The sequence below is a fragment of the Amborella trichopoda genome, chromosome 12, assembly GCF_054954075.1.
Source record: "Amborella trichopoda isolate Santa Cruz 75 chromosome 12, AtrichopodaSantaCruz75HAP2 v2.0, whole genome shotgun sequence".
In the NCBI taxonomy this organism is placed as follows: domain Eukaryota; kingdom Viridiplantae; phylum Streptophyta; class Magnoliopsida; order Amborellales; family Amborellaceae; genus Amborella; species Amborella trichopoda.
Genome location: NC_142347.1, coordinates 36580324 through 36652412, shown reverse-complemented (window position 1 = coordinate 36652412; position 72089 = coordinate 36580324). Strand labels below are relative to the sequence as shown.

At 32.5% G+C, this 72089-nt stretch overlaps 1 long non-coding RNA gene and 1 other non-coding gene across 2 annotated transcripts; one reads left to right on the top strand and one right to left on the bottom strand.

Annotated features, from left to right (window-relative positions):
* The first annotated feature begins 36259 nt into the window (after positions 1 to 36259).
* On the top strand, positions 36260 to 39693 carry LOC148779563 (uncharacterized). The gene is made up of 2 exons (XR_016045133.1): positions 36260 to 37432; positions 39253 to 39693. It is a non-coding gene; the product is annotated as an uncharacterized LOC148779563 (long non-coding RNA).
* Positions 39694 to 54286: 14593 nt separating this feature from the next.
* On the bottom strand, positions 54287 to 54482 carry LOC148779562 (small nucleolar RNA U3). Its single transcript, XR_016046629.1, has one exon. It is a non-coding gene; the product is annotated as a small nucleolar RNA U3 (small nucleolar RNA).
* Between the last annotated feature and the right edge of the window lie 17607 nt (positions 54483 to 72089).

The window sequence follows — 72089 nt, the reverse complement described above, 5'->3', positions numbered from 1 at the left end:
TGGGTATAGTCTTGTTTACGATAAAAATGTGACAGATCTTTCGATGAAGATCTCTCGAATTTTAACACCTTAAACTAATTAAAAAGATGTAAATAAAGTGATAGAGAAAGTGAGACTAACCATCTTTAGATCTTTAGATTTAACCATTTACGGAGAGAGGTTATTTATAAGATTCAATTGGTGATTTTTTCTAATTTTTTTGGAGTTTTTTTTCAGAATTTTTTGGATTTATCTTGAAGTTTTAGCCTTATTTAATTAAAGAAAATGTATTTACTATGTCATCATATTCATTGACTGCATCATCAGCCCGCGCCTGAGCCTGTCAGACCTGTTACAGCCCGGCCTGCGGCTCGACAGTTGGGTCTGAAAGGGACAAATTGTCATTTGATATATCTTTTTATTCGTAGGTCTGACTCAGGCGATTCTTGGACCATTGGAAAGCTCTTGGGTTTGACTTCAAATTGGGATAGGATTTGGATAGTTTGAGGTAATTAAATGAGTTTTATTAGGATAATGTGGCCCTAAGAGTCTAAAAAACCATAGAATTTGCCAGATTTAAAATGGGGTGTCTATAATTGGCCCTCTTTAGCACTTACTGTGTTTTGAGGGACAGGTGAGTGGAAAAAAAGTAAAAACTTTGGTATTCCCTGTTCTTCGAAGGGTAGGTGAATGTCAAAGATAAAATAGAAATTTTAAATTTCTTCCTGAGGTCACGTGGTCAGGGGGCACACCAACTATCCCTCCAAGTCATTGCGTTCACCGAGTTCACCCACATAGGGTATTTTTCCTCCTAGGGTTTTCGGCGTCAGATGTTGGTAAGTTACACAATCTTAAAACTCGAGTTGGATTTTCTAGCCATGCCACTTAACTTCAAGGGTCTTTGTAGTTTGAATTTTTAACCTTGGCATTTTCTTTGATCTCCTTAGGGTTTCCTAAGGATGTCTGTAGGAAAATGCTTTCTATAGAACGAGACTTGTTTGGCCAAATCCGAAGTGAGAGACGAGGCAGCAACGCGGCAATCGAGGCAACGCGGTAATCATCATATATGAGTGTCCAAGCTCCTTCATTTTTTATAAGACTTTTTTAGAATTTTTTTGAAAGTAAGGGGAGATTTGAAATAAACCCGAAGCAAGGACATGTTACGATTTTAACAAAGAAATTAAATTTTTTGGAAAACACGAGACATATAGTGAAAATTTTGAAAAGGGAAAGATATTTCAAAAAACAAGGTTGGTTAGCAATTTTAACTCCTACAACCATAGAGCCCTCTAATCAGTTTAGCGTCATGCATCGATGAACCATACACCAAACCCTTTTACATCAATACATGGATAGACGGAATCCATCGAATAAGGTGGTTGTGCCCTGGAAACACCAGACCTTTCACGTCATACGGGGATAGACGGTACCTGCCTCGGCTCTTTTGTGTCGCATGAGTTTGACGTTTTCCCATTGAAACAAGATGGTTGTGCCTTGGATATACCTGACCTTTCACATCATATGGGGCTAGACGATACCTGTCTTGGCTCTTTTACATTGTATGAGTTTGACGTTTTTCCATTAAACAGGGTGGTTGTGCCTTGGATACACCGGACCTTTCACATCATACAGGGCTGGATGGTCCCTGTCTCGGCTCTTTTACGTCGCACGAGTTTGATGTTTTTCCATTGAACAGGGTGGTTGTGTCCTGAATACACCTAACCTTTCACGTCATATGGGGCCGAACAATCCCTGTCTCGGCTCTTTTACGTTGCATGAGTTTGACATTTTTCATGTCTCGACTCTTTAACGTCACACGAGTTTGACATTTTTTTCTGTCTCAGTTTTTTAATGTCACATGAGTTTGACGTTTTTTTTTTTTGTCTTGGCTCTTTTATGTCACACGAGTCTGACGTTTATCCTATCTCAACTCTTTAACGTCATACGAGTTTGATGCTTATCTTGTCTCGACTCTTTTATGTCGCACGAGTTTGATGTTTATCCTATCTCGGCTTTTTTACGTCACACGAGTTTGACGCTTATCCTGTCTTGGCTCTTTTACGTCGCACGAGTTTAACGTTTATCCTGTCTCGGCTCTTTTACATCACACAAGTTTAACGTTTTTCTCGAATTGGATTTTGGGACATCATACGCACACATGGAGATGAGCTTGCCTCATTGCGCGTCAAGGGATCCAGTCGAGAGAAAATGCTCACAAACTAGACAAGGTTCACCTATCTCCGATATGTGGTAGTTGGTAGTTGTACTCATACAACCATGGAGTGCCTAGCTAATTTCATTCCTTCATAACATGTGTAAGAAGTTGGCTTGGAGAACAAGGCTTGATCGACTAACAGTTTAACCTCTTATAGTAATGGAGGAAGTCCTTTCTAAAAAAGTTTTGAAAATGGAGGATTTTAACAATCAGATTGAAAAAGTGCTTTTAAAAGGGACGGGCCTTACAGTTTTTCCACTTGTGGCCACTTTAGTGGTCATTTTCTTTATTATATTTTATTCAAAGATGATGAAAGAATTTTCTTGTGGGATCGTAAGAACTCAAAAGTCTCGAAGTTGTCTTTTTACCTTTGAAGCTTTCATCCTGTGCTTCGCGGGTCCATGAAGAGTTCTCTGGATTCTTGTTGAGCTTCCATCTTTGAGAGGTCTCGATGTTCTTCCAGGATTTGTCGAAGTCACTTCGATTTTCCATTCATATCATGCTCCCGCATCTTTCTGAGTTGTTTCTATTGGGAACCTGTAGGGTTTAGGAGGAGTCTTCGTCCTCAGGGTCCTACTTGTGCCTTATTGTTGGAACTTGCAAGTACTTGTTTGTACTTGAGTGTTTTTTAATAAGAAGCTCAGTGTTTTTTAATAAGAAGCTCCATCTTGTAGAATTTTTTTTTTTTTTTTTTTTTTTTAACCCGTGATGCCCTTTCAGGTTTTCATCACGTCCATTTTTATTTATTTATTTATTTTTTTGATGCCTTTTCAGGTTTTCACCATCGTTTTGAGCCCATTACGGGTAGTATTTTATGAGATACATGGCATTGATGAGGTCGTTGAGCTCGCACCCCTCCTGATTCTTGATCTTGTAAGAATTGTCTGCATGTAGTCGGGTGACCACGAATGGCCCCTCCCAATTAGGTTTGAAATTGCCTAAAGGGTGTAGGTTTGTAGGAATGTGGAAGATTTTCTTGAGTACCATGTCCCCTTCCCTGAATTGTCGAGAAACTCCCCTTCCCAGTAGGAGTCTTCTCAGTTGTCCGGTAGGCCCATAGCGCGCCATTTAGCTTTTCTTACCAATCTTTGCCACCTTCTATTATTCTGTCTATAATTATGAGAAGTCTTTTGTTTATAGCCTCTGCTTGTCCATTCCTTGAGGGTAGTAATGTGTGAAGAATTTTTTTGTTATCCCAAACTTTTTGCACACCTTAGAGACCTTTTCACTTTTGAGATTGGATCCATTGTCAGTAGTGATTAACTCAGGAACACCGAACCTGAATACAATATTATTCTTTATGAAATGAGCAACATGTTGTCCCTCAATTTTAAAATTTTAAAGAGAGAAAGTATGTTAAAATTTTACGGAGAAAAAATACCAAAAATTTTTTAGAGAGATGAAATATCTCAAAATTTTAGAGAGAAAAACTATCTCAAATTTTAACTTTTAAAGAGAAAATATGTTAAAATTTTAGAGAGAGAAAGTACCAATATTTTTAAGAGAGATAAATAATGTCAAAATTTTAGAGAGATAAACCATCTCAAATTTTAAGTTTTAGATAGAAACTATCATATTTTAGAGAGAGAAAGTACATGCAAATTTTTAGAGAAACAAACAATCTCAATTTTCTAGAGAGAGAAATCATTTCAAAATTTTTAGAGAAATAAAAATTATCATATTTTAATTTTTAGAGAGAGACACTATATCAAAATTTAGAATGAGTACCTAAAGATTTTTAGAAATAGAAACTATCTCAAAAAATTTTAGAGAAAGAAACTGTATCAAATCTTAAGTTTTAGAGAGAGAAAGTATTCTTAAATTGTAGAGAGAGAAGATATCCTTAAAATTGTAGAGAGAGAAACTATTATAAATTTTAGAAAGAGAAATGGCCAAAAAAAAATTTAGAGAGAAATATCTCGAATTTTGAATTTTAGAAAGATAAAATATATTAAAATTTTAAAAACAGAATTATATCAAATTTTAGAGTGAGAAACTACCTAAAAATTTTAGAGATAGAAACTATCTCAAAATTTTGGAGAGAGAAACTATTGTAAAATTTATGTTTTAGAGAAAGAAAGTATATTACAATTTTAGAGAGATAAACTATATCAAATTTTAAATAGAGAAAGTACATGAAATTTTTAGAGTAAAAACTATCTCAAAAAAATTTAGAGAGATAAACTTGTCAAAATTCAAGTTTTAGAGCGAGAAAGTATCTCAAATTTTAAACTTTAGAGAGAAAAAGTATATCAAAGTTTAGAGAGACACTATATCAAATTTTAAAGAGAGAAACTATTTTAAAATTTTAGAGAGAGAAACTATATCAAGCATGAAGTTTTAGAGAGAGAAAGCTTTTTAAAATTTAACAGAATAATTATATCAAAATTTGGAGAGAGAAAATACATAACTTTTGTTAGAAAAAAATACTATCGCAAAATTTTTAGAGAGAAATTAGCTCAAATGCTAGCTTTTAGAAAGAGAAAGTATCTTAAAATAAGAGAGAAAAACTATACCATATTTTAGAGAGAGAATCTGCTTAAAAATGTTTAGAGAGAAAAACTATCCATAAATTATTGAAGAGGGGAACTATCTCAAGTTTTAAGTTTTAGAGAGAGAGTATCTTAAAATTTTAAAAAGAGAAACTATATTAAATTTTAGAGAGAGTAAAGCACCTAAAAATTTTCAAGAGAGAAATTATCTCAAAATTTTTAGATAGATAATTTCAAATTTTAAAATTTGGATAGAAAATATATTAAATTTTAAAAAAACAAACCATATCAAAATTTTGAGAGAGAAGAACTGTCTCAAAATTTTTATAGATACACTATCCCAAATTTGAGTTTTAGTGAGAGAAAATATATAAAAATTTTAGAGAGAGAAATTGTATCAATTTTTGGCACCAAACAATGGACATTGAAGTGATTGCAAGGTATCCATGAATTTTGTATAATTTATCCAAACAAGAGATTTGAGGAATCCATGACAAAATCATCGATATTGAAAATCCATAGATTTTCTTGGATTTCAAATATCTAGGATTCATAATTTCCTCCTATCCAAACGGGCCCTTATATAAATGTTAAATAATTTTAAATTACTTGATTATGAATCCTTTTGGCTCAGATACCAAATGAAATTATTTGAGAAAGCAAAACTTCATCACACGAAACATATAAGTAGTAGGAAAAAGTGGTTGGGTCGTGGTGGTAGCACACTTACACTCTAGTTACCGCATTGTGGTTTAAATTCCTGTTGAGACCACCCTAGTCACACATTAAGAAAACTAACTCTGAAAATTTGGGTAGAAGCCTATCAACCCCCATTGAATTATACCAAAAAAGAAAAAAGAAAAACAAAGAGAAAGAGAACACACACATAAGCAATTAAAGTTAATGGAGATATGGAGGTTTGGATAGGAAAAGTAGTTGCACTCACGGGTTAAGCAAAAAAAAAAGAAGAGATTGAAAAGTACGGGTCTGTACAAAATACGAGATTAGAATGTACAAGTCTCACGGGTTAAACAAAAGAAGAAAAGCTTTGCTCCCCTATAATATAGAATTTTTATCTTCTCCCTACCATCCACCTATCTATTTTTTTATCAAGAGAGCTACTCACCGTTTGATTTTAGATCCAACATCTCAAAGTATTTCATTTTTAGTTTTTTTAATACATTTTTTCTGGATATGAAATTTTGGTACGTGCCATCTTCTTATTGAGGGTCTTATAAAAAATATTAACACTAATTTTTCAATAAAAATAATTACCAAAATACCCCTTAAAAATTTCAAGGGTATTTTGGTCATTTTTTTTATTGAAAATAATTTTTTTTATATTTTTCGATAGTTTAAGTTTAATAGAGGAATGGACGTTCAAAATTTGGTGTCAAAACGGTTTATAAAAAAAAATTAAAAATAAAACAGTGTAGAGATGTGACATTATGATTGGGGCAATCTTAGCTCTCCATTAAAAAATGGACGGTTGGATAAGGAGAAGGATAGAACTTCTATGTTGTATGGAGAACATCAAGAGCGTTCCCAACAAAAAATATGAGATTGGAAAGTACGGGTCAATTCAATAATTGGTAAACTAGTATTAAGTATGTACACGGTTAGCATGCAGCCAAGCCTACAAGACTTGCAATAAATACATTTTATTTAAAATAAATTTTAATTCTAATTTTTAGAGTACATATAATATTTAACATGAAGATCATGAATATAAAATAAATAAATTTTAAAAATTAAAAATAATAATTATATTAAAAAAATATTTAGACCGTTAATTACAATTATTTTTAGATAGACTACTTATTTTGCATCATTTTTAAAATGAATGCAATATATCTTTGGATTATAGAGTGTAGACATACGGTCCTGCCGTTGCTCATTAAATATTAATAATGTTCTTCCTCTGCGTCTCTCTCTTGACTTTGAAATATTGAAAAATTCAAAGAGCCAATTATAATGAGATAATGATGATGGAATGCTATAACATCAGCTGTGCATTTTGCACATGATGTAGTAACATTCTAAGTATTTGTCACCTTTGCAAAATAATTGGTGTCCAGCCGGATCAATAAAATTCATGCTCTTATCACCGCCTTGAAAAATCACATATTTTGTGGGATGCCCAAAAAAAAAGTTTGGAGTGCCTTTTGTATCACGTGATCTCAAATTTAATTTAGTTTCCGCATCTAATAGCTTTGAAATTTGATTAATCTATCCCATACTGCTTTTGGTAAAAAAAAGTCACAAACACTATGTAGAAAACGAAAAGCAATTCATGAAATAATATATATAGTCCCAGACAAATGGTATAAATTCTCAAAATACCCCTTATACGGATATAAATATTTTCCCCGCATGGGCCGAGTCCACTGAGTCTACCTGGCCGGACACGCCTCTGGGTTTCAAGTCCTTCGGGCTTTTAACGGCCCTCCGGAGTTTTCCCCTTGACTCCACCTTGACAAATCTATTTCCTCATAATACAAGATATCAATCCTCAATATACTCTTGTCAGTCACCTTTGAAATCAAGTGGTCATAGGAATGTCAATGACAAGGCTTAAAGTTTTTTTAAAAAATAAACATAAAAAAAATTATCTAACTTCGCGATATGTTCCAAGCTATTTAATTTGACATCTAATGGCCACGAGAAATTATAGCCTCTTTTTAACGAAGATAAGTTGTCTTATGGTATACAATCTCATTACCCTTTTTGGATTAATGGGACAAAATGAATCCATTTATTTGTAGGACTGTCGAGACCTTAGTCAATTGGTGAGACACCCGGCTTGCAAGAGGAAGTACAAACGGCGAGCCTTCTTTTAACAAATCAAGCCAATGTATCCAAAACAAAAGCACCCCAGAAAAACCCATGTAAGAAGCAAAATTAATGTAATTTTTTTTTAATTTTAGGGATATTTAAAAGGGTTTATATACAAGGGAAAAGTTTATATAGAGCTGCCGAGGCTCTAAACAATCAAATTAGAGCCTACATCAAAAATTTCACTAGAAGAGATTGTTTTGATGTCTAAATATCCTCAAATTGATCATCTCGACATCAAGATGCATGGACAAGAGAAAAAAAAATGGGTTTCAAGTTTAGAAACTAGTGCATTTTGTAATGCATTTTTTGATGGTCAATTTTCAAGAGTTTCAAGTTTTCATAGATTTGTTGATCTACATTATTTTTGAAGCTTTGAACTTTATAATTAAAGATGGAAATATATTTTAAGGCTATCACAAAGACTTTCAGTATTGAATCCACATTTCTCGACACTATTTGAAGGTAGGCTCTAATTTGATTATTTAGAGCCTAGGCACCATACAAACCGCACCCTTATATACAATGAAACTACTTATCTTTACTACAAGTAGGTCACATTCAGTTTTTACTACAATGGCTTGGGCTAGTCGTTAAGTCTTAGGATTTTTTGTTGTTTGAACTTTGAGTCTCTTCAATGACGTTTTTCGAATCACCCAAATTGGAATTTAAGGGACAAGAATGATTGTAACCTTCTTGTACAAAAAGTAATGGTCTTTTTGTACATTTTTCCTATTTTAAAAATGAGTAATGATCCTATGAGACCCTCCCACACCCATATGTGTAGGACCCCAAAGGATCACTATTAAATTTGGTATAAATATCTAAAAAAGTTGTCACATGGGTAGGTGTGGGACTTGACTTTTCTAGAGATCTGTGTTAAATTTAATGGTAATCCTTTGAGGTCCCACACACATGAGTGTGGGAGGGTCTCATAGGATCATTACTTTTGAATTTTACTATGATGTTCCTTATTTCCTACTTTATTATTGTTTTCCCAAAAATACCCGTAAGATTGATATTGGGAGTCTTAAACTAATGTTATAACCTTGCCGTTGCAAAACTAATGTTAGGTACAGTGAGTGCCAAACACTGTCTTCGTTTAATGTCTTCTTTAGTACTCTCTGTACCAAATAAAATCTTTTAATTTTTTTGTCAAAAAACTTATATTTTTTCTTGTAGAATCAAGTTTGGTGACGTTAGTGCCAAACAAAATCTTTTTCTTTTTTTTCTTTTTGTAACTTAAACTAATTCAGTATTGGGATTGCCAAAGTTGATTTTATAAGAAAAAAGACAAGAATATATTCTATATTGATAGTAATAAAATGGATTCTGTTGAAAAAAAGAAGAGTTTTTTCAGTATAGGAATACCCGACAATATATTACGGGAAAATATCCTATTATCCTTTATTTTTTACTTTTATATTTCATCAAACCCAAGAATTGAAAATATTACTTGTAAGCAAAATGACTCCATCTTTTCTGTCTTCCAACCCCCTAAACTCTTTTGACCGAGTATTATTGACTTCAACAACTTTCGAAATGACTCTATCTCTTTCTCTCTCTAAAACTCAATCTCTCTCTCACATTCGTCTCTCTCTCTCAAAACTCCATTTCTCTCTAAAACCCAAATTTGATCTCTCTCTCACATCATCGTCTATCTCTCTCAAAACTCCATCTCTCTCCCTAAAACTCAAACTACATCTCTCTCTAAAACCCAAACTCCATATCTCTCTCTTTAAACTCCATCTCTCTCACACATATAAGAAGTGTGCTCCTGTTCGAGCTCAAGCTAAACCCCTTGGTTGGTAAACTCACCTAGAAGCGAAGAGAGAGAGATTGAGTTTTAGAGAGAGAGAGAGAGATGTAGTTTGAATAGGGTGTCATTTAGTGTTTGTTTGGGTTAAAAATTTATGGTCAAAGGGGTCCATGGGGATGTAAGATAGAAAAGATAGAGACATTTTGGTTACAAGTAATATTTTTAATTCTTAGGTCTCGTGATATATAAAAGTTAAAAATAGAGGATAAGGAGATATTTTCACATTTATTAAACCAAGACAATGTTTGGTACTTCTAGTACCCAATAATAATTTGTAACTACTAGCTACAATCTTAGTTCAGTATTGTAATTGCTGAGCTAACATTGTTGTTAGCGGTTACAAAAATATTATTATAAATGAGTGATTTTTGCTAAAGAATCCATTATAAATGAGTGATTTTTTCTACCCAATAACGGTTATTATGGATATTTGCATGAACTGCAAACTTCTTCAAAGATGCTCTCCGTTGAATCTTGAAACCTTTTTTTGAAGCACTTCATTTAGAAAGAGCCAAGTGTTCTCCCCTTAGCTAGAGTTTATTACATTGCATTAGAGAACAGAAGGGAAATCAAATGTGAGATTCATGTAGAAAGTAAATTGATGTAGGACATCTACCTTTTATTTTTTAAGATTTCTTATTAAATTTTAGAGATGCATTTTTGTAATTTTAAGGTTATTTTTTATAGTTTTAAATTTTGCTTAGGCATTCTTAGTTTTTTTATATTTTTAAGATTTTAGAAGTTGTTAGAAAAGTAGTTAAAGTACTTATGAAATATTCAAAAATGTTATTACACCATGTATTTTAATTAGGACTGCTATTTATAATAGAGCCCGGATTTCTTAGGACCTAAGAAAGGTCTTTTATTACAAATAGGGGTCTTTATATATTAGATTAAAGAGCTGAGTTTTGGGATCATTTTCTGTTTTAACCAGTGAATAGCTATTGAAGCATGACTCGTAGGTTTCCTATATAATTTTCCAATCAATAGACTATTAGATGTTCTTTCTTGATGAATTCTTTTTACATTAGTAGCTATTAGAGCCAAGTATTCATTAAAGGAGTAGAAATTTTCAATCAAATCTAAGGTAGGCTGATTCTGGGGCAAGGTTTGCTTATCTCAACCTAAATTTTGTTGATTTGAGCCCGAGGTTTGCCAAATACAACCTAGTTATTGCTGATTTCAACTAGGTTTTCTTGATTCCCTACTTAGGGTTTGTGTTTCAACGAACCTATAGCCGTGGAAAGGGGTCGCACAATGGAAAATCTCATAGATCTACCCCTTGATGCCAGAGACGAAGAAATTGAAGTTCTCAAGTCAAGTAGCTTGCACAAAAACTTGCGGGCATCACTTGCGGGTAAGAAGCTGATCTTTTTGGCCAATTAAATGTGAAATACAACTCATTTCACTACCGTGCTTCGTGAGAGGATTCAAGTGAAGAGGAAAGTAATAAAAGACCTAGACATAAGGGATTCTAGGGTTTTCAATTTAAATGTAGGCATTCCTAATTTTAACGCAGGTCTTTTCCATTACATGTAGTAGATTGGGATTCGCTATCAATCTTTAATGTATGTACAAATGAAAAAAATGATCTTGTAGCAGATCCAATCTTTGATTAAAAAAAAAAAGCGAACGATGAAGTGATCCAAGAAGAATCAATGAGTGAACTTGTTAGTTCGACTATCGAATTCAATACTCATCACCATAGTACGTTCTAGGTCTGAAATAAGTCAATTTCAGCAGGTATATGGCTGTGCTATAGCAATTTAAATTGTTTACATTTCTGAATCGAGAATAATGTCACAGTTAATTCCATCAACATATAATAAACCGTTTCCTCTTAGAAGCGTTTATAAATATAGTTACTGATTGCAAATATCATTTTCAATACACAAATCATTGTGTTTTGATTGGGCCATGATGTATAAATCCCAGAATTTGAAGCATAATGTTTAACAGAAGAAGGTTGTGGGCCTAACAAAAAAATCGTCTTAGCCTATATTAAAACTTGATGATGAGTTTTTTTCAATCAGAGGAGATAGATACTAGAGGATTGGACGTATAAAATTTGGTACTAAAATAGTCATTAAAAAAATAATTAAAAATAAAAAAGTTTAGAGACGTGACATTGTGGTCGGGGCAATCATAATCCTCCATTCATAATGGACGGTAGGATAAGGGGAAGTATATAAGTTTTATGTTATAGGAGAAGCATGAAAACCTTACCCTAAGCATAAAGAGATGGAAAAGTCTTCTGTCCTCGAGGACTCACACAAATTTCATAAAAGATGGATGTAGGTTGGTGGCCCCTCAAAATAAAATCACTCAAAGTTTTTCTCAAAAACAATTATTTTTAGTTTTCAAATTTATTTATTTTTACATAATATTGATCGCTATATTAGATATTATATATTCTTAAAACGTTCAAGATCCCTCTAAAAAAAATAAGGAAAATGATTTGATAGGGCAGCCTTATCAAAATAACTAAAGCTACCTCATAACTCATCAAATGTTGCAATTCATAACTCATCAAAAGTTGCAATTCAAGTGTTGAAAAATCTTTAAATCGATCATCTCAGCTTAAACATTTCGGTTGTGCAAAAAATTTAGAATTTCATATTCTAAAAAAAGTGTATATTGCAACAAATACTCTTGAACATCCATTTCGCCTTAAACACAAGTGTTAACAGATCCGCATGATTAGTATCATTTTTTTACTTTCATATTTTATTGTTGATGTTGAAAATTAATTTTAGAGTCACGATTTCCACCAAAAGTATTTTCCGATTGAGGATTTGAGGTGAGGATTTATTTTATTTTCACAAAGCTCAGGCCCAATACAAACTTCAACCAAAAATAAATCGGGCCAATGTTAGCCATAACGTCAGCATCAACATCATCGTTATCATCAGCCGTCATCTACTTATGGGCACAAAAAAAAAAAATTTCTTCGTGAACAGAGGAAAAGAAATATTTCGGAGTGTTAACTCTTTTTTGAGAAAGAGAAAAGAAAAACAATTCTTTTGAATGTTAACTTGTTAAAAAAAGAAAATAAAAACGAAAATAAAATTTTATCCGTGAACAATTTATGGTGCGTTCAGGAGTCAGGAAAGCTTGTATACAGTTATCGGGACTGTACCTCCTTGGTTATCGTTAAGGTTGTTGTTGCCATACGAATGCATCTGCGCCTTTAAATTTTACCATGGTATATAATTTTAAATTTTTAAATTTCAAAAATGGTCAAAAGAAAGTAGATCTATAAACAGATGAAAATCTTGAAAATGGACGATGTAGATAATATGTTGTAAAATGCACTATTTCTTAAACTTAAAATCTGTTTAATTTTTTATGGTCATACATCTCGATGTCGAAATGATCGATCAAAGGGTTTTTCAACATTAAAACTACCTTTTCCAATGGATTTTTGAGGTGCATCCATAGCTCTACATTATAAGGCTGCAACCTTATATAAACTTTTTCCTTTTGTTAATTATCCTTCTCCAATATCTTTTTGCTTAATAAAACTAAATCCAAAAAGATATTCTACTCCCTCAAGAGTAGAATGTTCATTTAATCTCTCGGGTAAAATCCCAACTAGAATTAATTTAGAACTCCAAATTTTGGGGATCCTTAGATTAATCCTAATTAAAAAACCCCGAATTGTACTCTCTATGCACCTGAAAAAATAGTGTCTCGAGATTGAATAGAGACCATCCAATTTTTAGATTGTGAGATCTAAGCGTTAGAAAACTCAAATTTCATTTTTTTTGTTTGAAAATAATCAAATTTCAAAAGTTTTAGATTGAAAAAAATCTACCCCAAAATAGGATTTCTAGCCTAGGCAGTTAAGTAAACTATGCTCCTGAGGGAGCATACTATACATGCTCAAAACCAAAACTGGGATTCCTTATTAAAGAACTTGAACTTCTTAGATATATATTTTTAAAGAAAAAAAGTTTATATAGAGCCGAGGCTCTAAACAATCAACTTCAAGCCTACCTAAAAATTTCATTAGAAGAGATTGTTTTGATGCTCAAATATCTTCAAATTGATCATCTCAACATCAAAATGCATGGACATAAGAAAAAAATGGATTTCACATTTTGAAAATAGTGTATTTTGTAACGCATTTTTGGACTATCAATTTTCAAAATTTTCAAGTTTCATAGATCATTTTTCGACACTATTTGAAGGTAGGCTATAGCTTGATTGTTTAGAGCCTAGGCTCTATACAAACTGCACCCATTTTTAAATAGTAAACATAAAACTCTCTCTTTATATTTTTAAATAATAAACATATTTATATCGGGTGTGGTTTCTATAAGGTTGGAACCTTAAACAATTCAATAAGGCGCACCTCCAAATTGTGTCAAAACATGTAATTTTGAAGAAAAACTTATGAGGATTATCTCAAGATCTATTTTTATATCTAATTATAAAAATTTAAACTCAAAAAATGATTAAAATCAAGTAATTCTATAAACCTATGAAAATCTTGACATGGGCAGTCTAGATAATTTATTTCAAGATGTATTATTTTTGGGACACAATTTTTTTTTTTTTATATTCATACATCTCGAGTTGGAGATAACTAATTAGAGGTTTTTTAAACATTAAAAAAAAATTTCCAATGGATTTTTGAGTTGTATATGTAATTCTACATTTTAAGGTTGTAACCTCATATAAACTTTTTCATATATATATATATATATATATATATATATATATATATATATATATATATATATATATATATATATATGTTTATATATATATCGGAAAAGAGTTGGGATTAGCCCACTAGCTCATATGAACATATGAGCCCAACAACTTAGATTGAATCTGGGTCGATCTGAAGGTCACGACCTCATTTTGTGTTTGAGTTTTAATTTTTTTTTTCTACAAATCTAAATCACTTGAAATTTTAGGCATGTATTCTTCTCATCGAGGGTATTTTGGTCAATTTATTTCATGTAAAATATTTGTTTGATATTTTTCAAAGAGTTAACTATTTTTTTATGAACACACTCGTAAAATTTCAAGTGATTTGGATTTGCAGAAAAAAAATTAAAATTCAAACATTACCGGGTGACCATCAGATCAACTCAGATTCAATCTGGGCCATTGGGCTCATATATTCATATGAGCTAGTGGGTTAATCCCAATTTTATATATATATATATATATATTCACATGGAAAATTTTATATAGCGCCGAGGCTCTAAACAAACAAATTTGAGGCTACTTCAAAAGTTTCACTGGAAGAGGTTGTTTTGATGCCCAAATATGCTCAAATTGATCATCTCGATATCAAGATGCATGGACATGAGAAAAAAATAGATTTCGAGTTTTGAAAATAGTGTATTTACTAACCCTGTTTTGAACCGTCAATTTTCAAGATTTTCAAGTTTTCATAGATCAGTTGATTTTTTCAAGCTTTAAACTTTATCATTAAATATAAAAATATATTTTAAGGCTATCACAAAGATTTTCAATATTGAAAGTACATTTCTTGATACTATTTGAAGGTAGGCTCTAATTTGATTGTTTAAAGCCTAAGCTCTATACAAACCGCACCCATATATATATATATATATATATATCCGTGAACTATTAGTTGGTCTTTAGAGGAATTAGTCTTCCATTTTTTTTCCTTATCCCGTGAAACTCTATTCCCTGATAAGTTTGAAACGCTCCAAACAACTTGTTTCCCATCTAATCAATCAAACCCGTGAAATTCTATTCCCACCTTTCTTCACTTTCAAACCCTATAAATATATTCTTTTTCTCCCAATGCAATTATTCTAAACAATATATTTGTTTTATAAAATTGATAGGATTCAAACTCAACCTTTACGAAAATATTTGTTCTGTAAACATGGCTTCGATAGAAGCTTTGGCCATGGCAGGCGTAGACTATATCCAATGTGGTATCGATTTTGGATCCGATATCGAATGGCCATCTTCATATTACACAGAAGAAAAAGCGACTTGAGTTTGGACAATTGAACGTAGGCCTTAGAAACAAAGCAAGAAAAGAAGAAGCTTCAGTAACTACAAATTAGTGATCTTAAAAAACTTACGCCTCGAATAAAACAGTGTCAGATAACAACAATTCAATAGGCCTTTGAATAAGATAAGATCGAGTAACGGAAAAAAAAAAAAAAAAAAAACTCGATCATCTTACAGGATGGAGTAATAAAAAACTCCATCATCCAATATGATTGAGTAATGGAAAACTCAATCATTAAACATGATCGATTAACGGGAAACTTGATCATGAACCAGGATCGAGAAATTCGAACATCAAATAGGAGGCACTTGGAAGAGCCGATAGAAATCAATGGCGGATCAACAAGCACAGTTGAACCTTTGATTCAAAGTTGAGAACAGTAAGTTCCAAAACAGATCAGAGAGTCGAAATACAACTTGACAGAGAGACATATCAAAAAGTCGAAACACGACTCGGTGGCTATTTTACAGATGGTGCAAATCAATCGTTTTCAAAGGCCTTTTTTAAAGGTGGATTTAGAGGCGGGTTTCAAATCCGGCTCACCATGGGTTCAGCATCAGAGGAGAGCACAACAACAATGGTTTACCTAAAGCAATGGGCAATGGCAGATGGCTTACAGATCATAAAGATCAAAATTTTTCCATCAATTTTTATTGCCAAGACATCTCATTTTTCAAAAGCCATATACAAATTATATGAGCACCCTTAGACGTGATCAAGAACCTGGATCTGATATCAAAACTTAGATGCGAGAATTTGTTTTTTTGTAACAAGATCTACAAACACGGAGACAATGGATCGATAAACTTTTAATGTACTGTGAGAGAGATCAATTAGCAAGCAAGGGTAAGACGGTGACCAAGACTTTGATGATTTTTTCCCACTAGAAGACATACCAAACTGACTTTTAAGAGAAAGTTCGGATGTGTAGCAATGGTTACTAGGGCCTATACCAAAACGGTGCAAAACCAATGGTTAATAAGAAGACTCAAATATGAGAAACAACAAAAGTTTCTCCCCAAAAAATATTTTTGTAGAAAGAGGGAGCAAGATTAATTGGATCTGACGAACCAATACAATATAGAGATCGATATCTACCGCCATAGTGTGGTCGATCAAGAAAGAAGGAACCCCTCACAGACATGAACAGATAGCATATAGAAAACTATGCTCTGATGCCACTTGAAAAAACTGTATTTTTGTAAATTTGGGATTTAAGCCCCCAGGAAGATGTATTTCACAGCTCATTTGTAGACACCCTATCAAAATTATGGCTAATGGAACTCCTAAAAACCTCGATTCTGAGCCCGAAAGACCACAAAAACTCTAGTATACCATCGACAACCTAGACCCAATATAATTTTCTCAAAACTACCCAAAACCTATTCCAACTTGACTTATATCCCGAAAGCTTTCCAATGGTCTAAGAATCGCCTGAATCAGATCTACATATAAAACAATCATACAAATGATAAGTTAATCCCTATGAGACCCAAGTGTCGAGTTGCGGGCTAGGCCATGACGCGACTCGAAAGGCCCAGATGTGGCCCGGTGATGTAGTGAACATGCTTTCTTTAATTAGATAAAGCCAAAATTTCCAAAAAAAAAAACAAGAAAAATCATCATTCGAATCCTATAAATACTCCCCTCTATAACCCAAAAGGAAACCAGAAAAAAGATATCAAGAAAACCCTTAAAATTTCCCAAAATTAGGAAAATAGCCCAAAAATACCAAAAAATAGAAAAAACCCCAACGAATTCCTAAAACACTAAAACAAATACCAAGAATTTCGAAAAAATCACAGAAAATCTCAGAATTCATAATCAACCTTAGGAGATCCTAAAACTTTGGAAAACTAAGAAAATTCTCTCTAATCTTAAGAAAACCCTAAGTAGTCCCTACTTAAAATTCTCAATTTTTTTCCCTGCTTTATAAACATAGATCTAGATCAATTAAAGTTAGATCTATCAATTCCAGCAAGCAAAAACATAAAAAAAGAGAGATGGTAATGCAAATCAGAAGAGCGGCCTGATCCAAAGCCAAACTCTAGGTTTCAGGTCCCTAGAGGTAAGTATCGATTTCTTTGCTTAATTTAGTTTGTTTTTACTCATTTAATTATCTGCTTTATTTTATTTCTTTTGAAAATTACTTTATTGTTATACTTAATTACATTTAGAAGTGTTTTTTAAGGTCAAAATACGAATTTCGAGCTGGCGCTACCAGTGGACTCGGAAAAAGAACGAATCTGCATAGATCTGGGATTTTTCTGAGCCCATAATTTAAGCGACCTCATTTTCTCTACTTTTTCAAAAATAATCCAGTTTTGCTAAGATTTGAGCATATCTCATCCCAGAGATCGGCGCAGATCTGAGCGTAAATAGTTTTGCACCCACCGTGGGGGACTTGAGCTTCATATCCATATTTAGAGTTAGGAAAAAAGCTTCTTTTTTTTTTCATATTTATTTTCCTGCAAAAAGAAGAAAATTAATGTGGATTTGGAAAGATTTCTTTTAGATTCTATCTTTTCTTTGTAGATTTTATATCATTTCTTTCTCCATAATAAATTTAGGAACTTTTTTCTCTCAATCTTTATGATCTTTTAGATTAATCTTTATCATCTTTTGGATTAATATTTATCATGCTTTTTATATCAGTCTTTTTTAGATTCATCTTTTAGATCAATCTTTACCATATTTTTTGGATCATCTTCTTTATTTCAGTCGGCCGATATTTTGTTACCGATATTTCAGTCGGCCGATATTTTATTATTTTCCAACTTACTAACCATGTGTGAAACTCATAACAAATGCTATGTTCATGGCGCAAAAAGTATGGAGATTTGGATAGTAAAAGAAGTTACAAGGTCTTACTACTCACAGGTTAATAAATAAAAATATGAGAATAAAAGGTACAGGTCAACCTATTGTCCGCGAGTTGGTATTAAATATGGAAAATCACTCATATCCAACAGCATAAAAGTAGTCTCTTATTTTATTTTTTATGTTTTATTTTTATTTGTGTAACATACGTAGGTGTATTTTTATGAAGGTAAGTAAATAAAAATGATTAAAAAATATTTTAAATAGGATTTACTCAAATATCTTCAAATTTATTTTGGTCAATATTTTTTATTCAAAACATTTTGTTAATTTTATTCAATCTTACTTATAAAAATGAACTTTAAATATTATTTTTAATAAAAAATTAAAGATAAAAAACAAGATTTATTATTGGCCCTTGGATGGGCGTGGTTCAATCTGAACCATTAAAAGGTTCATGTGCACCTTTTCGCACATGCTGTAGACGAAATACCAACCCATTGAATATTAATGATCTCTCTGTCTCTCTCTAAGATTTCGAAATATTGAAATATTTACGGACCGAATTATAAGGACACAATAATAGTGCACGTACATGATGTCTTACCGTTCAAGGTATTTGGGCCTATATAAAAATGGATATGGTGTTCCGCGGGACCTCACTAAAATTTGTGCTATTCAGATCACCTTAAGAATCACATTTTTTGTGGGGTGACAAATTTTTTTTTTACGAGTGCCTTTTGAATCACCTGACTTTAAATTTAAAATACCTTTAGGGCCTATTTGAGTGCAATGATTTTAAGGCATGGCTTCCTAATATCTTGGATATTGTTAAAATTCACCGTTTGGATTGTTTAACGACTTCAATACTTAAAATCAAGACAATCAAAATCATTGAAATAAGACCTACTTTTCCATGATTTCATTTCCACACCAAAACTTGTTTTTTCGTATTTCCAAGGCCCATGGATTTCACTCATTGGCTCCCTCGACCCGAAACATAGGGAGCATTTGGGAGCTTCGAAAATTAGAGAGAGAGAAAATACATAAATTTTTTAAAGAGAAAAACTATCTCAAAAACTTTATAGAGAAAAACTATCTCAAATTTTAATTTTTAGAGAGAGAGTACGTTAAAATTTTAAAGAGAGAAAGTATGTTAAAATTTTAGGTAGAAAAAATACCAAAAAATTTTTAGAGAAATGAAATATCTCAAAATTTTAGAGAGAAAAACTATCTCAAATTTTAACTTTTAAAGAGAAAATATGTTAAAATTTTAGAGAGAGAAAGTACCAATATTTTTAAGAGAGATAAACTATGTCGAAATTTTAGACAGATAAACCATCTCAAATTTTAAGTTTTAGATAGAAACTATCATATTTTAGAGAGAGAAAGTACATGCAAATTTTTAGAGAAACAAACAATCTCAATTTTTTAGAGAGAGAAATCATTTCAAAATTTTTAGAGAAATAAAAATTATCATATTTTAATTTTTAGAGAGAGACACTATATCAAAATTTAGAGAGAGTACCTAAAGATTTTTAGAAATAGAAACTATCTCAAAAATTTTTAGAGACAGAAACTATGTCAAATCTTAAGTTTTAGAGAGAGCAAGTATTCTTAAATTGTAGAGAGAGAAGATATCCTTAAAATTGTAGAGAGAGAAACTATTATAAATTTAGAAAGAGAAATGGCCAAAAAAAATTTAGAGAGAAATATCTCGAATTTTGAATTTTAGAAAGATAAAATATATTAAAATTTTAAAAACAGAATTATATCAAATTTTAGAGTGAGAAACTACCTAAAAATTTTAGAGATAGAAACTATCTCAAAATTTTGGTGAGAGAAACTATTGTAAAATTTATGTTTTAGAGAGAGAAAGTATATTAAAATTTTAGAGAGATAAACTATATCAAATTTTAAATAGAGAAAGTACATGAAAATTTTAGAGTAAAAACTATCTAAAAAAATTTTAGAGAGATAAACTTGTCAAAATTTAAGTTTTAGAGCGAGAAAGTATCTCAAATTTTAAACTTTAGAGAGTAAAAGTATATCAAAGTGTAGAGAGACACTATATCAAATTTTAAAGAGAGAAACTATTTTAAAATTTTAGAGAGAGAAACTATATCAAACATGAAGTTTTAGAGAGAGAAAGCTTCTTAAAATTTAACAGAATAACTATATCAAAATTTGGAGAGAGAAAATACATAAATTTTTTTAGAAAAAAATACTATCGCAAAACTTTTAGAGAGAAATTAGCTCAAATGCTAGCTTTTAGAAAGAGAAAGTATCTTAAAATAAGAGAGAAAAACTATACCATATTTTAGAGAGAGAATCTGCTTAAAAATGTTTAGAGAGAAAAACTATCTAAAAATTATTGAAGAGGGGAACTATCTCAAGTTTTAAGTTTTAGAGAGAGAGTATCTTAAAATTTTAAAAAGAGAAACTATATTAAATTTTAGAGAGAGTAAAGCACCTAAAAATTTTCAAGAGAGAAATTATCACAAAATTTTTACATAGATAATTTCAAATTTTAAAATTTGGATAGAAAATATATTAAATTTTAAAAAGACAAACCATATCAAATTTTAGAGAGAGAAAAACTGTCTCAAAATTTTTATAGATACACTATCCCAAATTTGAGTTTTAGTGAGAGAAAATATATAAAAATTTTAGAGAGAGAAATTGTATCAATTTTTGTTACCAAACAATGGACATGGAAGTGATTGCAAGGTATCCATGAATTTTGTATAATTTATCCAAACAAGAGATTTGAGGAATCCATGACAAAAATCATCGATGTTGATAATCCATAGATTTTCTTGGATTTCAAATATCTAGGATTCATAATTTCCTCCTATCCAAATGGGCCCTTATATAAATGTTAAATAATTTTAAATTACTTGATTATGAATCCCTTTGGCTCAGATACCAAATGAAATTATTTGAGATAGCAAAACTTTATCACACGAAACATATAAGTAGTAGGGAAAAGAGGTTGGGTCGTGGTGGTAGCACACTTACACTCTAGTTACCGCACTGTGGTTTAAATTCCTGCTGAGACCACCCTAGTCACACATTAAGAAAACTAACTCTGAAAATTTGGGTAGAAGCCTATCAACCCCCATTGAATTATACCAAAAAAAAAAAAAAAGAGAAAGAGAACACACACATAAGCAATTAAAGTTGATGGAGATATGGAGATTTGGATAGGAAAAGTAGTTGCACTCACGGGTTAAGCAAAAAAAAAAGAAGAGATTGAAAAGTACGGGTCTGTACAAAATACGACATTAGAATGTACAGGTCTCACGGGTTAAACAAAAAAAGAAAAGCTTTGCTCCCCTATAATATAGAATTTCTATCTTCTCCCTACCATCCACCTATCTATTTATTTATCAAGAGAGCTACTCACCGTTTGATCTTAGATCCAACATCTCAAAGTATTTCATTTTTAGTTTTTTTAGTACATTTTTTCTGGATATGAAATTTTGGTACGTGCCATCTTCTTATTGAGGGTCTTATAAAAAATATTAACACTAATTTTTCAATAAAAATAATTACCAAAATACCCCTTAAAAATTTCAAAGGTATTTTGGTCATTTTATTTTATTGAAAATAATTTTTTTTATATTTTTTGATAGTTTAAGTTTAATAGAGGAATGAACATCCAAAATTTGGTGTTAAAACGGTTTATAAAAAAAAATTAAAAATAAAATAGTGTAGAGATGTGACATTATGATTGGGGCACTCTTAGCTCTCCATTAAAAAATGGGCTGTTGCATAACGAGAAGGATAGAACTTCTATGTTGTAAGGAGAACATAAAGAGCTGTCCCAACAAAAAATATGAGATTGGAAAGTACGGGGTCAATTCAATAATTGGTAAACTAGTATTAAGTATGTACACGGTTAGCATGCAGCCAAGCCTACAAGACTTGCAATAAATACATTTTATTTAAAATAAATTTTAATTCTAATTTTTAAAGTATATATAATATTTAACATGAAGATCATGAATATAAAATAAATAAATTTTAAAAATTAGAAATAATAATTATATTAAAAAAATATTTAAACCGTTAATTACAATTATTTTTAGATAGACTACTTATTTTGCATCATTTTTAAAATGAATGCAATATATCTTTGGATTATATAGTGTAGACATACGGTCCTGCCGATGCTCATTAAATATTAATAATGTTCTTCCTCTGCGTCTCTCTCTTGACTTTGAAATATTGAAAAATTCAAATAGCCAATTATAATGAGATAATGATGATGGAATGCTATAACATCAGCTGTGCATTTTGCACATGATGTAGTAACATTCTAAGTATTTGTCACCTTTGCAAAATAATTGGTGTCCAGCCGGATCAATAAAATTCATGCTCTTATCACCGCCTTGAAAAATCACATATTTTGTGGGATGCCCAAAAAAAAAGTTTGGAGTGCCTTTTCTATCACGTGATCTCAAATTTAATTTAGTTTCCGCATCTAATAGCTTTGAAATTTGATTAATCTATCCCATACTGCTTTTGGTAAAAAAAAGTCACACACACTATGTAGAAAACGAAAAGCAATTCATGAAACAATATATATAGTCCCAGACAAATGGTACAAATTCTCAAAATACCCCTTATACGGATACAAAAATTTTCCCCGCATGGGCCGAGTCCACCGAGTCTACCTGGCCGGACACTCCTCTGGGTTTCAAGCCCTTCGGGCTATTAACGGCCCTCCGGAGTTTTCCTCTTGACTCTACCTTGACAAATCTATTTCCTCATAATACAAGATATCAATCCTTAATATACTCTTGTCAGTCACCTTTGAAATCAAGTGGTCATAGGAATGTCAATGACAAGGCTTAAAGTTTTTTTAAAAAATAAACATAAAAAAAATTATCTAACTTCGCGATATGTTCCAAGCTATTTAATTTGACATCTAATGGCCACGAGAAATTATAGCCTCTTTTTAACGAAGATAAATTGTCTTATGGTATACAATCTCATTACCCTTTTTTGGATTAATGGGACAAAATGAATCCATTTATTTGTAGGACTGTCGAGACCTTAGTCAATTGGTGAGACACCCGGCTTGCAAGAGGAAGTACAAACGGCGAGCCTTCCTTTAACAAATCAAGCCAATGTATCCAAAACAAAAGCACCCCAGAAAAACCCATGTAAGAAGCAAAATTAATGTAATTTTTTTTTAATTTTAGGGATATTTAAAAGGGTTTATATACAAGGGAAAAGTTTATATAGAGCCGCCGGGGCTCTAAACAATCAAATTAGAGCCTACATCAAAAATATCACTAGAAGAAATTGTTTTGATATCTAAATATCCTCAAATTGATCATCTCGACATCAAGATGCATGGACATGAGAAAAAAAATGGGTTTCAAGTTTAGAAACTAGTGCATTTTGTAATGCATTTTTTGATGGTCAATTTTCAAGAGTTTCAAGTTTTCATAGATTTGTTGATCTACATTATTTTTGAAGCTTTAAACTTTATAAATAAAGATGGAAATATATTTTAAGGCTATCACAAAGATTTTCAGTATTGAATCCACATTTATCGACACTATTTGAAGGTAGGCTCTAATTTGATTATTTAGAGCCTAGGAACCATACAAACCGCACCTTTATATACAATGAAACCATTTATCTTTACTACAAGGAGGTCACATTCAGTTTTTAGATTTCTAATTCGATGGCTTGGGCTAGTTGTTAAGTCTTAGGATTTTTTGTTTTTTGAACTTTGAGTCTCTTCAATGACTTTTTTCGAATCACCCAAATTGGAATTTAAGGGATAAGAATGATTGTGACCTCCTTATACAAAAAGTAATGGTCTTTTTGTATATTTTTCCTATTTTAAAAATGAGTAATGATCCTATGAGACCCTCCCACACCCATATGTGTAGGACCCCAAAGGATCACTATTAAATTTGGTATAAATCTCTAAAAAAGTTGTCACATGGGTATGTGTGGGACTTGACTTTTCTAGAGATCTGTGTTAAATTTAATGGTAATCCTTTGAGGTCCCACACACATGAGTGTGGGAGGGTCTCATAGGATCATTACTTTTGAATTTTACTATGATGTTCTTTATTTCCTACTTTATTATTGTTTTCCCAAAAATACCCGTAAGATTGATATTGCGAGTCTTAAACTAATGTTATAACCTTGCCATTGCAAAACTAATGTTAGGTACAGTTAGTGCCAAACACTGTCTTCGTTTAATGTCTTCTTCAGTACTCTCTGTACCAAATAAAATCTTTTAATTTTTTTGTCAAAAAACTTATATTTTTTCTTGTAGAATCAAGTTTGGTGATGTTAGTGCCAAACAAAATCTTTTTTTTTTTTTTCTTTTTGTAACTTAAACTAATTCGATATTGGGATTGCCAAAGTTGATTTTATAAGAAAAAAGACAAGAATATATTCTATATTGATAGTACTAAAATGGTTTCTGTTGAAAAAAAGAAGTGTTTTTTCAATATAGGAGTACCCGACAATATATTACGGGAAAATATCTTATTATCCCTTATTTTTAACTTTTATATTTCATCAAACCCAAGAATTGAAAATATTACTTGTAAGCAAAATGACGCCATCTTTTCTGTCTTCCAACCCCTTAAACGCTTTTGACCAAGTATTATTGACTTCAACAACTTTCGAAATGACTCTATCTCTTTCTCTCTCTAAAACTCATTCTCTCTCTCACATTCGTATCTCTCTCTCAAAACTCCATTTCTCTCTAAAACCCAAATTTGATCTCTCTCTCACATCATCGTCTATCTCTCTCAAAACTCCATCTCTCTCCCTAAAACTCAAACTACATCTCTCTCTAAAACCCAAACTCCATATCTCTCTCTTTAAATTCCATATCTCTCACACATATAAGAAGTGTGCTCCTGTTCGAGCTCAAGCTAAACCCCTTGGTTGGTAAACTCACCTAGAAGCGAAGAGAGAGAGAGAGAGAGATGTAGTTTGAATAGGGTGTCATTTAGTGTTTGTTTGAGTTAAAAATTTATGGTCAAAGGGGTCCATGGGGATGTAAGATAGAAAAGATAGAGATATTTTGCTTACAAGTAATATTTTTAATTCTTAGGTCTCGTGATATATGAAAGTTAAAAATAGAGGATAAAGAGATATTTTCACATTTATTAAACCAAGACAATGTTTGGTACTTCTAGTACCCAATAATAATTTGTAACCACTAGCTACAATCTTAGCTCAATATTGTAATTGCTGAGCTAACATTGTTGTTAGCGGTTACAAAAATATTATTATAAATGAGTGATTTTTGCTAGAAAATCCATTATAAATGAATGATTTTTGCTACCCAATAACGGTTATTATGGATATTTGCATGAAGTGCACACTTCTTCAAAGATGCTCTCCGTTGAATCTTGAAACCTTTTTTGAAGCACTTCATTTAGAAAGAGCTAAGTGTTCTCCCCTTAGCTAGAGTTTATTATATTGCATTAGAGAACAGAAGGGAAATCAAATGTGAGATTCATGTAGAAAGTAAATTGATGTAGGACATATACCTTTTATTTTTTAAGATTTCTTATTAAATTTTAAAGATGTATTTTTGTAATTTTAAGGTTATTTTTTATAGTTTTAAATTTTGCTTAGGCATTCTTAGTTTTTTTATATTTTTAAGATTTTAGAAGTTGTTAAAAAAGTAGTTAAAGTACTTGTGAAATATTAAAAAATGTTATTACACCATGTATTTTAATTAGGACTGCTATTTATAATAGAGCCCGGATTTCTTAGGACCTAAGAAAGGTCTTTTATTACAAATAGGGGTCTTTAGATATTAGATTAAAGAGCTGAGTTTTGGGATCATTTTCTGTTTTAACCAGTGAATAGCTATTGAAGCATGACTCGTAGGTTTCCTATATAATTTTCCAATCAATAGACTATTAGATGTTCTTTCTTGAGGAATTCTTTTTGCATTAGTAGCTATTAGAGCCAAGTATTCATTCAAGGAGTAGAAACTTTCAATCAAATCTAAGGTAGTAGCTATTAGAGCCCGAGGTTTGCCAAATTCAACCTAGTTATTGCTGATTTCACTTAGGTTTTCTTGATTCCCTACTTAGGGTTTGTGTTTCAACGAACCTATAGCCGTGGAAAGGGGTCGCACAATGGAAAATCTCATAGATCTACCCCTTGATGCCAGAGACGAAGAAATTGAAGTTCTCAAGTCAAGTAGCTTGCACAAAAACTTGCGAGCATCACTTGCGGGTAAGATGCTGATCTTTCTGGCCAATTAAATGTGAAATACAACTCATTTCACTACCGTGCTCCGTGAGAGAACTCAAGTGAAGAGGAAAGTAATAAAAGACCTAGACATAAGGGATTCTAGGGTTTTCAATTTAAATGTAGGCATTCCTAATTTTAACGCAGGTCTTTTCCATTACATGTAGTAGATTGGGATTTGCTATCAATCTTTAATGTATGTACAAATGAAAAAAATGATCTTGTAGCAGATCCAATCTTTGATTCAAAAAAAAAAGCGAACGATGAAGTGATCCAAGAAGAATCAATGAGTAAACTTGTTCGTTCGACTATCGAATTCAATACTCATCACCATAGTATGTTCTAGGTCTGAAATAAGGCAATTTCAGCAGGTATGGCTGTGCTATAGCAATTTAAATTGTTTACATTTCTGAATCGAGCATAATGTCAAAGTTAATTCCATCAACATATAATAAACCGTTTCCTCTTAGAAGCGTTTATAAATATAGTTACTGATTGCAAATATTATTTTCAATACACAAATCATTGTGTTCTGATTGGGCCTTGATGTATAGATCCCAGAATTTGAAGCATAATGTTCAATAGAAGAAGGTTGTGGGCCTAACAAAAAAATCGTCTTAGCCTATATTAAAACTTGATGATGAGTTTTTTTCAATCAGAGGAGATAGATACTAGAGGATTGGACGTATAAAATTTGGTGTTAAAATAGTCAGTAAAAAAATAATTAAAAATAAAAAAGTGTAGAGACGTGACATTGTGGTTGGGGCAATCATAACCCTCCATTCATAATGGACGGTAGGATAAGGGGAAGTATATAAGTTTTATGTTATAGGGGAAGCATGGAAACCTTACCCTAAGCATAAAGAGATGGAAAAGTCTTCTGTCCTCGAGGACTCACACAAATTTCATAAAAGATGGATGTAGGTTGGTGGCCCCTCAAAATAAAATCACTCAAAGTTTTTCTCAAAAACAATTATCTTTAGTTTTCAAATTTATTTATTTTTACATAATATTGATCGCTATAATAGATATTATATATTCTTAAAACATTCAAGATCCCTCTAAAAAAAATAAGGAAAATGATTTGATAGGGCAGCCTTATCAAAATAACTAAAGCTACCTCATAACTCATCAAAAGTTGCAATTCATAACTCATCAAAAGTTGCAATTCAAGTGTTGAAAAATCTTTAAATCGATCATCTCAGCTTAAACATTTCGGTTGTGCAAAAAATTTAGAATTTCATATTCTAAAAATAGTGTATATTGCAACAAATAATCTAGACCATCTATTTCGCTTAAACACAAGTGTTAACAGATCCGCATCATTAGTATCATTTTTTTACTTTCGTATTTTATTGTTGATGTTGAAAATTAATTTTAGAGTCACGATTTCCACCAAAAGTATTTTCCGATTGAGGATTTGAGGTGAGGATTTATTTTATTTGCACAAAGCTCAGGCCCAATACAAACTTCAACCAAAAATAAATCGGGCCAATGTTAGCCATAACGTCAGCATCAACATCATCGTTATCATCAGCCGTCATCTACTTATGGGCACAAAAAAAAAAAATTTCTTCGTTAACAGTGGAAAAGAAATATTTCGGAGTGTTAACTCTTTTTTGAGAAAGAGAAAAGAAAAACAATTCTTTTGAATGTTAACTTGTTAAAAAAAGAAAATAAAAACGAAAATAAAATTTTATCCTAGAACAATTTATGGTGCGTTCAGGAGTCAGGAAAGCTTGTATACAGTTATCGGGACTGTACCTCCTTAGTTATCGTTAAGGTTGTAGTTGGCATACGGATGCATTTGCGCCTTTAAATTTTACCATGGTATATAATTTTAAATTTTTAAATTTCAAAAATGGTCAAAAGAAAGTAGATCTATAAACAGATGAAAATCTTGAAAATGGACGATGTAGATAATATGTTATAAAATGCACTATTTCTTAAACTTAAAATATTTTTAATTTTTTATGGTCATACATCTCGATGTCGAAATGATCGATCAAAGGGTTTTTCAACATTAAAACTACCTTGTCCAATGGATTTTTGAGGTGCATCCATAGCTCTACCTTATAAGGCTGAACCTTATATAAACTTTTTCCTTTCGTTAATTATCCTTCTCCAATATCTTTTTGCTTAATAAAACTAAATCGAAAAAGATATTCTACTCCCACAGGAGTAGAATGTTCATTTAATCTCTTGGGTAAAATCCCAACTAGAATTAATTTAGAACTCCAAATTTTGGGGATCCTTAGATTAATCCTAATTAAAAAACCCCAAATTGTACTCTTTATGCACCTGAAAAAATAGTGTCTCGAGATTGAATAGAGACCATCCAATTTTTAGATTGTGAGATCTAAGAGTTAGAAAACTCAAATTTCATTTTTTTTGTTTGAAAATAATCAAATTTCAAAAGTTTTAGATTGAAAAAAATCTACCCCAAAGTAGGATTTCTAGCCTAGGCAATTAAGTAAACTATGCTCCTGAGGGAGCATACTATACATGCTCAAAACCAAAACTGGGATTCCTTATTAAAGAACTTGAACTTCTTAGATATATATTTTTAAAGAAAAAAAGTTTATATAGAGCCGAGGCTTTAAACAATCAACTTCAAGCCTACCTAAAAATTTCATTAGAAGAGGTTGTTTTGATGCTCAAATATCTTCAAATTGATCATCTCAACATCAAGATGCATGGACAAATGAAAAAAATGGATTTCACATTTTGAAAATAGTGTATTTTGTAACACATTTTTGGACTATCTACTTTAAAAATTTTCAAGTTTCATAGATCATTTTTCGACACTATTTGAAGGTAGGCTATAGCTTGATTGTTTAGAGCCTAGGCTCTATACAAACTGCACCCATTTTTAAATAGTAAACATAAAACTCTCTCTTTATATTTTTAAATAGTAAACATATTTATCGGGTGTGGTTTCTATAAGGTTGGAACCTTCAACAATCCAATAAGGCGCACCTCCAAATTGTGTCAAAACATGTAATTTTGATGAAAAACTTATGAGGATTATCTCAAGATCTATTTTTATATCTAATTATAAAAATTTAAACTCAAAAAATGATTAAAATCAAGTAATTCTACAAACATATGAAAATCTTGACATGGGCAGTCTAGATCATTTATTGCAAGATGTATTATTTTTGGGACCCAATTTTTTTTTTTTTTTTTTATTTATACATCTCGATGTGGAGATAACTAATTAGAGGTTTTTTAAACATTAAAAAAAAATTTCCAATGGATTTTTGAGTTGTATATGTAATTCTGCATTTTAAGGTTGTAACCTCATATAAACTTTTTCATATATATATATATATATATATATATATATATATATATATATATATATATATATATATATATATATATATATATATATATATATATATATATATATATTTATATATATATAGGAAAAGAGTTGGGATTAGCCCACTAGCTCATATGAACATATGAGCCCAACAACTTAGATTGAATCTGGGTCGATCTGAAGGTCACGACCTCATGTTGTGTTTGAGTTTTAAGTTTTTTTTTCTACAAATCTAAATCACTTGAAATTTTAGCCATGTATTTTTCTCATCGAGGGTATTTTGGTCAATTTATTTCATGTAAAATATTTTTTTGATATTTTTCGAAGAGTTGCCTATTTTTTATGAACACACTCGTAAAATTTCAAGTGATTTGGATTTGAAGAAAAAAAATTTAAATTCAAACATTACCGGGTGACCGTCAGATCAACTCAGATTCAATCTGGGCCATTGGGCTCATATATTCATATGAGCTAGTGGGTTAATCCCAATTTTATATATATATATATATATATATTCACATGGAAAATTTTATATAGCGCCGAGGCTCTAAACAAACAAATTTGATCCTACTTCAAAAGTTTCACTAGAAGAGGTCGTTTTGATGCCCAAATATGCTCAAATTGATCATCTCGATATCAAGATGCATGGACATGAGAAAAAAATAGATTTCGAGTTTTGAAAATAGTGTATTTTGTAACCCAGTTTTGAACCGTCAATTTTCAAGATTTTCAAGTTTTCATAGATCAGTTGATTTTTTCAAGCTTTAAACTTTATCATTAAATATAAAAATATATTTTAAGGCTATCACAAAGCTTTTCAATATTGAAAGTACATTTCTTGATACTATTTGAAGGTAGGCTCTAATTTGATTGTTTAAAGCCTAGGCTCTATACAAACCGCACCCATATATATATATATATATATATATATATATATATATATATATATATATATCCGTGAACTATTAGTTGGTCTTTAGAGGAATTAGTCTTCCATTTTTTTTCCTTATCCCGTGAAACTCTATTCCCTGATAAGTTTGAAACGCTTCAAACAACTTGTTTCCCATCTAATCAATCAAACCCGTGAAATTCTATTCCCACCGTTCTTCACTTTCAAACCCTATAAATATATTCTCTTTCTCCCAATGCAATTATTCTAAACAATATATTTGTTTTATAAACTTGATAGGATTCAAACTCTACCTTTACGAAAATATTTGTTCTGTAAACATGGCTTCGATAGAAGCTTTGGCCATGGCAGGCGTAGACTATATCCAATGTGGTATCGAATTTGGATCCGATATCGAATGGCCATCTTCATTTTACACAGAAGAAAAACTACAGCCTCTGCCGTCGCCACCGTCGTTGCCCCACCACCACCAATTTCATGTCAGCAACAACCTTATTCTGATAGATTTATGGCTACCGAGTTTCTGATAGATACAAGGCTCATGGGCAATGAGAAAGCGATGAAGGCATTGCTACTTACATCGGCCTGGGCTGTTGCACACCATGCTTCTTCAGATATTAAAGGAGAGTGAGAGATTCTCTACAGAGAATTAAGATAGAAAAAAAACTGAGAGAAATTGAATGCAGGAGCTTCTTTAATTTTTTTTATGATCACGTCCATGGAGGTAGTGAGAGAAAATTGAAGCCGCGAAGAAAATGGTGTTCTCTATGCTTACAAGGGTGATGACCTAGGAATCAAGACAGTTGCAAGGACCAGGGCTCTTGTCATTCTTTTGTCAAGTGGGAAGATGAAGGCGTAATTTATTTACACTTGTATTTTCAATTTTGATTGTTTAAACGGCTTTTAATCGGTACCAAACCCAACAATTATCAAGATTTAATTTTTATTCCTCATATTTTAATTCTCTGGGTCATGAATTTCTGACCACTGTTTTTGTACTTGGCTAAAGAGACTCGAACTCCGCTTATTTTTATTATTTATTTATTTATTTTTTAGCATAACATAAACTCAACCAAATAACTCGCCTCGACTTACATCTAACTCATGAAAACCTGGTTTTGGTTATGAACCCACCAAAAGTGCACAGTTTCTGTAACATGCACGGTCCAATGTAACTAAAAAGGTCCAATGTAACTAAAAAGGTTCAAATTGAACTCGAAATCGAGATATTAGATTTTTGGAAATGATTTGGTGTAAATCTAGGGGTTTGTGCATTCATCGGGCCTCAATGGCGACGTATATATATTTTTATATATATTTTAGCTAATTTATGTCATGATAAAGTAGTTGGAGTCTCGAATCATAACATCTTATGAGGAATCGGGTTTGGGTCAAGCGGTAGCAGTTGGGTTTTCGTAGCACCGTTTCTCAAGTTTATTTCTATGTAACCAAATTTTTTTTTTTCATGTGATAAAATTTAAAAGATTTAAAATTAATATTTTTTTGTTTTAAGGTTACTAATGATAATTTAAAATAAACCAAAGCTCTAAACAATCAATTTAGAGCCCACCTTCAAATAATGTTGAGAAATGTGGTTTCAATATTGAAAATCTTTGACTAGCCTTAAAAAATATTTTCATCTTTAATTATAAAATTAAAAGTTTCAAAAATAGTGTAGATCGATTAGATCTATTAAAAATTGAATAACTTAAAAATTGATGGTAAAAAAATGCGTTACATGATGCACTGTTTTCAAAACTTGAAATCCATTTTTTTCTCAAGTCCATGCATCTTGATATTGAGATGATCAATTTAAGGATATTTGAGCATCAAAACAACCTCTTCTAAGAAAATTTTTAAGGTAGGCTCTAATGTGATTGTTTAAAGCCTAGGTTCTATATAAACTTTTCCCATATATATATATATATATATATATATATATATATATATATATATATATATAGAAAGCACTACGCAATGTCCGTAGAGTTTCATTTTTTAATTTTTTTCTATAAATCAGAATAACCTGAAATTTGAAGTGTGTAATCATAAAAAATAGGGGAATCTTTGAAAATTATAAAACCAATATTTTACATGAAAGAAATTTGGAGTGTGTATTCACTTTTTGGGAGTATTTTGATCATATTATTTTTATGCATACTTTTTTTTTATATTTTTATTAGATGCACATAAGTGAGATGTACATACCCTCCAAATTTTAGGTCATTCGGATTTATAGAAAAACAATGAAAAATAAAACACTACTGAACAATCGTGACAATACGATGAAATTTGGATGGTAATAAGGGTAAGAGAAATCACTATTCATTTTCACCTAGCAGCTATAATGAATAGTATATATAGGTAAAATCTCAGCCTTCAGATATTCATCGAGTGGTCCAAAATACATATCACTATTTTACTTTTATTTATTTTTATATAACTCTGATTAAGATGAAATTTTGGATGAATATACCTAACACTATTTCGCACCATATAAAAATATAAAACACTATTTTTAATAATTTGAAATGACTAAATCACCCCCATCATTTTTAGGGATATTTCGATCATTTTATATTTTGAAAAATATTATATATATATATATATATATATATATATATATATATATATATATATATATATATATATATATTTTATTATGCGCCTTTTTTAGTACACACATCTAAAATTTAATTATGATAAGATCTCTAGAAAAAATATTAAAATTTATATAGTGATATGAAGATCTTACGGTTGAAACTCCACCTACATTACTATTCATTATAGCTGCCAGTGTTTATTAGATTTTTCCATTATTTATATATGCACGTATGTATGTAGGCACACATAACAGATACACACGTATATGTGTGTGAATATGAACCCTCCAATCCACTCTCTATAATATGGAAATGCATGTAAGTTGAATTATGGATGAAAAATTCATAACACCCCAAACCCTAAAGCTCAAAATATAATAATAATAATAATAAACGCAAAAAATAGAAAAAACAAAAAAGGGATCAGATTTGAACTTGGGTGGCTATGGTGTATGTTGTTCTCTATTAAAAGTCTGTCAAACTTTGACATACTCCGAGTAGATGAGCAATACATCTCAACTCTCATATTTCACATTTGACAGATAAGGGGTTGTGAATTTTCCATCTAAAACTTTAATTGCACTGATCGTATACGAACCCTAATAATGTGGTAATTTTACTCTTTCTTTTTTTTTTGCCAAGAGTATGATCCAAAATCAATACAAAAAGAAACTAACAAATTTATGGGATTAAATTCACCAAGACTAGGGAAAGGGATTCAAGTTGTGGATGTGGCACACCCCATACCTCAGTTGCACGTTGTGGATCCCGTTCCCACTGACACCTTCAAACACTATTAATCATTTAAAAAACGGGTAGGAGTCCGTACTGAATTATCCGAAAGACAAATTTCACTAGGACTGAGATATCATTATTTAGTTTTTTCCCCGATTCACAATGCAAAAAGTTATATTTGTAAAGCATATGACCAACAAACACTGCATTAGAGCTTCAGGGAATGGATGAGATTAGATTTTTGTGTTCACAAAATGGGGTTCTTGTCCCTTAGATATTTTCGGATAGATCCTAGCCATCCAAGTGGAGATCGTGTGAGCACCCTAACATAACCCATCATATAATACAAATTCTACTTTCTATTTCATGTTCTAAACCTACAACAAGTTTTTTAATAAAAATATATTGTTTCAAATTTGGACTAGAAGAAGTTGTTTTGATGCTTAAATATCTTTAAATTGATCACCTCAACATCAAGATACATGGACATGAGAAAAAAAATGATTTTAAGTTTTGGAAATAGTGTATTTTGTAACGCTTTTTTGGACTGTCCATTTTCAAGATTTTCAAATTTTCATAGATCTGTCGATCTACACTATTTTTCAAGCTTTAAACTTTATAAATAAAGATGAAAATATATTTTAAGGTCATCACAAAGAATTCTAGTATTAAAACGACATTTCTTGCCACTATTTGAAGGTAAGCTCTAATTTGATTGTTTAGAGCCTAGGCTCTATACAAACCTCACCCTTTAACTTAAAAGGCCCAAGCCAAAGTGATACTTGACCGCTTGTGACCTCATAAAAGCTTCAGAGGTTCATCTCCCTGTATGGCTTATGCGCGCTTTATTGTAATCCCACGGGTTTGAAGGAAACAAGCAGGGGTACTTCTGTTTATATGTTGAGGCTTCTTTTGGGGGTAAAATGTAAAATTATTGTCTTTAATCACTCAGGCCTTCCAATATCAAACGTGGCTGATCCGAAAATGTATTAGTAATTTTTGTACGGACCCAAAAAGGCCTCCCAACATCAAATGTGGGTAATCTGAATAATTATTAGTATTTGAGTATTTATGTACGGACCCAAAAAGGCCTCTAAATATCTGGGTAATCAGAAAAAATTATTAGTATTTGAATGATGTATGTACAGCGCCAAAAACTTTACCTATGAAATCGGGCAATTTTAGTTAAAAATTACACGGAAGGTCATTCAACCCGTATTTTTGTCTTTTTCAAAATTGCCTTTCAGTCCGAGAATGACATCCTTGTACCATATTTTATTTTTTTAGTTTTTTTGTTTGTAGGGCAGTGCCCAGATGATTCGAGGTTGGAATCCTCAAACATTCCTCTAGACTGAGCAGACCTTAGTTCTTAAGAGGTCAGAGGTTCCTATCCTCGGGCCGCTCTTTCTTTCTTTCCTATTTTTTGAGAAAACGACAGTCCTCGTCGCCATTCTCATACTACGCTTTATTTCTTTATTTTTGAGAAAAGTAGCAATCCGAAAATGGGGACTTCAGACCGCTCTCTAGACTTAGCAAAACTCAGTTCCAAGGTGGTCCAAGTTCCCCATCATCAGACTGCACTTTATTTCTTATTTTTTGAATGAAACAACGTCCGAGGATGGGAACCTCAAACCATTCTATTGGATTTTTGTTGTGGTCGCAGGGCGGTAAGCGGATTGTAACCTCGGATCGTCCGAGCACTACCCCTAAAGCTTGAGGCACTATCCTACTAACAAAAAAATAAAAAAATAAAATAAAATGTGGATCGAGGATGGAATCTTTGGACTGAGGTTAATTTACAAAAAAATAAGAAAACATGGGTATTACTTATTTTCTGAAGAAAACAACAATCCGAGGATAGGAACCTTGAACTGCCCTATGTTCAAAGGGTAGTTCGAGGATTTTGACCTTGAATCACATGGGCACTACCCCTAAGGCAAGGGGCACTGCCTTACGAATGAAAAAAACTAAAAAAATAAATAAACTAAAATACCATCTAAGGATGGAATCTTTGGACTGAAAGGCAATTTTGTAAAAACAAAAAAAAAATTGCAAGTTGACCAACCTTTCTTGTAATTTGTGCCGATAATGAGATCATTTTGTATTTTAGATAATTATTTCAGATCCGTCCGCCATTTACCCTTCATATTTTTTTTTTAAGAACCTACCGTATTTAAATAAAAATTTAAAAATAAACATTCAAATATAATATGTAATATTATAGCTGATTTAATGATTTTGTAAGAGATTTCCGCCCCTTAATTGATATTTTTCCCGTATAATTTTGACGCTTGAGGGACGGGGAAAGTCCTACGAAGATAGACACAGAGAGGAGAGAGAGAAACCAACGCATTTTCTTGGCACCAGAAAGAGAGGAGAGAGAGAAACCAACACATATATTGCAGAGAGAAAGCCTACACTCTACCACATTAGAGAGAGAAAGAGAGCACCATCTAGAGAGAGAACTATATTGGGCAACAAGCTTTCTTTTGGAGCTGCTGTCACAGTTAGAGAGAGAAAGAGAGAAGTCTCCTCTCAGAGAGAGAGAGGAGCATGAGCATGAACATGAGCATGGGCATGGCGATGGCCGAAGAGTGTAGCACCCACCGCTACATAATGAGCCCTTTTCACCCTCTACAGGGGATATGCCCCTATTGCCTCACCCAACGAATTTGTTTCCTCAAAATCCAGCGGAAACAAGTCTCTTCTTTTTCTTTCTACAAGAAAAGAAGATCAAACAACTCCAAATCCTTCTTTCTCTCTCTTTTCAGTAAACTCCATTGTGGACGCTGCCTGCCTCACCGGAAATCCATCTCTTCCGGCCACCAACCCATGGCACAGGCAAGAACCAATTTTTCGGCAACATTCCCGAGCAAACCCAACTTTCTGACCAAGATTCCGGTGATTCGACAGGCTCTGACTACGAGTGGGGTTCATCGCCTGATGGAGTTCTTTTCGTCGATCAAAAGGTTTCAAGAATGGCCGATTATTTGGAGAGGTAGCAAGAGCACGCCACGTGGAAGGAGTTGCATCCAACGGCGTTAAGGCCTCTTGCGCCCCATCAAGTTAACGGCATCGATTTGATCAACTCGGATAGTGATGATGATGATGATGGCTCTGACTACGAGTGGACTCCATCGCCTGATGCCGTTCTTGGCGTCAAGAGAAGAGAGGTTTCGAGAATCGCCGATCATTTCAAGAGGAAGCAAGAACCCGCCACGTGGAAGGAGATGCATCCAACGGCGCTAAGGCCTCTTGCGCCCCACCAAGGTAGCGGCGTCGAAGCGGACGGTGATAATACCTCTGACGGAGAATTGTTCTATAGCGGCCAATCGTCGCCGAGTCCGAGCTCAGGGATTACTCGATTGAAAGAGACGACTCGATCAACATAGAATAAAAGAGAAACTTGTTTCAGAAAATTGAGGTTTGTCTTTTCTTTTTCTTTTCTTTTGAAATTTTTTCTTTTACTTTTCTAGGTATAGGTTTTTTTTTTTTTTTTTTCTAGGTATAGGTTTTTAAGGTCATTTTGTATGAATATTTCTGATGTTTGTTGTATGAATATTTCTGATGTTTGTTGTATGAATATTTCTGATGTTTGTTGTCCTTAATTTATTTTTATTTTCATTTTTGGCCTCCTGCGGGTTGAACCCAGAAAACTCAAGGTTGTTGCTATAAATTATAGTTTTGTCCTCGATTTTTTATGTGAATTATTTGATTTTTTTTTTTTTTTCTTAAGGAAAATTGAGAATCCAAAATTTCATATATGGTGCCTAATTTTGTGAATTACTCATGTACAATGAAATATTGGTCTATTCTAAAAATTAAAAAAAAATTTATAAAATCATATTGAACTATGTGCTTATTTTTTAGTGCGGCTGCCTTGATTTTTAAGAGATTTATAGGTAACTCTAAAATAGTATAAATTAGATGATCCATTTTCAAGATCAAGGACGGAAAACACACCCCTGGGAATCCATTTATGCTTCAATCCATGCATTTGGATCTCAAATTAGATGATCTTCTTTGTTGGTGAAAGAACAAAAAATAGCACAAAACGCACCACTTTTAAGGCTGAATTGGTTATTTTTTATCTTTTGTTGATGATCCTGGTAAAAAAAGTTTTACTCAAATTCCATCTCTAAGATGAATTTGGGAAGGGTGGACTCACTTTAATAGCTGCATACCCTGACGCACGTAAACCCTACCCTTTTATCAATTCCTTATTTTTTATTCTAAAAGCAATAATAAAATAAATATTCACTAAGTTATTTCGATGAATTAGGAATTTTCAAATTATAATAATAAAATAAAGATGAAAAAAGTTTATATAAGGTTGCCATCTAGAATTAAGGTGCACATAAAATATATATCATAAAAGGTTGTTTTGATGTTGAAAAACTCTCTAATTGATTATCTCAACATTGAGATGTATGAATATGAAAAGCAAAAAGATTTCGAGTTCTAAAAATAGTTTATCTCACAACATATTACTTAGAACGTCTATTTTCAAAAAAATTTAAGTATTTATGTATTTACTTTATTTGAACCATTTTTAGAATTTTAAATTTTATAATTAGGTATGAAAATAAATTCTTAAGCCATTTTAAAATTTTGACCCCAAAATTATATTTATGATAAAATTTGGAGGTGCACCTAAATTTTATTAACCTTACACAAACCCCACCCAATAAATATTAATTAAATTTGTTCTATTAAAGTTTGGTATTTTTCAAGAAGGAATGTCTACAAAGAAACCAGTTACCATTTGTACAATGAGCTGAAAATCATCATAGCTTTTAATAGGGTTCGACCATCAAAGACAGAAAGAATAAGTAGAATTGGGTTAAACAATTCTTTGATGATACTATGGCGTAGTTGGCAGTGAAGAATGCTCAGTGAAAATCGAGATGTAAATGAAATGTAAGTTAGTAGCATAGCAAAAAATCTCTTAAATTAGAGTATAGTGTCCTTGACACAACATGATTTCTTGTTCTTAATCACAAAACTAAACTGAAAATCACAGTCTGAAACTTGTCAAATGTACATACTCTTTTAGATTGTTACAATGGTTGGCTCAGCCGGAAAAGAGAAGGAAATAGAAAAGAAAATCTTTCTTGCTATTGATCTTCTTGCTTGAATCAAGTTCTCCAGTCTTTGCCTAGATGTTGTGCTGCTGAATTTTTACCCATATTTCATCACCCCTGTTTTCCATCTCTCTCGCTCTTTCTTAATTGGTTTGGATAGGATCGTGTTGTCTGAGGAAGAATAAGCATATGAAGCAACCCCCTTTGGCCAAGCTACCAACTGTGCCTTCATTTCCTTCTCATCACCAGAGAGTGTCATATCAATGCGGAGAACATCACGCTTCGACCAACCATCAACTATCGATTCTGGACACAATTGTTGCGATTTAGTCATTTCTTTACTGCGATCAAGCTTATAAGAAGCACAATCCACACCAGCCATGGCCAAGGCTTCAATTGACATTGCCACAATGCAAGTGCTCCTTATTTTTCTTCAGCGTTTCATGAGATACTTATAGATGCTCCAAAAGAGAACTCCTGTAATGTAATATCTCTAAAGGTTTCGATATGGAAATCATGAACAAGACAAAAAAATGTTTTCTTTACACGGTTCACCCGTGATGTATAGGGTTCTTATTGAAGGTTCAAAATTCTGATGAAATTAAGTGATATTATATGGGACACAGAAACTTTATCGCATGAAACATAGAACAAATGCTATGTTCATGGTGCAAAAATTATGCAGAGTTGGATGGTAAAAGAAGTTACAGGGTCTTACTACTCACGGGTTAATAAAGATAAATATGGGAATAGAAAGTACGGATCAACCTATTATCAGCAGATTGGTATTAAACATGGAAAAGCACCTTTTCAATGGTTGAGATCTCATGTGGTCATATCCTACGGCTTAAAAGTGGTCTCTTATTTTATTTTTTATTTTTATTTGAGTAATATACGTAGGTGTATTTTTATAAATGTAAGTAAATAAAAATGATCAAAAAATATTTTAAATAAGATAACTCAAATACCTTTAAATTTATTTTGGTCAATATTTTTTATTCAGAATATTTTTCATTAATTTTATTCAATCTTATTTATAAAAATGAACTTATAACCAAAATTTCAGATTGAAATTATTTTTAAATAAAAAATAAAAAATAAAAAACAAGATTCCCTATTGGCCCTTGGATGAGCATGATTCAATGTGGACCATTAAAATGGTCTGATGCACCTTTTAAGCGTCCACATTACCAACCCATAGAATATTAATGATCCCTCACTCTCTAAGATTTTGAAATATTGAAAAATTCATGGACCGAATTATAACGACATAATAAATGGAAAAATATATAAATAGATTATTTATTTTTGGTATGAGAAGGTCATAAGCACTCTTTTTGTCAGATTTTAAATTGTGTGGTTATAAGAGTGTCAATAACTAGACTCAAAAAAATAAACATTATAGAAGTTCATGATACATCCCATGCCATTTAATTTAACATCTAATGGCGACGAGTAATTGTTACATCCTCGTGACAAAGATAAGTTGTTTCCTAGTCCACAATCTCATTTCCCTTTTATTTGCAGGACTGCCCGGAGATTGGTACGTTGGTGAGATACCCAGCTTGCAAGAAACCTTTTAACAAACCAAGCCAATGCATCCAAAACAAAAACACCCCAAGAATAGCAGTAAACCCGTATATTTTTTAAAAAATTTTATGAAGTTGTTCCTTATTTCCTAACTCCTTTTTTTTTTCTTCCTAACGTGGCTTTAAGATTGGTAATGAGAGTCTCTAACCAATTTTGTAGCCTCACTATTGCAAAACTAGTGCTCTTCTTCAGTACTCATTACCAAATAAATCCAATTTTTTTTTTTTTTCAAGAAACTTGTATTTTTTCTTGCAGAATCGAGTTCGGTAATGTCAATTGACCACCATTTGTTTTTTTTTTAACAAAAACAAGTTCGGTATCATGACTACCAAACTTGATTCTATAAGTAAAAAGACTTGAATATATTTTATAATGATAGTACTAAAATGGTTTATGTTGAAAAAAGGAAGATTTGTTTTTTTGGGTATTGGAGTACTGAACAATATATTAAGCCAAGACAATGTTTGGGAGTCCTAGTACCTAATAATTTTTTTGTAACTGCTAGACTACAATATTAGTTTGGTTCTGAAAGTTCCAAACTCAAGGCCATTTTGAAAAAATAAACATCTTAGAAGATATTTTTTTTTTATTTTTAAATATCTCTAAAAACAAAAAAAGTTCATGTTAATTTCCCTCAAAACAACTTCGAGAAAACCCAGTATAAATGAGTGATTTTTGTTACCCAAGCGCAGTTATTATGGATATTTGAATGAAGTGCAAACTAAGCGCCCTCCCCTGAGCTAGAGTTTATTATATTGCGTTAGAGAACATGAGGGAAATAAATGGTGAGATCCATTTAGGAAGAAAATTGATGCAGAACATTATGCCTTGTATTTTAAAATTTTCTTATTAGAATTTAGAGATGTATTTTTGTAATTTTAGGGTTTATTTTTATAGCTTTTAATTCTGTTTGGGCATTATAGGGTTTTTTATATTTTTTAAGATTTTAGGAGTTGTTAGGAAAGTAGTTAAGAGTATTTATGGAATAGTTTGTTTCATCAAGAGGTAAAAATGTTATTACAAATTTTATTTTAATTAGTACTATATTGGAGTCCGGATTTCTTAGGTCCTATATAAGATCTTTTATTACACATAGGGATCTTGAGAAATTAGATTAGAGAGCTGGGTTTTGAGATCATTTGTTGTTTTAACCAGTGAATAACTATTGAAGCTTGACTTGTAGGTTTCCTATTTTATTTTCCAATCAATAGATTATTAGATGTTTTTTTTTTTTTCTACATCAATAGGTATCAGAGCCAAGGATTCATACAAGGGTATGAATTTGAAATCAAATATAAGGTATGTTGATTTTGGGCAAGTGATTGCTGGTTTCAACCTAAAGTTTGTTGATTTGCGCCCAAGGTTTGCCCAATTCAACCTAGTTCTTGCTAATTTCATCTAGGATTTCTTGATTCTCTAGCTAGAGTTTGTATTTCGATGAACCCATGGCAGTGGGAAGGGGTCGAGGAAGGGGAACTCTCATAGATCTACCTTGTGATGCCAGAGATGAAGAAATTGAAGTTCTCAAGAGGTAAGTTAAGCTGCTTGCACGACAACTTGCGAACATCACTTGTGGGTAAAATGGTGATCGTTCTGCCCAAGAAAATGTAAAGTACAACCCATTTAACTATTGTGTTCCATGTGAGGAGTCAAGTGAAGAGAAAAGTAATAAGCGACCTAGACATAAGAGAATCTAGGGTTTTCAATTTGAAAGTGGACGTTCTTGATTTTAACGCAGGTCTTTTCCAAAATCATCATGTTGTAGATTAGGATTCGTCATCAACTTTTAATGCGTGCATAGATGAAGAACAAGATCTTATAGAAGATTTTGTCTTTGATAAAAAAAAAACAAAAAAATGAAAGGATCCCCGGAGAATCAACGAGTGAAATTTTTAGTTCGACTATCAAATTCAATACACACACAATGGTATGTTTTAGGTATGAAATAAGGCAATTTCAACGGATATGTGGTTGAACTAATGTGATTTCAACTGTTTACGTTACTGAATAGAGTATAATGTCGCATTTAATTTCATCGACATATAATGATTGTTTCCTTGAGGTTTATTAGAAGCGTCTACAAATATATTAATTGATTTCAATGACCCATTTCCACTATACAATTATTGTGTTTTGATTGGACCAATGATGCATAGATCCCATAAATGTTCAGATAAAAGAAGGTTATGGGCCTAACACAAAATTTATTTTAGCTTATTTCAAAAATCGAACCGGCCTCAGAAACCGACCAAGGGCCAAGTGGGGTCCGAGTAACCATTGAGCTAGCCTGTTCAACTGCCCTAACCGGGTAGGTCCATACTAGTAAAAAAAGTGTTAAACAAAGCACATGCAAAGGAAGTTGAAAAGTAGTGAAAAAAATCGATTTGTGCCAGCGGAATTTTCAAAAAATTTCAAAAAAAGATGGGAAAATGTAAATATAAGTATTCATAGCCAAAACACTCTCCATTCTTTTCCAAAATGATAAATTCTTTTTTAAAAACACACATTACAAATAAATTCTTTGAATTTTAGGATATATATATACTGGCCGGACAACCAAAACTGAAAAAAATCGGATCAGCCAGTCACAGTTCCGGTTTGACCGGCCGGTTCCGAGTTGGAACGGCGGAGTTTGAGGACAATGGGGAGTGGTTATATTCTACACTTAGCCTCATAACCTACAAGTGTTTTTAAAACTGGAGTTTCTTGATTAAGAATTGCTTATTAGGATCAGATTTAGTGAGTGGGCTCTGATATAGAACTGTCCGCCATGAATCCCCCAATTATTGTTTGTAACGTTTTACTTTCCACTATTTCGGTAGATCTGGATCGTTACAATGGGTAAGCGATCCAAAATTTTGGATCTTAAAATACTGGAACCTCCTACCATAGGTTTTGTCCGGGTATTTACTTTATCCGGTCGAAAACATTTTATGTTCCTGCAGGAGCATATTGTTTATTTATTCCATTGGTGTAAAACATGTGTTAGGGATATTTTTTTTACCCAAGTTTTGGTGATCTAGCCTTTAGAACCTTAGAACCCACCTCAAACAAGGAAAAGAATTTAACATAGGAGCTCTATGTGAGCCTCAAAAAAATAAACATCTTATGATTGAATAAGAATTGTCCAATTTTGGTAGGACAAGATCTACGTATTCAAAAACTTAAAATCCATTTTTTGCTGAATAACACAAAATCCAAAAGATATCCTACTCCTTCAGGAGTAGAATGTTCATTTACTCTCTCAGGTAAAATCACTTTTAAACTTAATTCTATGACTCCAAATTTTGGTGAGATAACTTATTTAATCCATGCTGCTTCCTCTTTCATGTTGTTCATCACCTTCTTCAAGATCTCCTTCACCGATAGCCTCAAGGAACGCTCTCTTGTGCAACACTGGCTCCTCTTCTTCTACTACCCATTGTTTTGCTGTGTCTGTGACAAATATTGTGTCCAAGTCTATCGGCCCATAGTCTTCAAGCTTCGTTCTTATTTGTCGCTCTCGGAGGTTTAAGTTATAATGAACGTAGACTAGTTTATGACGCTTCTCCGAAGCGAGTCGATTTCTTCTAGTAGTGTGCCACCATTGGAACATACTCCAGTTTCCCTCACAATCAATATCAGAACATGTCTGGGAGAGCACCTTGATTGCTATCCTATTTAGGTGAGGTGCATCACTACCATATATCTCCCACCATTCAGCTGGATGAAAATACAAAAAGCATTGTAAGGGTAAGAACAATTCATAAGATTAAATATATGAATGAATAAAATATTAGTTAGGGGATAACCTGGATCCATCTTAATTCAAGAATTCCTGACCAATCTAGTTCCGAAGGATCCTATAGCATCCCTATACATAGCAAATTAAAACAAAATATTTCATTTTAGTGTATTATTCCTCATAAATATAACAACTCAATCAAATTCTTACCGAAATATTAAATAATACCTCTTGTATTGCTGCTACGTGGTTTCGATGGCTTCTCTCTAACTTGGCAATAATGTATCTGACCCGTTCCATAATCTTGTGACGATGTTCTGGTGTCAAATAGAAAAATTTTGAGTTGAAGTAGTAACGTGGAAAATATATAGATAGAGAAATGTCATTTAAAATTTCATAAAAAAATAATTTATAATGAAAAATTCTAATTATATAAATATATATTTACGTGCATAATGAATTGGACGTCCAAATTTGGTGTTCCACCTTCTTTCTATAATCTCGATCACTTTACTAGTAGAACTACACTTCTCCCTAATAGCTGATTTGACCCTCTCGATACCTTCATAAAGGATGCCCATGGTAGCTTTCTTGTCAGCATCCACCATTCTTAACACCGTGACCAAATGGGCAGTGGCCTCTACGATACTGGAACATCAAGTCCGGAGCCTCCTATTTCGTCCACTTTTAGCCCTGTATTGGACTTCGAAAGGCGGTCATTTAACCACTCTTCACTGGTAAACAATCTCTTTAATGCACCTTTAGATTCTCAAATAGAATCCACATCCAAGTAATCTGTCGCAAAGCGGGTTATGACAGGCCTGATTATCTCTTTTTTCTTAGACTATTCTCTAAACAAAAATAAACTTTTAGAATGATTATATATAAATATTGACACCAACCTCGCTTCCTGTAGAGTCTCCTTCACAATTTTGATCTCAACGATCTTCTATAACATCAGATCGATGTTGTGTGCAGCACGGGATCCATACTAGACTCTTCATGTAGAGTCTCCTTCACAATTAAGATGCACGTACATTGTCCATAATAAACTGGACTATATGCTTATCTCCTACCTCCTCCACTAACTGATCCTATAGTCGTACGGAGAAGTTTGCATCCTTCTTCGTCCTTGATACGTCTTTGCTAGACAAAAGCGCTGTACCTTTTGGGGAATAGGACAAGAATTTTTCAAACTCTTTTTTGCCAACTTTATTCAACCAACCAGCACTCATGAGTGTAATGCTTGTTCTTGGCCAACTTTGTTTACATTCTTCGATCAACTTTCTAACTTCATCCACCTCTTCATCTAATATTGGCCCACTGAGCTCATATGCCGTAGGGGGTTTTACCGCGAGCCCGGCTCTCCGGATTGCGTTGACTATAGGTGGAAAATATGGGGTATTAGTTGCATCAAAGTGGATCCCTTTATCGTAGAACCATTTTCCTATATATCTGCCCAACATGTTTCCCGTTCCTTTCACGATGCCTTTGAGGGTCATCTGTTCTAACTTAGGCTTTGAGAGAAATGGGTCTATACAACCATGACCTGCAATACTGGCACTCCTAGGTAAGCTAGAAACAATTTCTTCGACGTCTGATTCCTCTTGATACATATTGCCACCAACCCCTCCATACATATTTGAGTTGGGCTCACCATACATGCTCGAGCTAGGCACGCCCTGTATGTTTGAGCTAGGCCTACCATGCATGCCCACGTCATAACCACCAGGCATTCTAAACCCGCGTTCCCTTTGATATGTTTCATGTAAACACATTCTTGTGGCCATCTCCAAGTCAATATTATATTGCTCTTCTGGATCATTCTTGCTTGATGACGTATATAAACTAGCTATCTCCTCATCCATCCTTTGCTTTGCAATTTTTTTACCTTTGGTAATCTTGAAAAATGTTGTCATATGCTTTCTTACATTATAAGGGACATTATTGCATACAGAAACATCTCCTTTAACCCCTGCCAAATGTTGTTTGAACCTATGTATCCCACTACTTATCACTCTTTCGCAGTAATTACAAATAATTTTGTCTTTTTTATTGGGATCAAGCTTGACCCCATGTTGCCATGCAGGGTCTTCCGCATATCTTGCCATGGTTCAACTTTAAAATGTAAAAGGTTAAAAATTAACCTGACAACTCAACATGAAAAATAATCATCATGCGTAGTGATAATATGTAGGGGTAGTTCATGAAGTTATATTTGTTGTTAATGTAAAATACTTCTATTGACAAAAATATTTTAATTCCTACTGGGAAAAATAATTTATTTATGCAACATTATAGATAAAAATAGCCTATATCAGCCACTACATATAGAACAATAAATTTACATTGATATAGTATCAATAAAAAATATATTTATAACGGTATTGTAATTCACAATGCATATACATATGGATTTGTCACAAATCTTCATTTCGACAAACATGAATTAGTTCCTACAGAAAAAAAGAAAATATTTACACAACATTATAGATAAAAAAAAGTCTGTATAAGTCACACTTAGAATCAAGAAAAAAAATACATTAATATAGTCTTCTATAATGCCACTACACGTATATTTGACACAAAAAACATTTACAATGATATAGTCATTCACAATGCCACAAATAAAATTTACAATGATATAGTCGGCACCATCCCAACTCGATTGAAATGATCACAAATAGTCGTACATCTCAATTACAACTATGCAAGCTAATATAATAAAAAATCCAAGCTCCAAATATGGCTACAACTCAATTATCAAGAATATACATTTTTTGCATTAAAAATTTAATAATAAAATTGAAAATTGCAAGATAATATAATTGTCATACATGCCACGATTTTTTTACAATGACATTCACGTTAAGTCCTCTTGATAATACAATTTAACAATATGTATTTTTTGCATTAAAAATTTTAAAAATTAAAAATACATTTGTAATGCAAAACTGCATTAAAAATATAATACAGTTTAACAGCATGTAATTGTTAATCTATTTTTTTGCATTAACAACAAATTAAAAAATACCGTTGTGCATTAAAAATATAATAACATGCCATGATTTTTTTACAATGATATTCATTTTAATTCCTCATGATAATACAATTTAACAACATGTTGCATTAAAAATTTTAAAAATTAAAAATACATTTTTAATGCAAAACTACATTAAAAATATAATACAGTTTAACAGCATGTATTTGTTAATGTATTTTTTTGAGTTAACAACAAAGTAAAAAATATCGTTTTGCATTAAAAATATAATAACATGCCATGATTTTTTTACAATGATATTCACTTTAATTCCTCGTGATAATACAGTTTAACAACATGTACTTTTTGCATTAAAAATTTAAAAAATTTTAAAAACATTTTTAATGCAAAACTACATTAAAAATATAATACAGTTTAACAGCATGCATTTGTTAATGTATTTTTTTGTATTAACAACAAATTAAAAAATACAATTTTGCATTAAAATATATAATAACATGCCACGATTTTTTTACAATGGTATTCACTTTAGTTTCTCATTATAATACAGTTTAACAATCTGTCTTTTTTGCAATAAAAAATTAAAATATTAAAAATACTTTTCTGATGCAAAACTGCATTAAAAATATAATACAGTTTAGCAGCATGTATTTGTTAATGTATTTTTTTGCATTAACAACTAATTAAAAATACAGTTTTACATTAAAAATATAATAACATGCCACGATTTTTTTTACAATGATATTCACTTTAATTCGTCATGATAATATAGTTTAACAACATGTATTTTTTGCATTAAAAATTTAAAAAATTAAAAATACATTTTTAATGCAAAACTACATTAAAAATATAATACAGTTTAACAACAAGTATTTGTTAATGTATTTTTTTGTATTAACAAGAAATTAAAAAATACAGTTTTACATTAAAAATATAATAACAAGTATTCTTTTAGATAAATAATCTATCAACATGCGATTTTTTGAACTAGAAATTTAAAAATAAAAATTTACAATATTGTTTAATTCCTCATGATAATCAAAAATTTTTTTTCATAAAATCACGATTTCTCAAAAAAATTGATCATGAATAAATAAAAAAAAAAACCCAGTTCTTCACAGACCAACCTAACATCAGTCATTCCAACTCAAAAATCTGCCTCAAATCGAATAAATTACGTCAAATTGAATACATGTTTTGATAAATAACACAATAAGGAATCAAAGCCCTATAATAATAACACATTATTATCAAAATATTGAATAAAATTGATTGAATTGAGGAAAAAAAAAAAAAAACGCAGTTCTTCACAGATATCAATCATTCAATCTCAAAAAAAAAGCTCAAATTGAATAAATCAGATAAAATTGAATACATGTGAGGATAAACAACACCATAACGAAGCAAAACCCTATAAATTCAACACATTATTTGTAAAATATTTACTTAACTTGAGAGAATGGCAAGAAAAAAAAAAAAACTCAGTCCATTTTTTTTTAACAGACATCAATCTTTTTTTCTCAAAAATCCAACTCATATTGAATAACTATAATCAAATTGAATACATGTGATGATAAACAACACTACAACGAATCAAAAACCTATAAATTTAATGCATGATTTGCAAAATATTGACTGATTTTGATCTCCTTGAGGGAAAAAAAAAAAAACACAGTTCTTACCTGTTCTTCGTGCATCCGTGCCTTCAAACTCAAATTTGATATGTATTCCTCCAAGATAATCACAAATTATGAACAAAAAATTCTGACCAACACTTTTACGATCACTCATCCTGAAATTTTATAAAAATGATGCGTTCTTTCGCTTGAAATCAGTGAAATGGCGGAAACCCTAAAACTCACTCTTCGATCCAAATTTGTTAATAAAAACGGTGCTTTTTAATTTGTTTTATTGATTGAAATGGATGAGAAATTTGAATTAAAGCCTGCAAGATTCATTCATAAGGTTGAAAAAGTTGAAAATCGATAACAAAATGATAAAAAAAATTGAAATCCCGTGAAGAATACTATGCAGCCAGTGTTCTTGCTAGTGACTCGGTCTGACTCGCGATTCACTATTGGGAATCGCCCAGTTCTCTCTAGACACGGGCGATTCCCGATTTATTCGTGAAACCGGCTCGTTCTCAGGCGATTCTCGTGTCGAACCGAGCTAGTCCGGCTCGACTCGGTGATTTTTTAAACCCTGCTATTACCATATTAAGTTAATACACTTACCACATTCAAAAGGATAGTAGATATATTGTTGTGGAGAAACACTTTTGAAAATTTTCGCGCAAGATTACGGTAATCAGAGTGTGGTCACAGAAATAAAATATGATACTCCAGAGAGAGAGAGAGGGAGAGAGAAAGAGAGGACATCCCTTTGAACAATCCACTACTTCATTTCGCATGGTTTAGAAGCAATAAATTTGTTGTCGCACATTCTGCTATTTTGGTGACCAATGTTATAAGGAAAACGGTTTGATGGGGCTGCAGCCCTTTCAAAATAAGTATATCGTCATTCCATAACTCATCCAAAATTACAAGTCAAGAATTGGAAAACCTTGACATCGATCATCTTGACTTGAACATTGTGATAGCAAAAAAATATAAAAATATTAGGATTTCAGAATCTAAAAATAATGTACATTGTTAATACATTATCTAGACCGTCTAATTAGCTTTAAAAATAAATGTTCACCAATCTGCAATATTTTTACCATTTTTTTAGTATCAAATTTTATTATCGGTGTTGAAACTGATTTTAGAGCCATCATAGAGATATCTGTCGCTGAAAGTATTTTTCGGATGATGATTTGAGGTGAGGCTTTATGTGGTTTTCATAAAGCCTAGGACTTATAGAAACTTCTAGCCAATGACACATTCATAACTACCTGATTTAAAATAAAATTTGACGGACAAGAGTGATTGTGACTTCATTGTACTAAAAAATAAATAGTATCTTTGTATACTTTTATTTTTTTAAATCTATGCTTTCTTTACTTTTCAAATTTTCAAATTTTTCAAATATTTTTTGTGCTTTTGGCCCAGTGCTCTACCCCACCGAGTTATAAGGACTTCACAAGTAGGCCCTTCATGAGGCGAGTCCTACACAACAATAAAAAGTAAAGTCAAAATAGAGTTTTTTGTGCTAGAGAACCCTCAATTTATCGTTTAGACCATGACAATAATGAACGAATACAAAATTGATTTAAAGCCCTAAAAATTAAAATATTTTTTCCATCCATTTATGAGTCTTCGTAGATATGTCAGATCTACACCATTTTTTTAGTTTCAAATTTTATTATTGGAGATAAAATAAATTATTAGGCCACCATTGGGGTTTTGGGTACGGGCATTTTCTGATGGGGTTTTTTTATGTAGTTGCCTATACAACATAGGGCGGTTTCCTTATGCAGTTGCCTACATAACATAGGGTGAGGTTTCTGTAAAGTGCCTACCATATACTATACAAATATACAAATAAGGTGCTTCTTTGAATTTTGCTGGAATATGGAGTTTCAATGTCGAAAACTTAAAGATGCCTTGAAAATTCATATTTAATCCTATTTGTGAAATTAAAAACTCCAAAAATGGTGGAATATCTATAAACACTTAAAAATCTTGAAAATAGACGGTCTAGATAAATTGTTATAAGATGAACTATTTTTAGGACTTCAAATTCTTTTATCTCTATATCCATACATCTCGAGATTAAGATCATCAATTGGAAAGTTTTTAACTTCGAAAAATCTCTTTTCTACTAGATTTTTTAGGCGCACCTTATTTTTATAGTATGAGGCCGCATCACACCATTTAAAATGATGCAGTTACGTGAAAATAACATTTTGTAGTTCTAGGGCTTCATTTGTTTAAACCAGTATGCTGCTTCTCATTGCAAATTCATGTGGTTCTATTCTTATAGACTCCAAGTACAAAACAAACAATGGTTACCCCAACGTTTTGAGGGCAAGTGTACTACCAACACAATATAGTAAAAACAATACAACTCACCAATCAATTGATTCCCTCACTTTGGGACTGCAATAACTGTCTTGGGATTATGATCACCACACATTGTTCAGTCCAAATTCCAAAATACAACAATCTCCTCTTTGAGCAACCTCTAATTCCGCATGTGCAGAGGGTCAAAACCAAAAATTTGAGTAAAAATAAAAGAAAATTAAAAATTGTGTAAAAAATAATAGAGCAACACATAGAGATTTATGCAGTTTTAGCAATTATATCCACGGACGGATACGCAAACTCTCTTCTACGAGACCCAAAAATATTTATGCAGGAACAAACAAAGAATACAAAGATTTATAAACTCTCTATCAAAAGCCATGAAACAGATATTCCCTCTCCAGAATACCCACCTAAAGGCTAAATGAAACAACTGAGTAGTTTGCAATAGACCAAGATGATTTCATAACAAAAACTGTTTGTCAAAATAGAAGGAACTGACTTGGTGCGTGAAAACCTCCTCTAGGAAAAAACCTGAAGCTTAATTCGATGGACTCGAACTGAAAGGGTTTTGGGAAAGTGCAATAATATCCAAAAGAAACATTTTTGAGGGGCTGATACGCAGGCAGAGACTCGAGCCCTAGATGGTGATGTGCATCTAGAGGTAAAATTGCTAGATGGTGGTGAGACTGAAGTTTTCTCAACGGTAATTCAAATCCCATCGAGATTCATCCCAACAATCAACCAAACTTGAGACATATTGAGCGGGATCCATCCTCACCATGTTACAAGGAGTGCCATTCAGGGGTAGATACCCTTACTATGGTATCACCTTGCTATCTTTGGAAATACACCAATTCTGTTGTATGTGCATATTCTTTTATGGATGCGATTAGCATGCGGGCCAAAATGTAGAAATGCAGCCATTGAATAAATCTATTTTCTAGATGGTCTTTTGGACTTATAAAGATATGTAATCTCTAACATGGGTTCATGAATATGAAAAAATAAATCAATTTAATAAACTAAATATAATACTTCTATTAAGAAAGGAAAAAGTTTATATTAGGTTGCAACTTTAAAATGTAGAATTACCGATGCACCTCAAAAATCTATTGGAAAAGGTCGTTTTAATGTTGGAAAAACCCTCTAGTTGATCCTCTCGATATCGAGAGGTAGGAATATGAGAAAAATAATAATATTTATAGTCCTAGATATAGTGCATCTCGCAACACATTATCTAGACCGTCCATTTTTAAGATTTTCATATATTTATAGATCTACTTGATTGTAACCATTTTTGGAGTTTAAAACTTTATAATTAGATATGAAAAAAGATTTTTAGATAATCTTAAGAAGTTTTTATACCAAAATTACATGTTATGATAAAATTTGGAGATGCCTTTATTGGATTGTTTAATATTGCAACCTTATAGAAACTGCACCCATTAAGAAAACATTTGGACCGTTTCTTTCAATTGTTTTTAGATGGACCTCATATTTATTTGCATCCATCTTTAAGAACATTGATAATTGGAACATCCAGGCCCATAAGATAGAAGTTCTAGTTTATTGTAGTACTTCTTTGTTTGTTGATAGGAAGTACTATAGCAACCTGATTTTTAGAAATTATAGGTTCTCGAGAAATGATAACCATTGCTTCCATCTTCCATTAAAGTTCGCTCATCCAGGAAGCTCACCCCTCGTCTTTTTTTCTGTTTTTTTCCCTACCATGACCTTTCTCCCTCTCTATATCTCTTTATTGCATTTATCTATGGAACATGCTATTTCTCTCTCTAAATCCTCTCTAACAATGCCATTTCTCTCTTCCTCCTCTCTCTAACTATCACGTTTCTCTAACACTTTTGTCAATCTAAATGTGCCCATTCTGTCTAATACCTTCTCTATCTAACTCCTCTGTCTCTCTACCCGTGCTCGTCTCTGTCTAACTCCTCTATCTCTTTACCCGTGCTCTTCTCTATCTAACTCCTCTATCTCTCTACCCGTGCTCTTCTCTGTCTTTCTAATGCAGCCATAGGTATATCTCACTAACCGTGCTCTTATCTGTCTTTCTAATAGTCATGACCCAGCTAATAGCCTGTGGCCGGGCAAAGAAGGGGAATATGACCATTAGAGACAAGTTTAGTCATTTTTTTTAAGTTAATAATGTGTGGCTAAGATTAAATATGATAGATGGCCGAAATTTTGTGAGAATTTTTTAGAGATATGAGTTTATAAAAATACTTGGTATTGAAGGATTTTAGCTGCGGACAGAGACGCAAGTTTGTAAAAAAATAAGAAGATGTGGATTGACCGGCCTTCCTTACAATATCTACTTACAATCGGATCATTTTGTATTTTAGGTAATTATTTGAGATCTGGTTGTAATTTACACTTAATATTTTTTTATAATGTACTTTATTTAAATAGAAATTTAAAAATAAGGGAAATGGTTTGATCGGGCTGCAGCCCTATCAAAGTAAAGCTTCATTTAATAACTCATCCGAAATTGTAATTCAAGCAATGAAAAACCTTTAAATTGATCATTTTGACTTAAAAATTATGATTGTGAAAAAAATAGTATTTCAAACCCAAAAAACAATGTATAATGTTAAAAAATTACCTAGACCCTCTATTTTGTCCTAAAAACAATTGTTTAAAGATCCCAAGGATTTGTATGCTTTTTTTAGTTTCAAATTTTATTTTTGGTATTGAAAATTGATATTAGAGCCATCATGGAGTTTCCGTGATGGAAAGTTCTTTCTAGATGAGGATTTAAGGTGAGGCATCATTTGGTTTTCATAAAGCCTAGGCCTTATAAAAAGTTCATCTTAAAAATAAACACTCAAATATAATTTGTGATTTTTTTTACTTTTATTTTTATTTTTTAACAGGAAAAGAAGAAGGTTTTTTTGGTCTGTCAAACGACATGGCCATCTCATCAGCCGTTGGTTCTGAGAGCGATCATCTTGGGCTAATGAAGCCCTGTGAGGTCCTATTCACACTCTAGCCACGTGGCTATGTCATCTTCCAGATTGTTGTGCGTCTCCATTGTGTCAATGGAAAAAGACGTACAACCAATAGAACAGATCCTGTTCAAGTAAGGTCAAAATGTAATTTGTGATCTTATGGTAGAATAAATGATTTTGTAAGAAATTTCCACCCCTTAATTGATATTTTCCCAGTATAATTTTCACCCTCGAGAGATGGGAAAAGTCCTACGAAGGTAGACCCAGAGACCTACATATTTTAAGATACATAACTCAAAATGCATTTTCTTACAGAGAGGAGATAGAACCAACGCAGATATTGCAGAGAGATAGAGAGCCTACCATCTACCACCTTAAAGAGAGAAAGAGAGCACCATCTAGAAAGACAGACCCTACCATCTACCACCTTAAAGAGAGAAAGAGAACACCATCTAGAAAGACAGACCCTACCATCTACCACCTTAAAGAGAGAAAGAGAGCACCATCTAGAAAGACAGACTACTATCTTGGGCATCAAGCTTTCTTTAGAATCTTGCGTCAGAGAGAGAGAGAAATCTCCTCACAGAGAAAGAGTCGCATGAGCATGGCCATGGCCATGGCCGAAGAGTGCAGCACCCACCGGTACCTAATGAGCCCTTCTCACCCTCTACAGGGATTATGCCCCTATTGCCTCACCCAACGAATTCGTTGCCTCAAAATCCAGCAGAAACAAGTCTCTTCTTTTCTTTCAACAAGAAAAGAAGATCAAACAACACCAAATCCTTCTTTCTCTCTCTTTTCAGTAAACTCCATTGTGGACGCTGCCTGCCTTGCCGGCAATCCATCTCTTCTGCCCACCCCACCCATGGCTCAGGCAAGAACCAATTTTCTGGCAACATTCCCAACCAAACCCAATTTTCCGTTGACGATTCCGGCCAAGATTCAACGGGCTCTGACTACGAGTGGGCTTCATCGCCTGATGGAAGCAAGAACCCGCCACGAGGAAGGAGATGCATCCCACGGCGTTAAGCCCTCTTGCGCACCATGTTAACGGCGTCGAAGCGGACGGTGATAATACCTCTGACGGAGATTTGTTCTTTAGCTGTCAATCGTCTCCTAGTCCGAGCTCAGGTATCACTCGATCAACAGGGCCGACACGATCAACATAGAATAAAAGAGAAACTTGTTTCAAAGATTTAAGGATTGTCCACTTTTTCTTTTTCTTTTTTTTTTTTTTTTTTTTTTTTTGTTTTCCAGGTATAGGTTTTTTTTTATAAAAAAAAATTCGTTTTTTCATTTCTAGGTATAGGGTTTTTTTTTAAAATTTTTTCCTTTTTTCTTTTCTAGGTATAGGGTTTTCTTTTGAATTTTTTTCTGTTTTCTTTTCTAGTTATAGCTTTTTGAGGTTATTTTTGTATGAATATTTTTGGTGTTTGTTGTCCTTTATTTATATTTATTTTTTGCCTCCTGGGGTTGAACCCACAAAACTCAAGTTTGTTGCTATAAATGATGGTTTAGTCCTGGATTTTTTATGTGAACAGTTGGAATTTTTTTTGCTGTTGTCTTATGGAAAATTGAGAATCCAAAATATCATATATGGTGGTTACTTTTGTACAATATTGGTCCATTAGAAAAATTAAAAATAAATTTTTAAAATCATATTGAATTGTGTGCTTATTTTTTAATGTATCTCCCTTGATTTTTGAGACATTTATAGGTAATTTTAAAATAGTATAAATTAGATAATCCATTTTCAAGATTAAGGACCAGAAACACAACTTGGGAATCCATTTATGTTTCAATCCAAGTTTGTCTTCACGAATTATACTATATTTGTCTCTTGTAATTGTGTGATTTCCTCTATATATTGAGGTACTTATTGATGTAAAATATTCATCCAAAAATAAGTAAAGATGTAGCCCGTTTGGGCTTTGGATCCGTGGACGTAAGGCTTCGGCCTAAACCACGTAAATGTTGTGTTCTCTCCTCTTTTCTCCTCATTCAACATCTGTATGCTCTCACGAATCTTACCATTTGTTGATAAAAACAAATACTAAATACTTTTTTTTGGGCTCATGATCATGTTAAACTTATTTTTTTTTATTCAAATTCTATCCTTAAGATGAATTTTGGAAGGGTGGACTCACTTTAATAGTTGGATGCCAGAACGCACCTAAATGTTTTTCAAATTTTAATAATAAAATAAATATGAAAAATGTTTATATAAGTATGCAACCTTAACACCTCAAAAAACTATCTTTAAAGGTTGTTTTGACCTTGAAAAATCCTCTAATTGATCGTCTCGACATCGAGATATGTGAGCATGAAAAGCAAAAAGATTTTGAGTCCTAAAAACAATTTATCTTACAACACATTATCTGGACCATCCATTATCAAGATTTTCAAGTGTTTATATATCTATTAGATTTGAACCATTTTTTTGTAGTTTAAAATTGTTTACTTAGAGATGAAAATAGATTCTTAAGCCATCCTAAAAACTTTTGGCACCAAGATTACATTTATAATAAAATTTGGAAGTGCGCTAATTATTTAAGATTGCAACCTTATAAAATCCATACCAAAAAATAAAAGGCATAATGTACTGCATCAATTTACTTCTCAAATGAATCTCACCTTTGATTTCCCTTGTGTTCTCTAACGCAATTTAATAAACTCTAGCCACGGGGAGAACGCTTATTTCTTAAACAAATGCTAAAAAAAAGTGCTTCAAATAAATTTTCAAGAGTAATATTTGAAGAAGTTTGGGCGTCATTCAAATATCCATGATACCAGTGCTTGGGAAAAAAAAAAAAACACTTATTTATAATGGGCTTTTTTAAGAGGTTGTTTAGAGGAAAACTAATATAAACGTTTTGTTTTTGTTGTTTTTTTTTTTTTTTTAATGTGTTTTGAGAGATATTTAAGGAAAATATAAAATAAGATCATTTATCGTTGATGCAGAGGTGGTCACATTAATTTTGTCCATTGAATGTTAAATAGGTTGGTTGCAATTATTCTATTGACCAAGCGCAAACTGCAAAAACAAAATTTTCGAACTTTATGTCACATCCAAGCTATCAAATTTCACATTGGCTGGTCGTAAATAATTGTAACCACCTAGTACCAAAAGTAAATGGTCACATTGTATAGAATCCCTAAACAATCAAAATAAGACACACATTCAAATACTATCGAAAGATGTTATTTAATTATTGAAAATTTTTGTGATAGCCTGAGAATTTATTTTAATCTCTAACTATAAACTTTAAAATTCAAAAATAGTTTCGACTGAGCAGATCTATGAACACTTGAAAATCGTCAAAATTGACAGTCCAAAAAATGCATTACAAGATGAACTATTTCCAAAACATGAAATCCATATTTTTCCAAGTCCGTACATCTTGAAGTTGAGATGATCGATTTGAGGATTTTTATGCATCGAAACAACTTCTTCTTATGAATATTTGAGGTGTACCTTAATTTGATTGTTTAGGGCCTCACTCTTATATAAACTTTTCTTTTTCAAAATGATGTGGAGTTTGGCACTTACAGGAGCTAAGATTGTTGCTAGCGGTTACAAAAATATTGTTATGTATTAGGAGTACCAAACCTTCTCTTGGTTTAATATATTTTTTTATAGTCCAATACCGAAATCTCTTCTAATTTTTATCATAAACAATTTTAGTGCTATCAATATAGAACATATTCTTGTCTTTTTAGTATAAAGTTTGGCAGTCATAATATCGAACTGGTTTCAATAACAAAAAAAAAAAAAATTTGTTTGGCACTGATATCATGGATATCAGTGCGGCGATTTTCGTATTGACATGACGCTGGTTATGAGAAGGAAATGAAGGCACAGTTGGTAGCTTGGGCCAAGGCTGTTGCTTCATGTGCTCATTCTTCCTCCTTGGGGTAAAGCTCAGACCACGCTATCCTACCCAAACCAATTAAGAAAGAGGGAGAGAGACATGGAAAACTGGGTAAAAATTCAGCGGCACAGGATCTAGCAAAAAACTTAAAAACTTGATTCAAGCAAGAAGAGCAATTGCAAGAAAGATTTTTCTTTTTCTTTTCTTTTTCCTTTTTCCTTCTCTTTTTGAGATGAGCCAACCATTGTATTAATGTCAAAGAGTATGTACACTTGACAAGTTTTAGGCTCTGTGATTTACAGTTTAGCTTTGTGATTGGGTACAACCGTACAAGAAATCTTGTTATGTCAAGGGCTGAAGGCCACCATACTCTAAATTTAAGAGATTTTGTGCTATGCTACTAACTTACATTTCATTTACATCTCGATTTTCGCTGAGCATTCTTCACTACCAATTAGGCATAATATCATCGAAGAAATGTTTAACGCAATTCTACTTATTCTTTCTGTCTTTAAAGTTGTGAATTGTTTATGTAGCATGTTGAACCATGGCATTCATTTGCAGCACTCTCTTGTTTGATGAGATTCAGTGTTACTTTGATGTAGTAATGTTCGCAAACGCCGTAAATCTATAGTCATCAGGGCATTTCGGTAACAGATGGACCACCAATCACATAGCATGTTATTCCCTTACTACGGTTTGAGTAGTAAATTGTTCTTCGCCTTCAATGTTGGTGCATGTATCATCTTGTGGTGAGTCGTGTTGCTTCGTGGTGCTCCTTTTCGGCTCTTTCGTTCCCTTTGTGAGCACTTCTTCTATCTCCCTCGATTCAAGTTTCGTATTCCTTTGGCATCAGTTTTAAGGCTGAATAATATTCTCTTAGTGCTATAGTACAGTAAACTACTATAGTATATTTCAAAATAATAAACATTCTTGTGTTGGTTTCTTAGGTTTTAAATAAGGGAAAAGTTTATAAAAGGTTGCAACTTTAAAATATAGAATTGCGGATGCACCTTAAAAATCCATTGTAGAATGTTGTTTCAATGTTGAAAAACTCTCTAATTGATCATCTCAATATCGAGATGTATGAATATGAAAAAAAAAAAAGATTCTGAATCCCAGAAATAGTACATTTTGCAATACATTATCTAGGCCGGCTATTTTCAAGATTTTTATATATTTATAGATCTACTTGATTTTTACCATTTTTGGATTTTTAAATTTTATAATTAGATATGAAAATAGATTTTTAGATAATCCTAAAAATGTTTTACACCAAAATTATATGTTATAATAAAATTTCTAGATGAGCCTTAACTGGATTGTTTAAGGTTGCAACTTAATAGAAACCCTTTAAATAAATAAAAAGTAGAAAGTAGCAGGTTTTTTAGTCTCACAATGAATAGTAGAGTGTGAAAAGAGTAGTATTAATATAGAAATACTCGTATGTCTTATATTCATGCAATAAAGGAGAGAGTGTGGGTGAGGGCTAAGGCGCAAGTGTGATTGATGGCACAACAGTCACATGTCATGTCTAGCACCTTAACATTCTAGGCTCTGATACTACTTGTTCTGCGTGGAAATTCTAAAACCCGAAAGATTGATTTTCAATAAAGAGATTTTACATGGTTTGTCACAGGTGTGATTACATCTATAGGCAAATATAATCAATGATTTTTCACTTCACATTAAAAACCTTACCACCATGCCACTTGTACAAAAAATTTACATGATTCGTCACAAAGTGTGATTACATCCACAGACAAAGACGATCATAATCAATGGTTTTTTACTAATTCAAAAAAAAAAAATATAAGACACTTATTTGAGAGACTCTCAAAACTCGATCTCCCACCAGGCTTTTTTCTATCTACAATTCTCCCTCTACACACCCTAGTTTCCTTTGGTTATTTACTAATTTTCTCTCTCTACAAAACCCGCTATATAAAGAGAAGATAAAACCAAAAACTAGGTACTTGAGGCCTCTTTAACTTTCTCATCACTTTTGAAAACTTTATCCTATCTAATGTAGACTCACATATCTATTCTAACCCAACCAGGACTGACCTATACAAAGTCATAAAAGATAAGAAAGGTGGTTAATGATAAATCCCCAATTAATAAGAAACCAAAAATAAAAGAAAAAAAATCTCTTAAAATTAGGGATTCAATACATAATTAACAACGTGCAAATGTGAGGGCACTTGATGATGCACATTGCCCTTCGCATGCTTGCATAGTGATTGCTAAAAACCCCATTTGTCACATGTCATGTGAATATACACCATAACCGTTATTTTTCTCTCTTTAAAAAGGGTGTTTTAGTCCTTTTTATATATACTTTTTACTATTTTGAATTGTCTCTCTGAATATTTTCTTACTGACTGAGCCACTTTTTCGATCTAAATTTAGGTAACTCTAGTGCGAAGTAGACTTATCTATTTTGTGCAACATTAGGTGAATATCATCAGCGCCTTTCTAATTACATATATCCCAAGGACTTATTTGTCTGGTTTACCTATTCTGGTATTGTACATTTAAGAGGTAAATTACAATCTTGAAAGAGGGCATAGCGTTAGGAAAATTTATTTTCAAAATTGTTTCTTTCGTTCTTTTCTTATTACGCATTCCAAGCCCGTTTCACCCACCGTATAAATTCCAACATATCCAATAAGAACATTGTTAAGGCAATTTTTCAAATTTTATTGTCTATAAGACTCCGTTCCCTATGTTGAGTAGGTATTCTTGCAGAGTCTGCTCAGCCATAAAGAAATGGGTTCCTATGGCTTCAGCCAAGCAAGAGAGATGATCTGTGTTCCAAAAGTGCAATAGAAGATTGGGGAACCTTACCCATGCTGGTATTGAGCTATAATTAATAGTTGGAATCAAGAGGGCTTCTCGATGGTTAAATGCCATGAAAGACATGCATTTGCCCTATATAAACCCATTTATTTCCAGGACTTCAAGTGAAGTAATTAAGGTGTACATGTTATTTTTAAATCGGAAAAAACTTCAAATAAAAAAAAGAGGTTTTCAATCCTTGAAAGCCCAGTTCCAATGCATGTCAAACAGAGCCTACTTTCGCCGAAAATGGCATATCATTTTCTCCCTTTTCTGTGCATGTTCTTTATGTTTCCTTGTTCTGGTTTTCATTGCCTAGATCTAGATGAAGTTTAGATATATGCAAACTTTAAGACCTAGTAAATCTCTACTTCCAAACTCCTCTATCTCTCTACCCGTGCTCGTCTCTGTCTAACTCCTCTATCTCTCTACCCGTGCTCGTCTCTGTTTAACTCCTCTATCTCTCAATCCGTGCTCTTCTCTGTCTAACTCCTCTATCTCTCTACCCGAGCTCTTCTCTGTCTTTCTAATGCAGCCATAGGTATATCTCACTAACCATGCTCTTATCTGTCTTTCTAATAGTCATGACCCAGCTAATAGCCTGTGGCCGGGCAAAGAAGGGGAATATGACCATTAGAGACAAGTTTAGTCATTTTTTTTAAGATAATAATGTGTGGCTAAGATTAAATATGATAGATGGCCGAAATTTTTTGGGAATTTTTTGGAGTTATAAATTATAGAAATACTTGGTATTGAAGGATTTTAGCAGGGGACAGAGACGCAAGTTTGTAAAAAAATAAGAAGATGTGGGTTGACCGACCTTCCTTATAATATCTACTTATAATCGGATCATTTTGTATTTTAGGTAATTATTTCAGGTCCATCTGTAATTTACTCTTAATATTTGTTTATAATGTACTTTATTTAAATAGAAATTTAAAAATAAGGAAAATGGTTTGATACGGCTGCAGCCCTATCAAAGTAAAGCTTCACCTAATAACTCATCCGAAATTGTAATTCAAGCATTGAAAAGCCTTTAAATAGATCATTTTTACTTCAACATTATGATTGTAAAAAAAATAGTATTTCAAACCCAAAAAACAATGTATAATGTTAAAAAATTACCTAGACCCTCTATTTTGTCCTAAAAACAATTGTTTAAAGATCCCAAAGATTTGTATGTTCTTTTTAATTTCAAATTTTATTTTAAAATTGATATTAGATCCATCATGGAGTTTCCGTGGTGGAAAGTTCTTTCTAGATGTGGATTTAAGGTGAGGCTTTATTTGGTTTTCATAAAGCCTAGGCCTTATAAAAACTTCATCTTAAAAATAAACACTCAAATATAATTTGTGATTATTTTTATTTTTATTTTTATTTCTTAAGTGAAAAAAAAGGGTTTTTTTTTGGTATGCCAGACAAGGCCATCTCATCAGCCGTTGGTTCTGAGATCGATCTTCGTGGGCTAGTGGCACTATGTCATCTTCTAGATTGTTGTGCGTCTCCATTGTCAATGGAAAACAGATCCTGCTCAAGTAAGGCCGGAATATAATTTGTGATCTGATGGTAGAATAACTGATTTTGTAAAAAATTTCAACCCCTTAATTGATATTTTCAGTGTATGATTTTCACGCTCGAGAGATGGAGAAAGTCCTACGAAGATAGACACAGAGACCTACATATTTGAAGGTACATAACTCAAAACGTATTTTCTTACCACGAGAAAGAGAGGAGAGAGAAACCAACGCAGATATTGTAGAGAGAGAGAGCCTACAATCGACCACCTTAGAGAGAGAAAGAGAGCACCATCTAGAGAGAGAGACTACTATCTTGGGCATCAAGCTTTCTTTAGAATCTTGTGTCGCAGAGAGAGGGAGAGAGAGAGAGAGAAATCTCCTCACAGAGAGAGAGTCGCATGAGCGTGGCCATGGCCATGGCCGAAAAGTGCAGCACCCACCGGTACCTAATGAGCCCTTCTCACCCTCTACAGATAATATGCCCCTATTGCCTCACCCAACGCATTCGTTGCCTCAAAATCCAGCAGAAACAAGTCTCTTCTTTTTCTTTCCACAAGAAAAGAAGATCAAACAACTCCAAATCTTTCTTTCTCTCTCTTTTCAGTAAACTCCATTGTGGATGCTGCCTGCCTCGCCGGAATCCATCTCTTCTACCCACCCCACCCATGGCTCTGGCAAGAACCAATTTTCCGGCAACATTCCCGACCAAACCCAATTTTCCGTTGACGATTCCGGCCAAGATTCAACGGGCTCTGACTACGAGTGGGCATCATCGCCTGATGGAGTTCTTTTAGTCGATCGAGAGGAGCACGCCACGTGGAACGAGTTGCATCCAACGGAGCTAAGGCGTCTTTCACCCCATCAAGTTAACGGCGTCGATTTGTAGGTGAGATTTGAATGAATCACAAGCCATAGTGTTCTATTGTAAGTGTATACCTCATTGAAAGGAACTTTAATTATTATTAGGGCAAGCTTTCTATTCTTTTTCTACAGCATAAAAGTTCTATCTTCTTCCTTATCCAACCGTCCATTTTGAATGGAAGGCTAAGATTGTCCAAATCATAATGTCACATCTCTACTCTATTTTATTTTTAATTTTTTTCAATAAATTATTTTGACACCAAATTTTGGACGTTCATTCCCCTATTAAATTCGAACTAATGAAAAATATAAAAAAATATTTTCAATAAAATAAAATGATCAAAATGCCCCTAAAAGATTCAAGACGTATTTTGTTCATTATATTTTATCGAAAAATTATTTTTTAGGTTCACCCCAATGAGAAGATAGAACATACCAAATTTCATATTTATATAATTTGTGTAAAAAAAGCTAAAAATAAAATACTTTGAGACATCGGATCTAATATTAAACGATGAGTGGCTCTCTTGATCAAAATTAGACAGCTGGATAGTAGGGGAGGATAGAACTTCTATGATGTAGCGGAAGCATAGAAACCTTTCCCTTATTATTATTGAGGTAGTTAAGCCACACTAATACGCTTTTAGTTGGACAAGGATTGTACCATATCAGATTGCATCAAATAAACTTTAATATTTCTTGTTAACATTATTGAAATAATTAACACTAGTGAAATACTTTTATTTGATGCGTCCGATATACCCATAACGTATATTCTTGAATTGCAATCTTCAATTGTCTATAAAAAGACCGTTTATCTTTTGAATAAGGAGGTCACAACTATTCTCACTCATTCGGTATCAAGTTAGAAGGTTTGGGGTGAGTCACGAAGTCCGAGGTTTTTTTTCGGGGAAATTTATGTCTAATCAATGATACTCTTACAACCACCTATTTTGAAATCTAAGGAACAATAATGATTGCGACCTCTTTGTACAAAAGATAAATGGTTTGTTTTTAGACAAACCCTATTGAAAAATACTAAACTTTAATAAAGCTAATTTAATGAATATTTATTGGATGTGGTTTGTGTAAGGTCGCAATCTTAAACAACCAAATTAAGACGCACCTTCATATTTTTTCATAAATATAATTTTGGCATTAAAAGTTTTTAGGATAGCTTAAAAATCTATATTCATCTATAATAATAAAATTTTAAACTCCAAAAATAGTTCAAATCAAGTAGATCCATAAACACTTGAAAAAATTTAAAAAAGACATTCAAGATAATGTGTTGCGAGATAAACTATTCTTAGGACTCGAAATCTTTTTGCTTTTTATATTCATTCATCTCAATGTCGAGATAATCAATTAGAGGGTTTTTCAAAACGACCTTTTACGATGGATTTATGAGGTGCCCTTTAATTCTACATTTTAAGGTTGCAAATTTGAAAATTTTGTTATTAAAATTTGAAAATTCCAAATTCATGGAAATAAGTTGGTGAATATTTATTTTTATTATTACTTTTAGAATAAGAAACAAGGAATTGATAAAAAGGGTAGGTTTAGGTGCGTCTTGGCATGCAACTATTAAAGTGAGTCCGCCCTTCCAAAATTCAACTTAGACATGGAATTTGAATAAAAAAAAAAAAACAAGTTTACCATGAACCATAAAAGAAAATGATCGAGCCTTAAAAATGTTTTGTATTTTTTTTTGTTATCGACAACAAAGATCACGTAATTTGAGCTCCAAATGCATGGATTGAAGCATAAATGGATTCCCAGGGGTGCGTTTTCGGTCCTTAATCTTGAAAATGAATCGTCTAATTTATATTATTTTAGAATTGCTTATAAATCTCATGAAAATCAAGGCAGCCGCATTAAAAAATACACACACGATTCAATATGATTTTATAAATTTATGTTTAATTTTTAGAATAGAGCAATATTTCATTGTAAGTAAATAAATCACAAAATTAGGCGTAATATAGGAAAATTTGAAATCTCAATTTTCTTCAAGAAAAAAGAAAAAAAATTCCAATAATTCACATAAAAAATCGTAGACAATGTTGAAGATTTGGTGAGAGCATACATGCACAGACATTGAATGAGGAGATGAGAAGAGAGAACACAACATTTACGTGGTTCAGGCCGAAGTCTTACGTCTACGGATCCAAAGCCCCAATGGGTTACATCTTCACTTATTTTTGGATAAATATTTACATCAATGGACAAAACTCTAATTTATAGCAACAACCTTGAGTTTTGTGGGTTCAACCCTAGGAGGCAAACATTAAATGAATAAATATAGGACAACAAACGCTAGAAATATGCATACAAAAATAACCACAAAACCCTATACATAGAAAAGAAAAAATGAAAAGAATTAAAAAAAAAAAAAAAAAAAAACACACAAAAATAACCTCAAAAACCTATACCTAGAAAAGAAAAAAAAAAACTACTAAAAAAAAAAAACAAAAAAAAATAAAAAGAAAAGACGAAAAGGCAACCTGAAAACTCAAAATCTTTAAAGCAAGTCTCTCCTTTGTTCTATGTTAATCGAGTCGTCCTTGAGCTCAGACTCGGCGACGATTCACAGCTAAAAGAACAAATCTCCGCCAGAGGTATTATCACCGTCCGCTTCGACGACGTTAACTTGGTGGGGCGAAAGAGGTCTTAACGCCGTTGGAAGCATCTCCTTCCACGTGGTGCGTTGTTGCTTCTTGTCGAAAGGGTCGCCATGCCCACGCTTATCCTACTCTCTCCCTCTCTCTGTGACAGGAGATTTCTCCTCTCTCTCTCTCTCTCTTTTTCTTGATGCCCAAGAAAGTGGAATTTGTGCGCAGTAAAGCTTGATGCCCAAGAAAGTGGTTTCTTTATCTCTAGATGCTACTCTCTTTCTCTCTCTAAGGTCGTAGATTGTAGGCGTTCTCTCGCTCTCTCTCTCTCTGCAATATCTGCGTTGGTTTCTCTCTTTCCTCTCTTTCTCGTGGTAAGAAAATGCGTTTTGAGTTATGTATCTTCAAATATGTAGGTCTCTGTTTCTATGTTCGTAGGACTTCCCCATCCACATCTCCATCTCCATCTCTCTAGCGTCAAACTTATCAAGGGAAAATATCAATCAAGGGGTAGAAATTTCTTACAAAATCATTAAATCAGTTATACTATAACCGATTTTATTTAGGTCTTTATTTTTAAATTTCTATTTAAATAAAGTACGTTCTCAAAAAATATTGAGAGTAAATTATAGAAGGACTTGAAATAATTTCTTACTCTTACTTAAAATACAAAATTATCAGATTATCGGCAGAAATTAACAGGAAATTCGATCAACCCGCATTTTTTATTATTTACAAAATTGACCCTCAATCCAAAAAATTCATCCTCGAACTGTATTTTAATTTATTTATATTTTTAGTATTTTTTCCTGTAAGGTAGTGCCGCATGCTTTAGGGGTAGTACCCAAGCGATCTAAGGTTAGAATCCTCATATCGTCCTGTGCGCACAGTAAAACCCTAGTAGAGTGACGACCCCTTGTTTTTCTCAAAAAAAAAAACGAAATAAAGTGCGGTCAACCGATAGGGACCTCGGTCAACCCACATTTTCGTTTTTTTTTCGAAAATTAGCCCAAAATCCGAGGATTCAATCCTCTGACTTCATTTACATTTTTTTGTTTTTTTTTTGGTTTTTTCATTAGTAAAGCAGTGCCTGAAGCTTTAGGGGTAGTGCCGAGTTTATCTGTAGAAAATAATAATTCAACACCTTAAACCCTTCAATAACAAGTACCTTTATAACTCATAAATCTAAAAATTTTCTACAACATGTAGATCATCCATCCTATTCAATCATAGTCACTCATTATTAGCTTAAAAATAGAAGACTAAATTTGTCTCCAGTGAAATAAAAAAATAATAATTAAAATAAAAAAATAAAATCCGTATAATTTTTCTTATTATATTATTGCCCCGACAATTGCCTGGGTGAGCTGCATTAGAAAAGACAGAGAAGAGAGACACAGGAGTTTGAGAGAGAAGGCATTAGAGGGACTGGGCAAATTTAGAATGACAAAAAGAGTTAAGAAACATGATAGTTAGAGAGAGGAGATAGAGACAAATGACATGGTCAGAGAGAGGATTTAGATAGAGAAATAGATTAAATGAAATAAAGAGAGATAGAGAAGGGGAAAGGACTTGGTAGGGAAAAAAAAAAGATGAGGGGTGTGCTTCCTGAAGGAAAAAACTTTAATAGCGGATGGAAGCTATGGTTTTCATTTATTGAGAACCTAGAATTTTTAAAAATTAGTTTCTTATAACACTTCTTATTAACAAAACAAGAAGTGCTACAATACACTGGAACTTCTAGCTTGTGGGCTTGGATGTTCCAATTATCAAATGTTCTCTAATGAAACTTGATTTTTTATTTTTATTTTTCATTCAAATGCTAATTTATTTCTATTTCATTCATTGTTTATCTTTACAATCTAATAAAAGAATAAGTACATACATCAGAATTTGTGTACCTCCAAAGCTATCAAGGTGGTACCTTACTAAGGGTATCTACCATTGAATGGCACTCCTTGTAACACTATGAGGTTGGATCCCACTCAATATGTCTCAAATTTCGTTGATTGTTAGGATGAATCTCCATGGGATATGTAAAAAACTGTATTTCTGTATATTTGAGCCTTAAGTTCCTATAGAAGATATTTTAGAGCCCTTCAAAGATGTGAACAATAACCCCATTTTATAAGGTTACAAAGTTGTGTACTATTAAAGAAAGTAGCATATGCAATAAACCACCTTCTTAATATTGGTACATAACCTTCTTAATATGGGTACATATAAAAGGAAGAAAGTATTGTACCAAAAAATAAGCATAGGTTTCTATCATTTTCACACTCCCCCTCAAACTCAAGATACGTCAAAAGAAAGCAACTTGAGTTTGGCCAATTGAACGCAGGCCTTAAAAACAAAGCAGGAAAAAAAGAAGCTTCGGCAACTGTAAATTAGTGATCCTAAAAAACTGACGCCTCGAATAAAACAGTGTCAGATAACAACAATTCAATAGGCCTCTGAAGCAGATAAGATCGAGTAACGAAAAAAAAAAAAACTCGATCATCCTACAGAATGGAGTAATAAAAAACTCCATCATCCAATATGATTGAGTAATGGAAAACTCAATCGTTAAACATGATCAATTAACAGGAAACTTGATCATGAACTAGGATCGAGAAATTCTAACATCAAACAGGAGGCACTTGGAAGAGCTGATAGAAATCAGTGGCGGATCAACAAGCACAGTTGAACCTTAGATTCAAAGTTGAGAACAGAAATTTCCAAAACATATCAGAGAGTCGAAACACAACTTGACAGAGAGACATATTAGAAAGTCGAAACATGACTCGGTGGTTGTTTTACAAATGGTGCAAATCAGCGGTTTTCAAAGGCCTTTTTTAGAGGTGGATTTAGAGGCAGGTTTCAAATCCGGCTCACCATGGGTCCAGCATCAGAGGAGAGCACAACAACAATGGTTTACCTAAAGCAATGGGCAATGGCAGATGGCTTACAGATCATAAAGATCAAAATTTTTCCATCAATTTTTATTGCCAAGACATCTCAGTTTTCAAAAGCCATATACAAATTATATAAGCACCCTTAGACGTGATCAAGAACCTGGATCTGATATCAAAACTTAGATGCGAGAATTTGTTTTTTTGTAACAAGATCTACAAACATAGAGACAATGGATAGATAAACTTTTAATGTACTGTGAGAGAGATCAATTAGCAAGCAAGGGTAAGATGGTGACCAAGACTTTGATGATTTTTTCCCACTAGAAGACATACCAAACTGACATTTAAGAGAAAGTTCGGATGTGTAGCAATGGTTACTAGGGCCTATACCAAAACGGTGCAAAACCAATGGTTAATAAAAAGACTCAAATATGAGAAACATGAAAAGTTTCTCCCCAAAAAATATTTCTGTAGAAAGAGCGAGCAAGATTAATTGGATCTGACGAACCAATACAATATAGAGATCGATATCTACCGCCATAGTGTGGTCGATCAAGAAAGAAGGAACCCCTCACAGACATGAACAGATAGCATATAGAAAACTATGCTCTGATGCCACTTGAAAAAACTGTATTTTTGTATATTTGGGATTTAATCCCCCAGGAAGATGTATTTCACAGCTCATTTGTAGACACCCTATCAAAATTATGGCTAATGGAACTCCTAAAAACCTCGATTCTGAGTCTGAAGGACCACAAAAACTCTAGTATACCATCGGCAACCTAGACCCAATATAATTTTCTCAAAACTACCCAAAACCTATTCCAACTTGACTTATATCTCGAAAGCTTTCCAACGGTCTAAGAATCGCCTGAATCTGATCTACATATAAAACAATCATACAAATGATAATTTAATCCCTATGAGACCCAAGTGTCCAGTTGCGGGCTAGGCCACGACGCGACTCGAAAGGCCCAGATGTGGCCCGATGATGTAGTGAACATGCTTTTTTTAATTAGATAATGCCAAAATTTCCAAAAAAAAAAGCAAGAAAAATCATCATTCGAATCCTATAAGTACTCCCCTCTATAACCCAAAAGGAAACCAGAAAACAGATATCAAGAAAACCCTTAAAAATTCCCAAAATTAAGAAAATAGCCCAAAAATATCAAAAAATAGAAAAAACCCCAACGAATTCATAAAACACTAAAACAAATTCCAAGAATTTTGAAAAAATCACAGAAAATCTCAGAATTCATATTCAACCTTAGGAGATCCTAAAACTTTAGAAAACTAAGAAAATTCTCCTCTAATCTTAAGAAAAGCCTAGGTAGTCCCTACTTAAAATTTTCAATTTTTTTCCCTGCTTTATAAACATAGATCTAGATCAATGAAAGTTAGATCTATCAATTCCAGCAAGCAAAAGCATAAAAAAAGAGAGATGGTAGTGCAAATCAGAAGAGCAGCTTGATCTAAAGCCAAACTATAGGTTTCAGGTCCCTAGAGGTAAGTATCGATTTCTTTGCTTAATTTAGTTTGTTTTTACTCATTTAATTATCTGCTTTATTTTATTTCTTTAAAAATTACTTTATTATTATACTTAATTACATTTAAAAGTGTTTTTTTATGTCAAAATATGAATTTCGAGCTGGCGCTACCAGTGGACTCAGAAAAAGAACGAATCTGCATAGATCTGGGATTTTTTTGAGCCCATAATTTAAGCGACCTCATTTTCTCTACTTTTTCAAAAATAATCCAGTTTTGCTAAGATTTGAGCATATCTCATCCCAAGGATCGGCGCAGATCTGAGCGTAAACAGTTTTGCACCCACCGTGGGGGACTTGAGCTTCATATCCATATTTAGAGTCAGGAAAAAAGCTTCTTTTTTTTTTTCATATTTATTTTCCTGCAAAAAGAAGAAAATTAATGTGGATTTGGAAAGATTTCTTTTAGATTCTATCTTTTCTTTGTAGATTTTATATCATTTCTTTCTCCATAATAAATTTAGGAACTTTTTTCTCTCAATCTTTATGATCTTTTAGATTAATCTTTATCATCTTTTGGATTAATATTTATCATCCTTTTTATATCAGGCTTTTTTAAATTCATCTTTTAGATCAATCTTTACCATCTTTTTTAGATCATCTTCTTTATTTCAGTAGGCCGATATTTTATTATTTTCCAACTTACTAACCATGCGTGAAACTCAGAACAAATGCTATGTTCATGGTGCAAAAAGTATGGAGATTTGGATAGTAAAAGAAGTCACAAGGTCTTACTACCCACGGGTTAATAAATAAAAATATGAGAATAAAACGTACAGGTCAACCTATTGTCCGCGAGTTGGTATTAAATATGGAAAAGCACTCATATCCAACGGCATAAAAGTAGTCTCTTATTTTATTTTTTATGTTTTATTTTTATTTGTGTAACATACGTAGGTGTATTTTTATAAAGGTAAGTAAATAAAAATGATTAAAAAATATTTTAAATAATATTTACTCAAATATCTTTAAATTTATTTTGGTCAATATTTTTTATTCAAAACATTTTGATAATTTTATTCAATCTTACTTATAAAAATGAACTTTAAATATTATTTTTTATAAAAAATTAAAGATAAAAAACAAGATTTATTATTGGCCATTGGATGGGCATGGTTCAATCTGAACCATTAAAAGGTTCCTGTGCACCTTTTCGCACATGCTGTAGACGAAATACCAACCCATTGAATATTAATGATCTCTCTGTCTCTCTCTAAGATTTCGAAATATTAAAATATTTACGGACCGAATTATAAGGACACAATAATAGTGCACGTACATGATGTCTTACCGTTCAAGGTATTTGGGCCTGTATAAAAATGGATATGGTGTTCCACTGGACCTCACTAAAATTTGTGCTATTCAGATCACCTTAAGAAAATCACATTTTTTGTGGGGTGACAAATTTTTTTTTTTACGAGTGCCTTTTGAATCACCTGACTTTAAATTTAAAATACCTTTAGGGCCTATTTGAGTGCAATAGTTTTATGGCATGGCTTTCTAATATCTTGGATATTGTTAAAATTCACCGTTTGGATTGTTTAATGACTTCAATACTTAAAATCAAGACAATCAAAATCATTGAAATAAGACCTACTTTTCCA